Source organism: Sphaerodactylus townsendi, linkage group LG01 (assembly GCF_021028975.2).
Source record: "Sphaerodactylus townsendi isolate TG3544 linkage group LG01, MPM_Stown_v2.3, whole genome shotgun sequence".
Classification (NCBI taxonomy): Eukaryota; Metazoa; Chordata; class Lepidosauria; order Squamata; family Sphaerodactylidae; genus Sphaerodactylus; species Sphaerodactylus townsendi.
Genome location: NC_059425.1, coordinates 43,047,300 through 43,106,901, shown reverse-complemented (window position 1 = coordinate 43,106,901; position 59,602 = coordinate 43,047,300). Strand labels below are relative to the sequence as shown.

At 43.2% G+C, this 59,602-nt stretch overlaps 1 protein-coding gene across 2 annotated transcripts; it reads left to right on the top strand.

Moving 5' to 3' along the window:
* The first annotated feature begins 1,529 nt into the window (after nucleotides 1-1,529).
* PPP1R21 (protein phosphatase 1 regulatory subunit 21) lies at nucleotides 1,530-48,650 on the top strand. 2 transcript variants are annotated; one of them, XM_048519263.1, is made up of 22 exons: nucleotides 1,530-1,779; nucleotides 5,924-5,992; nucleotides 7,015-7,155; nucleotides 9,137-9,238; nucleotides 11,129-11,293; nucleotides 12,642-12,700; nucleotides 14,049-14,143; nucleotides 15,839-15,891; nucleotides 16,909-17,058; nucleotides 21,343-21,444; nucleotides 21,545-21,633; nucleotides 24,724-24,860; nucleotides 27,952-28,044; nucleotides 31,052-31,179; nucleotides 32,190-32,342; nucleotides 33,841-33,933; nucleotides 34,943-35,191; nucleotides 38,888-38,923; nucleotides 40,293-40,409; nucleotides 40,900-40,998; nucleotides 44,622-44,750; nucleotides 47,237-48,650. In XM_048519263.1, the coding sequence occupies exons 1-22, from the start codon at nucleotides 1,720-1,722 to the stop codon at nucleotides 47,264-47,266; spliced, it is 2,349 nt and encodes a 782-aa protein (XP_048375220.1). In that variant the 5' UTR covers nucleotides 1,530-1,719; the 3' UTR covers nucleotides 47,267-48,650. The 2 variants fall into 2 exon arrangements, with proteins under 2 accessions (XP_048375220.1, XP_048375212.1); XM_048519255.1 differs by having other exon boundaries at nucleotides 1,549-1,779; nucleotides 7,009-7,155.
* The last annotated feature ends 10,952 nt before the right edge of the window (nucleotides 48,651-59,602 follow it).

Sequence of the window (59,602 nt, the reverse complement as noted above, 5' to 3'; positions counted from 1 at the left end):
TTGATATTAAAGGACAAGGACGTTGGCTCTGGAATGCAGTTTAGACCAACGCCCAGCTGACCCTTTGACAAAGACCCTCTTTGGACTTGCAAATCGGATCTGTTGCCAGCACCCAAAGGTCCCCAGCCGTTGGAAGACGTGCAGGGACCACCATTGGACAGTTCAAACTTTTCTTTGTTACAGTGATGTGGGGCGGGAGCCCCAGGGTATTACTAAGGAGTACAGCCATCTGATAAGGGACTTAGCTAGGTGCAGCAACGAGCCCACCTAGATTTTATGAATGGACGTTATCTGCTTTCCATTCAGCACCTGTGCGAGATCTTGCGGGTAAGATGCTTGACAGCGAGATTTGTAATCTCAGAAGTTGTAAATGTATCTTGTTTTTGTGTTGTTTATTTTGATTGGTGTTTGGGTGAGGGAATTGCTCCCTCACCTCCCATGACCCTGCCCCTTTGCCCGCTTTGAAGTTTGGGAATAAAAGTTCTTGCACTGCGTTGCAAGGGGGCGATTCCCTCCTGACCGAGCTGTGACCACCACTTGCAATAAAATCCTTTTGCTTTGAAGAACGTCTGCTTCCTGCACCTCATTATGTTGCTGAGCTGAAATCACTTATTGTTACCTGGCAAACAGTGGTAACAATTCCTCAATCACAACGGCAAGGTGACTCATACAGATTTTGGAAATTCGACCCTATCCTGACTGACGGGGACAAAATGGGATGTAGAGTCATCAAAATATGAAACCCCAGAAGCTGAAAAATTACTGTGAATCTTTAACAAAACAACTTCATCAAAGTCTGTGAGAAAATGCAAGTAAATCTCCATTTGAAAATCATTACTGACATGGAATTTTTAATTTTATAAGCTAAATCTGTTATAGCAAGAACAAATCTTGTAGCACATATTGTATGAACACATTTAACAGGGCAAAATATTTTGTAAGAGCTCACAATGTAATTTGTTTCCACATTAATCACTGGTAATGTTACTATCACATGTGCCGAAAGGGTGGAAAATCTGAGCAGGCGGGCGGGGGGGGTGGAGGTGTGTGTCCGCATGCCTGTTGTGGCGGAGGAAGGAAGAGAGTCCACGGGATAGAACAGAATAATTCAGTAGGCGAATTTATCAGCTAGTCAGCCAGTGAAGGCGCCTCCAAGCCGCCTGGGTCTCTTCGTATTCGCGCGGGAAAGAGGCGCCCTGAGAGGCTTCGCCCAGTCACGGTCGAGTTAGCGCTTTGCATTGCGGGAAGCACCCTCCTTTCAGGGCTGAGGAAACCCCTCGCCAGTCACCGGGAAGCCCCGTAGCCCCGTCCTCCTTTGGAAGGCAATTGGCGAGGCTTTCAGCTGTCGCAGAGAGGCGAAAAACCGTTGCCTGAGGCAGTGGCGGTTACCACGGCAACCCTCCCCCACACATTCATAGAGTCCCGTGTCTATCACCCATTTTCACAGCCCGCGAGGTGGGCGGGGATTTAAGGAGCCCCGCCTCTCATCACTTCCTTTTCCGTGTAACGCTAGCTTATCTGGACTATGATGCTGAGCGCTTTCTTTCTTACCGCTTCTGAGTTGATAGGCATCCAAGATGGTGGCCCGGCATCTAAAATCAAAGTGAGGCTGCGCAGCAACGCTAGCTCCGCCCAAACCCGGAAGTGCGTTTCTGCCGTAGGTTGAGCCGCTGTACGACCGCTTTTCGGATAGCGGGTTTTCATCCGCCGTGGGCTACCATGGCGGCAGCCGCCGAGCTGCAGGGGAAGTACCAGAAGCTGGCGCAGGAATATTCTAAGGTATTGGCTCACACCAACTTCCTTCTGCACCGACGCGCAGCTCATAATGCTGTTTTCCTTCATTCAAGTCATCTTCCGCCTCCACGCCTCGTGGACGGAAGCCCCGCGGGGTCAGGTATCAGCAACCTGCTCAGTAGCGGTGGTGCTTTTGTAGCTGGTCCTCGTTTTGTGCCAGCGCGAGAGGTCTCGCGTGTGAAGGATTTCCTAGTCAGTGCTGCCAGCCAGTGGACCATCATAGATGCCCCTTATTGATTGGGAATAAAAATAATCGTTATGGATTCCTTTTCTCCACCCCTTATGGTTGGTTTTGAGCTGTCAAACCGACCTCAGGCATGTTTTTCTGCTGTATTAATATTTTAAATATATGTATTATATGTCTGCGACACACTCTCTACTTAGTTCCTAGCAAACGCTCTGAAACGGTGCCATGAAAATCAAATGCTGGTAAGCAGCAGCTTAGAAACCAAGATGAAAACAGCTATAAAACTAAACGCAAACAAAAAGAACCCTTACATTGTATTTTGCGCACAAACGCATGTGTTCTTTCAGTTATATTTATGTGGCAACAGGAATCTTCTCTGTCCGCTGGAGTCTCCTGGACCAAAACTGGCTGGGGGAGGGGGTATGGCTCAGTGAAAGAACCTTTGCTTTGCTTTCATAAGGTCTTATGATCAGCCCCCCAATCTCTTTATATGCAGAAGGTCCCAGGTTCAGTCCCTTGCATCTCCAGTTAAAAGAATCAGATAATCTTTGATGTGAAAGATCTTTGCCTGAGACCCTGGATAGCTCTTGTCAATCTGAGTAGAAAACACTGACCTCAATAGAACCAGTAGTTTGGTTCAGAAGCTAAGGTTCAGTAGCACATTCCTTTTATGTGAAGGATGATACTTGCCCCCCATCCCCTTTCAGTTGATAGCCCATTGAAAAATAGGGATTGAGGTAGTTGCTGATTGGGGGATTGAAGCATTACTGTTTCCTCATATTTGGTCTAGTAAGTATCCTGGGATGAGGGTGAAGGAACATCCCAGATCTCCTATATCCTGTTTGAATATTAGATCAGAAGTACAGGATTCCGCTGTTTAGTAGTATCTGATGATTTGTTTTACTTGTAGGGACATTGATGCCTCCTAAGAAGCAAAAATTCTCTATAATTTGCCAGGTTATGATGTTCCCAACATCTTTGATATAGACTTGGATTAAACTAGCAGCTTCCTCAGTTTTTAATCGTTAAAATCCATCGTTACCACAGTTGCCGTTCCAGTACTTATTATGTGATACATGCAAACACTGTGATAGATATTGCTCCACTTTGAATTCTAACACCATTCCCATGTCTTCATCATGTAAACAGCTGTACCATATTAATGCATTAGACATTCTCACGTTCTTATTGTAGATTCCTGTTAAGTGGTTGGAAAGAGAGTGACTGCACCCATACACACACTCTCTCACACACACATTTTGCTATTAATACTTGTGTGAGATACTATCTGCTGTGAGATGTGTCAGTACTGGTACCAGCTCATCCTCTGCTTTAGGGAAGTGATATCTTCCTGGAAAGCTTTCTATCTGTTTTACCAAATCCCCCTCCCTATCCCTAATACTAGCATCTCATATTAATATTTATTCTGCCATATCAGTTCCTACTGTGCTGTTGCTGATTCAGATGTTTGATTGTCATGATCGGCCCATGTCTGGTTTGGTCCTGCCATGTCTTTCTCACCTGGGGTGTGGAATTCTTTCTCTCCTCATGCCCCACTCCCTTTTTATTACTGTGGTTGGGTGTACTTTCTCACTGTTTATCGCTTGACTTCCCGAACACTGCTTTATCAGCTGAGGCATCTGCTGTTGTAGTTCTGTCAATGGTGTGGAATGTAGGTTGCTTTGACTCTGAGGAAGGCTTCCTTGTCTCTGAATCTTGTCTCTGGACTAGGAGACTGGTGAGGGGCCATTCCGCCCTTGAGAAGGGGTAGACAGGCATAATGGGGATTGTTTGTCTGTTTCTGCTTTAGTTCTAGCAATAGAAGACTGAACCAGATGTGTCTCCGCACTCCTACATTCCCGCTGGGCGACCTTGGGCTAGTGTCAGTTCTTTGGAACTCTCAGCCCCACCTACCTCACAAGGTGTCTGTTGTGGGGAGAGGAAGGAAAAGGCATTTATAGGCCATCTTGAGTCTCCTTACAGGAGAGAAAGGTGGGATATAAATCCAAACTCTTCTTCTTCTAAATGATTATTCCTGATGCTGTCATAATACAGGTATTATCTGAACACAGTCTCATTATTCAACAGTCCAGGAGCCCAACAGTTTACCTGAACTATTCAATGCCTGTCCTGCAGGAATACATGGTCTGGGTGACAGTCATGGCCATTGATCCTAGTGCAGACAGGGGCACAACTCAACTATTGACCAAAGAGGGGAGTAAGGAGCCCCAGGATGAAGAGGGAGAAAAGACTTCCAATCCTTCCAAACCAGATGCAGGAACGGAACCAATGGTGATCCCTGTCCCTACAAGACCTGGTGTTGTGGATTTGAGCTGTCTCCCATGGCTTGGCCCTTTTGCAACACCATCCAACCCAGCACAGGTCTCATGGCTGCACACTCCGTTTAGGTGCGATCGGGAGGGTGTGTCTTGGAATGGAGCTGGACTTGCGGTGTTCAGAGAGTCCCACCAATCAGCTGTTATGGATTGGGGAATCTGCTGTTTGGAGGCTGAGAATGAGGCACTGGGCCGGCTGTATCTATATCTAGCCTGAAGTTACCTTAGTGAATCTTTTTTAGGATGGGTTGGGTGCATAAGTACTGCAATGGTTGCTGGTGCAAGTGAACCCCAGAACAATCGTGGGGTGGATCTGTCTGGCAGGTGATGTGGAAGGGTGCCTGTAGGCTGTGAAGTGATCGAAACTCCATCAAGGGACATATAGCTGCCCTAGTTGTGCAGAGATCCCAGTGAAAGGGGAGGTGAGAAGTATGAAGGCCAGAGAGGAGATGGAATGCGACTGGCACTGCCTGGGATTGTATCTCCTTTGCGGGGGAAAGCCATATGATTATTTTCTGTCCCCAATCTGGGCCCCGCCTCTCCAGGCTGATCTCTTGAGGGGGAGAAAAAAAAGAAAACCCTGCCTAAGTTGACCAAGAAATCCCCATTCCTGCATCCCAGTCGAGTTTGGGAACCGCTGCACCCGACTCCCTTTCCTTGCTTCCCCCATACCATTAACATGTGTAAACCAGTACCAGAGTATAGGGGTGAAAATACAATTACAATTTTATGTCTGCAAGGTTGCAGTTCTATTTATCTGGTGCAGGGGTAGGGAACCTGCTGCTCTCCAGATGTTCAGGAACTACAATTCCCATCAGCCCCTACCAGCATGGCCAATTGTAACTGTTGCAGTTTGATTCCAAATGTCTAACCATAAATCAGAATTCCTGCTTCACTTGTCATGTGTCGAAAGGGTGAAAAATCCACCTTTTATCCCTTGCTAACTCCCAACTTGTAAATACAGCCACATTAAAGCATATTTAAGGATGACTAATTTGCATTGTGCTGTCTTAAAAATGTACATCTGACTTTGTATTGATATATAAGGTGAGGGAGATGTTTTGTTCTTTTCCTTGTGTTTGTATCTTCTCTCCCCCGCCCCCAACCCGTACATTTGGTATTACACAACTTTAATTGGGGCAAAGTGCCCCCTTTTGAAAGTGCTAGAAAGACCTCCTAACTTGATGTTTTCTCTTTGCCCTTAATAGTGATACAGCCCCTCTTTGGAGACTTTCTGCCTCCAGTATCCTTCTAGGGATGAGAAGACTGGCTTTGACTGTGCTTTTGATAGACCCTCTTTGGTACAGAGGATAAGCAGCTGCTTGTAGCAACATGTCTCAATACTTTTGTGCTGTTAAAATGTGCAAAGCTCCGCAGCCATATTCTTTCCATTTTAGATAATTCAGTTGAATAGCTCAACACTTGAATTTCTTTTATATTCTTTGTTATATACTTATAACAGATTGTTTATTTATCCTTGTTATGCTGACCTCAACTTGTTTAACATTTTCTTAAAGAGGCAGGATTTTGCAGATGTCTAATCAGTTTGTAATCTTCCATTTTCTTCCGTTTGATTAATGATTTATCTATCTGTTTTTTTCTCCAGCTTCGGGCTCAGAATCAGGTACTAAAAAAAGGCGTTGTGGATGAACAAGCAAACTCAGCATCCCTGAAGGTGTGTCTTAAATGTGTGAAAGCAAAACAGAGTTTTATTTTGACATTGGCTCCTTGATTAGATGATGCATTTTGGTACTGGCCTGTCAGCTTGACTACACTTCCTTACTAAATGTGCATTCAGTGGTAAACTCATGATTTCCCCATTGCTGGTTTACAAGAGTTTGATACTGTTGTTAGTTTATACGTCATACATAGTGTCTTTTTAGTTAAATGTTAAACATCATCAGCTACAACTTTTGGGGCTGTATACTGTATTTCTGTCTGCTGCAATAAATTATTTGGGGGTCCTATTGGAGTGACTGGTGGGGTTTAAATGAAGTGAATAAAAGTAATGCAAAGTAAAATAAATAGCTGGAGGGACTAGGGAAAGACTGTAGCTGTCTGGTGCCTTTGTAGTACTGCCCGTACAGCTGAGCATGTATGGATGGTATAAGCAAGAACAGCACTGAATAAGAATGCTTTTATTTTTAATTACTAGTGAATGAGTTTGGGAGGATGGCAGGGGCCACATTGCTTTACAAGCAGATAGAAGTGAGATTTTACCCCCCCCCCCCCCAAGTCCTGCACAACATTTCTCATGTAAGTACTTGAGATCCTTTTCCATTGCTGGTGAATTAAAATAGCACCTACTATGCCTACTTCCAGCAATGCACTGCAGAATCTCTTCCCTGCAAACCATTTTATCTTTTGGTGAAAGAACTGAAATAATTACTGTTAAAAGAATTAATTAATTCTCTTGACTTTAAATATTGCAAGTACAACAGGAGTAAATAAAGTGTAGGAAGGGATCTGCTGGCATGTCAGGATTTGTGTGTGCGTAATTTTTTTAAAAAAACCTTTCCTACCCAAGTACCTTCTGCCTCGGCTGTTCAAGTATGATACAAAAAGTGGCAGCAATATGACGGATTTGGACCAATGGATGTTGGATTTGGACCAATACTTCAGACTGCCTACTTTGTAAAAGTTGGTCCATGCCAGAATCCAGTGTGATGAACTTTCTTATGTTGAACTCAGGAACAGTTGAAAATGAAGGACCAGTCACTCAGAAAACTGCAACAGGAAATGGACAGCTTGGCCTTTCGAAATCAGCAGTTGGCCAAGAGGGTAGAGCTGCTTCAGGATGAACTTGTATTAAGTGAATCAAAAGGCAAGAAGAATAAGGTATGTATCAAGGCGAAACAATACCTGTAAGCCTTTTTCTAAAGTAACAGTTCAGTAACTTCTGCTGAGATGCACTTTCTTTTTTTCTGAATTATTATTAAATACTATTCATAGTTTACTTTTAGATCTGGAAAAAAGTCTACTCTCTTGAGTTTCTATATGAAACATTGTTCTAGGCATGCATCTTGAATAGGACAAAAAAAAAAGAACAAATCAGTGACTCATGCAGAGATATGATGGGCAGCCTTCCCTGAAGGCAGGTTATTCCTCTGCACAGGGAATGATGGATTGATGTAATCACGCCTAATGTGGAGTTTTGGCAAGGTTTCCTGCCTGTCGTAGAAGTGAAGAAGATGAAACCAGAGCACTAAATCATAAAGAGATGCAGCAGGCAACTTCTGTGAGAAGGTAGTTTGGGCTCATGGGACTGTTTGGTTAATTTCCCCTCTGTGATGCATTAGTATTTGGCATACAGATCTGAACTATAAATTGCGCAAATGACTTAGTGACTTAGCTGCTTCCTGTTCTTTCAGTTAGTGATTGAGAAATATTTATTTTCCAGTGTACACTCTGAAATTTCTTTGTTGTTGGGGAGGAGGGGGTGGCCGGTGGGGGATCTGAGTGTTTTATCGTTCAGTCAGCCCTAAAATCTAATGTTTGTTAAACTTGTGTCCTGCTCTGTCTCTCTCATAGCTTCTTGTCTATTTTTTGTCTCTGCTTTTCCCATCTGGGAAGCGGCCAGAGCCAAACTCCTCTTCTCCCTGCCCTCCCTGTTTAAGTGGCATTATGTGTGTTCTCTCCATTCATTGGACTATTTAAAAAGAGATGCATTGCTGTAACAAAGCTGGTTTGCAGCATGTTTGCTGGTGATCAGACTATTGTTCTTGCTTTCATATTGCATAGATCTGGTGAATTGCAGTTCCGAAAAGAGTGGTGCCAAACTTCCTTCTGCTGTATAACTGGAGGCAATGCAAAAATCCTGAATTTAGGTGGAATCCGGAACGGTAGAAATCTCGTTTGAAGCAGCAGTTCAGGTAGTAGGAAGAGTCTCTTCCTAGCAGCAGTGCCAGCTGTGATGGGCAAGTTGAATTGGAGATCTGGATTCAGATCTGTATTGAGTGAAGATCATTTGGAGTGATGTGGGGCAAGTCACTCTTTCACTCTAACCTGCTGCAGAGTTGTGAAGATAAAAGGGATATCCCCACCCCAGGTTATTTGTTGAAGTGGCAGGATATGAATATGATGAATAAAGGATAAGTAGGATTTCTCAGGGTTCAGTAGAATCATTGTCATTCTGCAATAGCATAGTCCTGTGCTACATCAATATAGGGTTACCAACTGCCTGGGGGAAAAATGTCCTGTTCCTTTAACAGAGGCTTACTGGCAAGTTATTTATTTATTTACTTCTTTTGGTGATATAATTTATCTCCATGCCATGAGAAGTGTCAGCTGCCTGAATCCATGTATTAAGTGTCTAGGGCAGATATGTTGTGCAGTAGGCTAGGGAGATGGTCGCTGGTCCATGACATGTCCCACAAACTTTGTGAACAACAGGTGGCTGGGAAACAACTGTTATTCAGCATCTGGTCCTAAATACAGTATTGCTAGGTTGTGGCTCTCAGGGAATTACTTCTCTCTGTCCTCCATACCCACCATCCCATGCCTCCTATTCTTTGGCCATTCCAGACTTCTCTGCACCAGTGCCCAACATCTGGATCTATCCCCTCAGCCAGTGCCCACCTCTTCCCTGCACAGTCATAAGCCGATGGCATCTGGTCACACCTGGCCTCCTCTGCGGTATGAGTTCTGTAGACTTGGCATGCCAGTAGATATCAGCCCCTTTCTGATTGGAGTGTCCAAGCCTTCCCATCTTTCTGGGCTGTCAGTAGTCAGGCGGGTGCAGGCAGCATCCCTCTTTGGGCACCGGTGCAGATAAATTTTCAAAATAAACAATGCCAATAACGTTTTTGCTTTCTTCTAGAAAAGTGCAGAAACTTCCTTTCAGCTGAGCCAAGAACAGAAGAATGTCTTTGATGAAGACCTTCAAAAGAAGATAGAAGAAAATGAGCGACTGCATATTCAGGTATGGGCTTAGCAGCGCTTGAAAATGGACAAGGTATAATATGTCTGGCAAGTGGAAATATTCCTTGATTCAAACAGGGAAGACTTTGAAATAACTTTCTGTGGTGATTTTGTCTAGAATGGCCCAGCTAGTATCGTTAACCAGCATTTCCTCCTTAGGCATGAACAGGTTGTTTCTAGCACCATGAATTTGGGTAGTCTGCAGGCAGCAGTGCTGTCTAGCAATGTGTAACTTCTAAGAAGCATTAAAAAGTTGAATGACCTATCTGCTTTTGCCAGACTGCCTTTGAAAATTTGTTGTTCTGTCTGTTTTTCAGATAACTTGCTTTTTTGTCCTACAAATGCCAGACTGGGACTAAGTTAATGGAAAACATTTGGCAGCTTAGAAATAGGGGTTGTGAAACTTTTTTTTCTGAGCTCTTGAAATATTTTGGGAGAGAGTAAAGATGAGATTTTTCTTTAGTATATAATAACTACACTATGCTGGCAGAAAAGGAAAAAGGGAGTGGTTTTGCCCCCTACTTCACTGTAGCCTCCAGATTTTTATCATCAGTCTATATTGGTTCTGGGGAGAAACTTGTCATGGAGTTGGAGAAGACTGCTACAGGGAGGGATATGTGGAAAAATTCATGATCCTTGTGTCTGTGGATTATGGGATCCATTCCTCTGTCTTCCTGAGCAGTCTTGTTACAGCTATCCTGTTCTTCCTTGTTTCTCCCATTCTTGAACAACACATACCTGAAGAGGATATTTAGGAACCTCTGTGCATGTTGCATTTTGTCTTTTAAGAATTCCCAGGGAGAATAATCATACTAAAAAAAATTAAAGAAAAGCAAGTTTACACCACACACAGCTAAGGCTGTAAGCAAACATAAATGTCTTCTTGGGGGGGCCTGGTAAGCAGAGGCATATTGGGGGGAAATGGTGCCCGGGGAAACACCTTCTCCAGGTGCTCCCACCCTGGCGCCCCCGTGCCCCCCTTGCTTGAGAGCATGGCTTGGGGGCATGGCTTGGGAGGGTTGCTAAGCCCAGCCTCCCTGCAGGCCGGCTCCTGCCGTCCCTAGGCCCTGGGGAGGGCATAAGTCGGCCTGCATGGGGGCTGGGGCCACCCACCGCCAAGCCCCACTCCCCAGCTCCCTGCGGCCTGGGTCCTGCCGTTCCCAGGCCCTGGGGATGTCAAGAGATGGCAGGCGGGGGGCGGGGTTCGGCAACGTGCACCTGGGGTGCAAGCCATTTCATCATGTGACCGAAAGGCATGCGTCTGGGGACTTGTGTGACCCCGTGACCCTATAGGCCGCACGACTCTGCTGGTAAGGCTCTCTCTTCCTTAAACATGCTCTCTTTTTTTTTGCTTCAGTGCCTGTTGCTGGCATTGAGAGGGTAGTGCTCCTGCCATTTACTGGAGCCAGGAAATCTCATCCCAGCCAGCCGTTCTGCTACTGTCCTTAAAGGGAATCAGTTGTGGAGTCATGAATGCTAATATACCTTTTGTAAAAGTGGGAAGAAAAAAGAAGCGTGTTGATGGCTTCCTCTACAGCAGCAGCCTGCTGTTTAAGGTTGGATCTGCAGTTCTGTTGGATCCAACCATTACTTATTAAACAAAGCGATGAGGTCGCAAGATACCAAACTTAACAGTTTCACTTCTCATGGCCATTCTCTGTTTCCAGGCTGGGTTGACTGGCTCTGTTTTTCACATCCAAGAGTAAAAAGTGCAACATGTTAGCAAAGCTGTGATGTGAAGAAAAATCTACCCATCATGCACCACCAAAAGGCACAAATGTGCTGCCACTCGCAGTCTTCTGTTTATGAAGATTCAGCATGACCATCAGGGGCTGATATGCCCCTCTCCATTGGCTTGGGAGCTTTTCAGTTGTGGTTTTTCTCATTTTAGTTCTTTGAGGCAGATGAGAAACACAAACGTTTGGAATCAGAACTGCGGAGCAGACTGGAGGTCTTGGAGATGGAGGCTGCGCAGCACCAGGCGGTGGTGGATGGCCTAACACGGAAGTACATGGATACGATAGAGAAACTGCAGAATGACAAGGCCAAATTAGAAGTAAGTTTTACTGCTGGCCTTTCCCTGTGGTGGTTGTGACACTGTAGGAAGCTTTGCTCTCTAAGGTTCCTCTTGTTCTCAAATTTGTTGGTCTTTCCCAGTGACTCCTACCAAAAATACTCTGGGCTGGAGCTAGCAATGCATGAATGAGAAGTAAAATGTACTTTGCACAGTTCTGCTTGTGTGAGTGATGGCACAAAGGTTCCAGCAATACATGGCACTTCAGTATAATTTTTAACAAAACAATTATGTGCTCCACCCTTGAGTTATGTTCCCTGAAGCACAGTTTTTCATCAAGCGTTCCCTGAACGTTGACTGAGTAATTTAATTATGGGTTGGTTAGATTTTGGATTCTGGATACTTCTTCCTGGCTATGTTACTACTTCGTGTTTTATTATCTTAATTATCAGTAAAGGCCATTTCAAACTGCAATGTAATGGGCTGTAATGCAATGTAATGGGCTCTAGATATGGGGGGAGAGTGCGCACAGGGGGCTAGGCAAGCTGGTGGCAGGTTGCCTGCCTTCTTTGTCCTGCCCCCCAGTGCTTATCCTACCACTTCTCCCATCCCACCCCACCCCAACTCACTCCAGGGTTGCTCTGGTGCTGCTCTGTCATCACTCCATGCTGGCATGGCCCTTTGAGCCTCGCAGGTGGGTTGCCATGGCCAGGATGACAGTCTGGAGGCCAGGGCACTGGGCAGGAGGGTGGGGTTGGTTGGGGGGGGGTGGAGGGTGGCTGGGGGAATCAGAGAGTATGTGGGAAGCCTGGAAGGAAGGTGGTTTGGCGCTGCTTCTCTGCCAGGGCAGAGTTGGTGCTTGGGTCAGGAGGATGGCTGGGGAATGGGAAGGTGGGTGGGTGGCCCAGTAGGAGGGTGGCTTGGTGTCGCTTCTCCACTGGGCTGGGGTTGGTGTGTTGCAGGAGGAGGGTGGCTGCAGAAATAGGGAGGAGATGAGGGAGGGGATGAGAGGCTCAGCAGGAGGGCGCCTTGGCACCGCTTCTCCGCTGGACCCGGGTTGGTTGTTGGGGTGGGGAGAGGGTGGCTAGGGGAATGGGGAAGCGGGTGGGAGGCCTGGCAGGAGGGCAGCTTGGTGGCGCTTCTCCCCTGGCCCTTTTAAGTGTGACAACAAATCCTCAGATAGTGGGTGCACAGGAGAGTCTCCTGCATATCCATTGGCTGAGGGTTAATTGTCACAACATTATTGGTATTTTAGCCTTGTGTACCGATTTAAGTGATATTTTTTTTGTAGGACTGCAGACTATTGGTTGTTAAAAATATGGTCTCTGTGTTATGCAAACAGCTACTGAGTTGCTATTGTTCCTCTCTCCCCCCCCTTTCTTTTTTTAAGATTAAATCTCAATCTCTAGAGAGGGAAGCCAAGGATTGCAGAGTTCGAACAGAAGAATGGTACTTTTGTCCATTTTAAAAAACAATATTTTATTTTACTGATGACAATATGGAATGATGATTCTTAAAAACACTTTTATCTCAGTTTTGAATTGCTTCTATATGATCCTGTTAGCTATTGGAGGCAAGTATGAACAGCCGCATTAGCCCATTGAAATGAGGGGGAGGGGGTTAGACTGCAGTAATTCTCCTTTGGATTGTACTGTTTATGTAATGCAGAACACCAATGTGTTCATGCTATAGTTTTTTAAAAAATTTCACCACACATCTGCTGCCTGTTGGTGCTACAGGGACTGTGACTGGTATGCGCCCCCCCCGATAGGTATGCAGGTATGGATGGGAAAGTTGGTGCAGTTACACACACTATTGTAAGGACTTTTTTTTTTTTGCTTTTAGCACAATTGGAATGTAGATTTTCAGGAAAAATCAGAATGAGAAAGTATTTTCAGAAAGTTTTGGAACATTATCATGGGTCTTCAAAGGAGCATGCATTTATGCTTACATTTAGTAAAAAAAAATTAAAAGGACATCATGTTACTTTTATGTCCCAATAACATCAAATAGTTAAACTGAAATATTTGATTAGAGGAAAAACCAAATCAAGTGTGAATTTAAATATAATAGAACAGATTTAAAACTTTATGTGGAGATTATTTTATTGGAATAATAACTGTGAAAAATTTAAGTCAATAAAACATGTAGTTCTGTTATATTGGGTAAATTTATCAAGAATGCTGAATACACTGAAAATTGTTGATTTGCTATTTTAGTGTATCTATGGGCATGGTATTCCATGAATGAAGTTGTCCACTTGTATATTCCAACATAATTAAACTCAAATTTCAGCTTTGCTTTTGACTTTATTTGCAGCAACAATCAGATGAAGTCATAACTTGATTTTTATGTGGATTATTATTAGTGACAAAATATTAAATATACACACAATCAACTGCAAAACATGAATTACCACTTTGAAACTATATCAAGGTCTGACTGGCTCTTCATGTTAGCAAATTGGAATGGGGGGGAATTCATCATTTAGCTGTGAAATAAGTTTCCCTGATTTGGAATGTTCAAGAACATTCCAGCTGCCTAGCGTGAAGATCAGTCAGACCTTGGATTGCCAGTCTAGCAACTGTGCAGTCATCAGAACAGCAGCTCTACAATACAGTGCTTATAAATCTTTTTTTTTTTTACTAGAAACAGTTTAATTTTTCTTCTTGACTCATCTGGTATTATGAGACTACATAGGTTTGCTTGTTTAAAGTAAAATGCATATCTCTGGTGTTCTGTTTGCATTTCTCCCTATGTCAATACTTACTGTCCCCCATAACCTTTTCTTATGCAGCCAGCAGCAGCTAAAGAATCTGCATTCTGACTTGGCTAGCAGGTTGGATGAATCTCTACGCGTTATCCGTGAAAAAGTACCTTTCAATGACACAAGTAGGTTTTTGCCTCTATGCTTTTGTGGTTATTTAAGAGAGGAAAAGGGCAAACCAAATGTCAGCATTTTTCTTGTTAGCCACGCATTAGATAATTTTACTGTATCAGGAACCTGAGGTTGAACTACGTGTTATAAGGAACTCCCCCCATCCCCCCGCCACACCCAGCAATATGCTGTTTCATGTCTTTCGGGGGGAACTGTGTCTCCAGCCCTGGAAATTATCAGTGAAGAGCTGAGGTGAGAGAGTGTACCACAGCTACACTGTAATGATACTAAGGTACAAAGCTCTTCAAGTTGGGACACCATTTCAGTTTGTTCTAGAATAGGTTCTTAAGAAAAAAATAAATAGTGATGGAGATTAAGCCAGTAGCAGACTTGGACTGTTGTCTCTTCATTGGCTTTAGTCTTACTGGCTGATTTGGGTATTGCATAGGATTGAAAGGTTGCATTTTGCTAAGAGTGGAATGTTCTGGTGTTTGCAGGGTGCCTTCTGCTAGCTCAAAGAGGCTTGCTTGGGTAAAACAGACATGTTCTTCTTCCAGAAGGCTGCTTGTGTCAGAGGAAGACTCACCTTTTGTGCAACGAACACTTGGGATCCAACTGCATGTTCTTTCATCTCCTATTATCCATCAGGGCCTCTAGGCTTATGGTGGCTTAAAACATTTTAAAATGTTATTCATAGTTTCAAGTCACAAGGCAACCTCTGCGAGTCTCTCAGCATCTTAAAACTGTGTTTGTCATATGGATTAATGCATACTGGCATAAGGATCTACCATTTCCTTATTTATGTATTTGGATTTGTAGCCTTTGCTATCCTGAGGGTTCCAAATGATAACAGCAGTTTTACTTTAGTTCTAGTGAGAGCCAATATTGTGTAGTGCTTAGAGTTTCAGTCTATGATCTGGGACACCAGGTTCAAATCCATTCTCTGTCAAGGAAGCCCTCTGAGCCAGTCACACACATTCAGCTTAAGAGAAGGAGAGTTTGGATTTATATTCCGTTTTTCACAACTGTTTCAAAGCGGCTTACAAATTCCTTCTGTTCCTCTTCCCATAACAGACACCTTATGAGGTAGGTGAGGCTGAAAGACTAGGTCATCCAGCAGGTTTCATCTGTAGGAACAGAGGAACAAATCCAGTTCAGATAAGAGTCCACTGCTCACATAGAGGAGTGGGTAATCAAACCCAGTTCTCCATATTAGTGTCCACCACTGTTAACCACTACACCTTGCTAACTTTCCTCATAAATCTGCCTCATAAATTTCAGAGAGGAAGAAGAAGAAGAGTTTGGATTTATATCCCCCCTTTCTCTCCTGCAGGAGACTCAAAGGGGCTTACAATCTCCTTGCCCTTCCCCCCTCATAACAAACACCCTGTGAGGTAGGTGGGGCTGAGAGAGCTCCGAGAAGCTGTGACTAGCCCAAAGTCACCCTGCTGGCGTGTGTGGGAGTGCACAGGCTAATCTGAATTCCCCAGATAAGCCTCCACAGCTCAGGTGGCAGAGCTGGGAATTAAACCCTGTTCCTCCAGATTAGATACACGAGCTCTTAACCTCCTACGCCACTGCTGCCACTGGTTTAAATTTTAAACCATGTTTATCTGTTCTTGAGTGTCTCATAACAGTAATTTAAAGAGGAGGGTTCGGGGGGGGGGGATATTTATTGCAATGCTAAGGGTGATTTTTTTCTTTTATAGGATCTAGCCAGTTCAATGCTCTGAATGTCCCATTACACAACAGACGACGCCAGGTGAGGCTGTTTAAGGGTGTGGACTAATACTGATTTACTTCAGACGCCCTGCCTTTAAAACCCTTAATCATTATGTCAGTCCCTTTGTTAAGGCTGAAGTGTGGAATTTGCTTCCAAGAGAGAAGGTTCATAGAGCAGGATCAAGTGATCCCACTGCTGGTCCCTGAATTTTATATCAGGCTTAAGAGGTCCCCAGCACTTCACCATTCCAAGTGATAATACTGTAGCATTCCAAATAGGTGGTGAGCGAACAAAAAGCTAGAATCACTGATGTTGACCTTATTTGGCAGACAGGCTTAAGGACCTGCAGGATGAAGGTTGCTCCACATAATACATCAGATTTCTTCCTGCCTCTTGTGATGGCCAGAAGCCTTTTTAAAGGGCTAGATTAATGTGTAAAAGATAACTCTCTGACTGGCACCTATCCATATAATCCAAAAGAGCACTCTCCAGTTTCAGAATTGAGGTAACAGGGTCTGCATGAATTCTGCTCCTTGATTATTACCAGTCAGCTGTGGGTTACAAGGAAGGTCTGTGCCATAGACATAGGATAGGTAGAAAAGCATTGATAGGGAAATGAATTGCATGGACAAAGTCATCTTTGAATTATCTTGACATGTTCTTCAGGATATCTTTTCAAATGTTGAGTATTTTTGCAATTCTGGAAACATGTGACTGATTCTGATTCTGTGTGTGCTCTTTTTAAGTAACTGAGGTAATAGCATAATGCTTGGTAGTATATCTGATTTGAAGTGTAGGCGACATAAAAGATTTCTCTTCCCTCCACAAAGTGCATTGTGGTTCTGCCAGTGGAATGATATATAGGGCACAGACAGCTTGCAGGAAGTGAATGCTGCTCTCCCAGTTATAATAGCACCCTTACAACAGAGAGGGTGTCTGTTGTGTTCTTGTTTTCTGTTTGCTTAGTTAGGAGCAGTGCTATCAAAGGTCTTCAGTAACCATTTGCATTTCATCCATCATAAGATTGAGCCCCTTCTTACTCTTTGTTCCTTGCAGTTGAAGCTACGTGACCTTGTTGGCCAGGCACTGTCTTTTGTTCACGATCTGGTAACGGCTCTTCTGAATTTCCACACCTACACAGAGCAACGAGTCCAGATTTTTCCAGTTGATTCTGCCACAGACACTATATCACCATTAAACCAGAAGGTAAGCTGACTTGGGCTGAACTTCTAAGCAACCAGTTCACATGGTAATGAACAAACAATTAAATAAGCCATGTGCCAACATGTCACAGCTTTTTACACAGGAGGAAATACTGTTTTTATAACAATGTTTTTGTATTTATACAAAGCAACATGGAACAGAATGGCCTGAAATGTGTCCCAAAATGTGTTTTTGATCTGATGTCAGGGTGGCAGCGTTGCATATTATACCTTGTTTAGGATAAAAATGACAGGAAGAAGAAGAGGAGTTTGGATTTATATCCCCCCCTTCTCTCCTGTAAGGAGACTCAAAGAAGCTTACAATCTCCTTTCCCTTCCCCCGCACCCACAACAAATACCCTGTGAGGTGGGTAGGGCTGAGAGAGCTCTGAAGAACTGTAATTAGCCCAAGGTCACCCAGCTAGCAGGTGTTGGAATGCACTAGCTAATCTGGTTCACCAGATAAGCTCCACAGCTGAAGTGGCAGAGCGGGGAATCAAACCCGGTTCTCCAGATTAGAGTACACCTGCTCTTAACCACTACACCACGCTGGCATGCACCATTTCCTGGACTGTTTTTGTTCTAGAATGCTTCACTGGGGTTCTAGTCCCTTGGAGACAGAACTAGGTAGGTAGTAGGACCCAAGCAGAGCATTCTAGAACAAAGATGGTCCAGGAATTGGTGGATGAATTCACAAATTTCCTGTCATCTTTATCCTGAATGGGGTACAGATGCAATAATAGGAGGGCTGAGAAGCCTTTCCTGTCTGCTTCCTACAAGAAGGAAAGGACTTAGCATTTATAGACATTTTCGAGCACATCGTTTATGTTAGTGGAATCCTTGTACCATCTCTGTTCAGTATTATCAGTATCATCTTCATATTGCTGACTGGTTAGGCTAGGGGAATGCCTGGTTCTGGTCCATCTAGTCCAGTATTCTACTTCACATACTAGTAACTCTGGAGGGCCAACAGCCGGGGTGGATTTGATTTAAATCAATCAAATTGATTTAAATCATTATTTGAATCACTAGTCAGTAGCAGTAGATTTAAATCATGATTTTCTACATAAAGTCTCATACTTGCTGGTAAAATCTTAATATTTACAGCCAGATGAAGGTTTCATTTTTAGAATAACATTTTGGATTAGTTTTACAGTTATATGAGAAATTATTTATTTCGTTGTACTATTAGAAACACATAAATAACCTTGCAATGATTTCATAATTATCTCCAGTTTCATTCTGGCCACTAGGTTTTGTATTTTGTTGTTGCAGTGTTTGCATTTTGCATAAATGCTTGCTTTACCCATAGACAGAGGAATTTCATTAAATTATTCCCAAACTGGATTTCTTTTATGGCCTGGTGCCATTATTGATTCTCTCCTCCAGGAGAGAACAATGTAATAAATTTCAAGCTGTGTAGACAAACATCCCAAGACTTATGGAGTATTCTGCTTATAAGGTTTTATTTTTATTGCTTGCCCCTCTCCACACTTAGATCCTTGTGCAGATCTATTCCTCCACATACAATCTTCCATTCATTAAACTTCTTGAAACGTGGCACTTAAGAGGTAAAGGGCAGATTCTAGATTTGGAAAGGGACAATGGATTAAAGGTCTTTTTCTCAGCTTTGAATATTTATTTTACATTTTTGCTGCAAAAAAGAGGCATGTCATCTCCACAGGTACAAATTCACTGTTTTGAGAACAGCAAAACTAGTCACCTATGATAATATCTTCTAGATAGAAAAAATTACCCAAAATAATCTTACAGAAACTTCTTACAGAAACTTCTGGAAGAGCATGACATTGTGAAGGGATTAATGGAAGACATTTAGCAAAAAAAACCCCCATTACATGAATATACAGGCTTAGGCTTCATAATTAAAAAAATAATTTTTATTTCATGATGAATAACCTTTGTACTATAATGTATTTTAAATAGAAAATTATTTAAACAGATAGTCTTTTCCTCAAAAAGAATTTTATTTTAAAATCCCATTTAAATTTTACAAAACCAATTAAAAATTTTAAAATCTATCTTTAAAAAAAATTAAATTAATTTTTATTCACTCTGCCAACAGCAGACTAGAAAGGCTGAAGTCTTTCCCCGATGTTGCCTCCTGGCACTGGTATTCTGAGGTTTTGCTGCTTCTGAATATGGGGGTTTCCTTTAGTCATCATGGCTAGTAGCCACTGGCAGACACTAGCGTCCATGAATCTGTCTAATTTCCACTTAAAGTTGTCTAGGGTGTTTAAAGTAGAAGAAAGAGATGAAGCAAGGACTTTCTGATTCAGTTTACCACTAGGGAGCAGCAGTGGCGTAGTGGTTAAGAGCAGGTGTACTCTAATCTGGAGGAACCGGGTTTGATTCTCCGCTGTGCCGCTTGAGCTGTGGAGGCTTATCTGGGAAATTCAGATTAGCCTGTGCACTTCAACACATGCCAGCTGGGTGACCTTGGGCTAGTCACAGTTCTTCTGAGCTCTCTCAGCTCCACCTACCTCACAGGGTGTTTGTTGTGGGGGGTGGGGGAAGGGAAAGGAGATTGTCAGTCCCTTTGAGTCTCCTTACAGGAGAGAAAGGGGGGATATAAATCCAACTCTTCTTCTTCTTCTCCTTCCTTATTCATGTAATGTGTTGGCTCCAGCCAGCTACTTGATTTAATCCCACCCCGTCATTCTCCTCCATACAGCCCCATCCTACATGGATTTTGAACACACAAGTCCCATGGTTTCCAGCATAGTCATCTTAGATGCAGACAACAGTCTTCCTTTTTCCACCAGCAGAAAAGTTCTTTGGGATCCAATTCCATATAAACTTTATGGTTTTCATAGCTGTTAGTGGTGCAGATTTTTATGCCTTGAACCCGAAGGAAAAGGAGGATGTAAATGTTTTAATACCCTGTTTCTCTGAAAATAAGACATCCCCTGAGAATAAGACGTAGTAGAGGTTTTGCTGAAGTGCTAAATATAAAACATTCCCCGAAAGTAAGACATAGCAAAGTTTTTGTTTGGAAGCATGCTCGTCGAACAGAACACCAGAGCATACAGCTGTGGAGCGGAAAAATAAGACATCCCCTGAAAATAAGACATAGCGCATCTTTGGGAGCAAAAATTAATATAAGACACTGTCTTATTTTTGGAGAAACACGGTACATTATAAAAATAAAATAAATAAAAGCCCTTTGCAGTACATTTTCTTATGCATGCTGAGGATGAGTTGAGTATGGTTTAATTTTTCTCTCACCCAGCATGCTTTCCCCTCCCCTTATGCCATTGCTAGTGGTGTGATGTCCAAAGCGGTCAAATCAGATGCTTGCAGGCTCACATGGTAGATCTCCCAGATTAAATCTAGGATTTCATTCTGTGTGTGGAGACTGTACGTGTTTGATTTGATCAAACTTGGATGGGGCAAGTAGGGGGAGTAGTCTACAGATGTTGGAAACAATTGAGATCACTTTCTTGGTGTAGTTACAAGAGGCTTTTGAGCTTGGACATCTGAGGCCTGTATAGCTTGACTGACCCCTTATCCTAGTTGAGCACGTGGGCTGAAAAAAAACCCTTTCGATGACCTTCCAACCTCTTCCCTTAAAAGAATATTGAAACATTTGTTTACAAAATTTATGTATTTTTCAGTCACATGGCTGTCAATATGCCTTATACAATTAAAATTAAAAATATTTTTTCTGAGCGCTGTAAATGTTTTTTTACGTGTACTGTGGATCTTCCTAAGACACCTCCTTTCTGCTTTGTGAAGCTGTTTTAAAAATGAACTCAACTTTCCTCAGTCATTGTCATCTACCCAAAGTTTTATTTCAATCCTTCTTCCCCTGAGTAGCAGTGGCGCAGTGGTTAAGAGCAGGTGCATTCTAATCTGGAGGAACTGGGTTTGATTCCCCGCTCTGCCGCCTGAGCTGTGGAGGCTTATCTGGGGAATTCAGATTAGCCTGTGCACTCCCACACATGCCAGCTGGGTTACCTTGGGCTAGTCACAGTTGTTCTGAGCTCTCTCAGCCCCACCTACCTCACAGAATGTTTGTTGTGAGAGGGGAAGGGCAAGGATATTGTAAGCCCCTTTGAGTCTCCTGCAGGAGAGAAAGGGGGGATATAAATCCAGACTCTTCCTCTTCTTCTCTTGTGAGTCTTCCACCACTAGGTGATACACTAGTTTATTTCATGCCAATAATGGACTGGGGAACTCTTCAGAATTCACAAGCTTTGGCCGTGATGTGGCCGCAGTGTTTTACCAGCAGTACCAGTTAATTATTAACTTCTCTTTCTGCCTTCAGTTCTCACAGTATCTCCATGAAAATGCATCCTATGTTCGCCCTCTGGAGGAAGGAATGCTGCTCTTGTTTGAGAGTATCACAGAGGACACTGTCACAGTGCTGGTAAAATGGTTATCTTCTTGTCAAACTCCCCCTCCAAGACAGGCGGGTACTAAACCTTTTAAATACAACTGATGTTATTTTCTTTTTTTTTCCCAAAAAGGAAACAGCTGTGAAATTGAAATCTTTTTCTGACTACCTAACGTCTTACGTCCACTTTCTCAGGAAGATTCTTCCATACCAGTTGAAAAGGTATTTTCTTTTTTACCTGCTAAATGGGAACATTGATTCAGTGTGGAGCTTATAACTTACATTGGATTCTTTGAGTGGTTGGGCAACATGCCTCCAACTCTGGAGTGTTTTTCATAAGGACTGTTGGCAATGTAAGTGTCTAGAGCTAGTTCTATCATAGCAGGTGTGTCAACTCTGGTGTTTCCCCAACTCTGATCCAGGAATTCTCCTATGCTTCAAATGTGTATGGTGTGTCAGATCTTATGGGTTGTATCTGACTACTCCATGCAATGAAGGGTGGTATGTTCCATCAGTGCATGGCACTTCCTGCCAACACATGTGGCTCCTCTGCTGGTGGAAAGCACCCCACCCCCCACCAAGCAACTTCATGAGTCCCTTCCACTTACACCAGAGCCTTTCCCCAGCAATGCAAGACTGTGCCACTAGCAAAGCAGGTCTGTGGGATCCAGCTCAATATTCTTGGTGGCTGTAGCCTTTTTCTTGGAGACTTTGCCATATCCTTAGTTGGCTGTTCAGAAGTGTTAGAAGAAGATACAAATGCAATTTCAATAATCTTTAATCTTCTATTTCTGTTATTCATTTATATAATTTTAATCATTTTCCTGCTACTATGCCTAAGGTTACATATATTTTCCAAAAATGTAACAAATGTGTGAGAACCTCTTTTAAATTCCCTGTTAAAGTAACAGCTAGAACCAAAATAACTCAAGCCCCTTTTATTAATTTTTTCTTGCATCAAATGAAGTTAGCCACTTCTGATTAACCAGCTAAAACTTTATGTAACTGGTCCATCTATTGAACTGACTAAATAGCGCATCCTTAATTGAAAACTTTCACATTAGCATTTCTGTGAAAAGGTAAATGGAATTACTTCCTTTTGTTCCCCACCCCCAGTTAGTGTTCTTCCCTAGGCTGGAAAAAGCAATACATTTCAAGCCTACAGCTTTTGTATTGATTTCCTGCTTGACAGTCCAGAGTCTTTGCTTTTCAATTATTTTCAATCCGGTGAGCTTGCAGTCTAATACTACACGAGGTGGAAGTAATTAAAGCATTTGACCCATTTGTAGGTTAGGGGTGTAAGACAAGATGCTAAAGACCATATTCCTTTCTGTAAATTCATTTTGTAAAATGCGGAGCATACGGCCTATAGGGACATGGGGTCACCTATGTCCCCAAGCACACGCCTTTTGGTCATGTGTGAGGGGGTGCTGGGCGCCCCCCATATAACTAAAAACCGTGCGCCCCAGCCATATGCCACCGAGCCTCGCTTCCCTGCTGCAGGGGGACAGGGCTTGGCGGGTGCAGCATCCGCCTGGGACACCCGCTGCCGCCAAGCCTGGCCTCCCCGGCCTCCGTGCAGACCGGCTTTTGCGCTTCCCAGGCTCTGCTGTCCTGCACGGAGGGTGGGGTGGGGGGTTGGCCCTGCCCCCTGCCTCTGTGCAGGCTAGTGTGGGCGGGGCTTGGTGCCCCTAAGCCACTCCCCTGAGAGTAGGGGGCGGGGGTGGCGATCTGAGAAGGGGTTGTCTCCAGGCGCCATTCCCCCCAATAAGCTCTGGTAAAATGGGAAGAACCATCACTGGAAAGAACTTCTGGATTATTCCGTATTTCACAATTACAACATGTCTCCAGTCAGCCGAAGGACAATTACATCTTTAATAGCAAATAGAAGAATTTCTCAAGGGCTCCATTCAGATGTCATGACAAAGTATAGTTTGCTTAATCTCTGCTTCATTGAAGTGTTTAAATGCAGCATCCTCAACAAACCGTGGCTTATTGCTGTGTGCCTTGTTAGGATTCTGAACCACAGTCTGTGAGTGGGCTTGTTACCTGTGTTCAGTACTAACTCTCATTTCTCATTCTATCCAGATTTAGAAATCCCAGTTTGTTCAGTAACTCCACCCCCTCAGCCTCCTGGATACAGAGTTGGCTGTGCCAAGAAACAAAACATAGCTGCTCCAGTAGCATTCAGCAATGTTCTGTTCCCTTTATATTTATCACTCATCAAGCAATAGCTTCTCCCAATGGGACCAAAGATTCCTGTTAACCACATTTGTCTTTCGGTTTGTCTTTGTATACATTAGAAACCACTCTATATAAAACAGCCTTACAGTCTTGAGCTATTAACGCACTACAGTTATACATTGCTCCCCTTTCTTTATATTTACATTACACATTGGCTGTGTTTATGTATTTCTTCCCAAGCTTTTTATGTTTGAGATAAAACAAGGTTAGGGAATATGGTGAAACAACAAAGAAGGTGGGAAGGGAGGTAAGGGCTGTATATGATCATTTTATAGCATCATTAAAAAGCGTAAAAATTGCACTGAAGAATCAGGCAGGACGTGACAGTCTCCTTTGCAGAGAGGAGCCTGAAGATCTGAGGAGGCTTGACTTCCTGACCCTTCCTTGCCCTTGTATTGCAGCCAACCAGTAGTCATTGAGCTGCATGTGTAGTGAGACTTCCCTGGTACACAAGCAATGCAAATAGGTTGGGATACCTAAGCAACGCAAGGAGTCTGTGAATTCTACTTGGAGGCTGGAAAGGAGACAAACAGCAGAATAATTAGAGGTTATTTTGAGCCAACGTGGTACACTGGTTAGAATGTTGGACTAGTTCCTAGTCCAAGTCCTTACTTCCCTTGAAATTTCCTGGATTACCTTGTGCCATGCAATCTCTATCAACTTAATGTACCTCACAAGGTCGTTGTGTGGTTTAAATAGCAGAGGAAGAATCTTATAATGTGCCCCAAGCTCCTTGGCAAAAGAATCTGCAGGATAATTAAATTCAGTTATGTACTGTGTGCTAACCAGAAATTGTGCAATTAATTGAGGTTTCTGCAACCATAGTTTATCATGACATCTGAAAACAGCCAGGAAGATAATAGCATCTGCTCCATGTTTATGTGTATACGTTGTTTTTAAATCAGCCCTGAAGAATTCCCCCTCAAGCTTCACTTGCTTAGTTTTTTCAGATATTTCAGGAAAGTGCCCTAAAATGTGTTTCTCATCTTTTCTGAAAAACATGTCATTTAAACAAATAAACAAATCCACTATACTCACTCTTAAAAACATAAATTCATATGTTCCTAGTTTGGAAGAAGAGTGTGAATCTTCTCTTTGCACAGCTGCGCTAAGAGCCAGGAACACAGAGCTCCAAAACGACATGAAGAAACTGACAGCCATCTTTGAGAAGCTGCACACGTATATTAGTCTTCTTGCCTTACCGAGTAAGTGTCTGTTGCAACTGTGATGGCAACATTTAAGGATGCTAAAACTTACACATTTCAATGTTACCTTATCCAAGTACAAATTGAAGCTTTTTGTAGGGCAGAAGGCAGATGTTAAACAGTGTGTATGTCATTGCCTCTATTTATTGAACGAGAGGATCTAGATCAGGGGTAGGGAACCTGCGGCTCGAGAGCCGCATGCTCTTTCTGCTCCTGTAATGTGGGTATTCCACGAAATAAACCACAACGCCCCCATTCTTAAAGTTTCGTCCTGCAGGTAGCAGGCAGGCGATCCATGCCTTCAGAATGAGCTGAGTAAAGGTAAAACCCCAATATATATAGTTATCCTTTATTTCAGATGTCAAAATTATTTTGGCGTCTAAGTGTTTCTTTTCCCATGGGAAAACGGGTCCGTCGGCTCTTGAGGCTCCTCACCCCGATCTAAGATTCTAGATGCCAAGAGATATGAAGGTCATGGAGAGAAAGAGAGAGGAATGCATCTGTTTTTCAGAAATAAAATTGGAATTTGGAGGGAATTAAAAAGGAAGTGTGGTTAAACTACTTTGTGTTTGAGTAAGAAATGTTTAAAGCAAAGTTTAAAATGAGGCTGGTCTGAAACGACTACTATAAATTCTGAGGTTCTTGTAGTGGATGTTTTCTTTTTAAAAAGAGAAAGAGTAAACTTTCCACTTCTGTGAAGTACAGTGATTTGCCTTTTAGAGCTGATTCATTTCTGCTTTAAATCTAGAAGCCCTAACTTCTCCATTTAAAAATGAAGACAGGACAAAATATTATAAGAATTTTGTTTGTGGTGATCAACTATGAACCTCTATGGTGGAGCACTGGAATCTTTTATAATGTAAAACACTTCGCTTTTTCAACAAAAGCTGCCAGTTAGTACAGGCCAAATGACATTGGAAGGGGCAGACCAGTTGCAGGTGTGTTTGCTCCTTATCAAATAAAATGTTACCCTAGTTGCCAGAGAGTCCTAAATACAGTGTGTAGTACATAAATGAGTTTAAATATTTTTTATGAAACTCCAGAAAAGAGTAAATCTAGTGACTGAAACAAGCATAAAACATATAGACAATTATGCCGGCAGGTGTTAAAGCACATTATGGTTGTGAAGAGGTATTCTGTTGAATGGATGTAGATCCCCACCTTGCCTTTCTTAAAGTTCTTGGTATCATTTTGGGTTTTAGCATACTGTGGCCTGCCTGGTCCATGACTTGCTTCTTATTTTTAAAATATTGATTCCTCACAGGCTGGTTTGATGGGGGTGGGGATTAGCTGAGTACATGTACCCTGGCATATCTGACAATTGATTTAAAAACCAAGCACAAATCTCTCCATGCTTGAAAAGCTGATGTGCTGAGGGGCACGTGTCCAAATACCTGTGCTGTATTGCTAACCAGTGACAGCGTGAAGACAGTTTGAGACTGCTGAAGAGTCCTTATTTAACAGGTAACCAAAGGTCTTGGTTAACGGTTCATTCACCGTTTGCTGTTTGAGAGAGTGCTGTTTCTTATGCAGATACCTAAATGGTTTGAAAGTCTTCTGCCTGTGACATTCTGGAAGGTATATTGCAGCAAAGACCTTGGAAAACAATTTGGGACTGTTTCCTGGCTTTTTAAAATCAGTATTTAGATTTTGTAAGGCTTTTGTAGCCCATTTCCCCCCCCCCCCCCCATATAAGATATTTAATTTAGGGGGAGCTTCATTTCCTTCCTGAGGTGATTCTGAATTTTATGTAGCATTTGTGCATTTCGATGATATTATTTATTGTTCACACTTTTATACTGCCCCATCCCCTAGGGGCTCTGGGCGGTGTACAACAACTTAAAACATAATAAATAAATTATTAAAATCTTTAAAACAGCGGTAACACAATACTCAATAATAGTACACAGAAGGCGCCCGACCAGCCCCGCTTTTCGCTAAAATTCCTCCGGGAAAAGCAGGGGAGGCGGCGAGCCACATCAGATGGTAGCCTAGGATGACAGGTCGGGTTGGGGCACCATTTCAGCGCCGGTCCCTCTCCAAAGGCCCGGCGGAACAACCTCGCTTTACAGGCCCCCCCGCGGACTCATTAAGGTCCCGCGAGGCCCTAACAGTTGAGGGAGGGTGGTTCCATTGCGTCGGGCCAGGTCGCAGCTGCCCTGGTCTGCCATGGAAGGCCGACATTTATTAGGCGGCCAGGACCACTTCACAAATTAGCCTCCGCTGGAGCCGGAGAGGCCGGCAGGGACATAATGGGTGATGCGTCACGAAGGTAATGAGGCCCCAGGTCACGTAAGGCCTTTGAAGGTCAACCAGCACCTTGAAGATGATCCGAACTCCACCGAAGCCAGTGCAGCTGGCGAATACAGGCTGAAGGATCACAGATGGCGCTACCTGTAAGTAGTTACCACAGATGCTGACCAGCTTTAGTCTCCGATCAAATGAAGGAAGACCCAGAGCGAAAGTTACACAGTCTAATCTGGAGATGATTGCAGATAATGAAGAAAGATTGGACAACCATAAGTGCAGACCATTATGTACAATAAACAAAATGATAAAGGTAGATTACGGAATTAAAGAACAACAAAAAACGCAGCATTATATTAACAATGAAGACCAACTTGAGTTCCACAAACCTTAACTACATGAAGTTCTACTGTGTGCTGGCACGATAATTTTCTTTGTGGATCACCTTCAAATGACAATTGTTATTCTGTTGCTATTTAATTCCCAAGCAGAAACGACAATCATCAAGGCTGAGAAATATTGAGAACTAAATTAAAAGATCTTTCATTAGAATACTTCACAATTCAATTATAATATTTACATGATCCCCCTTCAGAATTGCCTATTTGACCTGGAATCTGAACCTGGTCCAGGCTTCGGCATTAGTGAACATGCCTGGGTTTTTTGTCTAGATTAGAATCTGAGAAATTGAAAACCCGCTGTATTGCTGTTTTGTGGCCTGTTTGGTTGTTACCTTTAACCAAGTGACACCCAGGGGCCAGTCTGAAGATGATTTTTTAAAAAAATTGGTTTTGAAAAATAAATAATAATTGAATTTGGGTTTTGCCCTTTGTGTAATTTCTAGGCACAAAGCCAGACCAACTGCTTCGGAGAAACTTCAGCTCAGTGTTTACACATATTGCTTCAGCTCTTCATGGATTTCATGATATCATGAAAGGTGAGACTGACTTAATTCAGTTGGTTAGAATAGAATACTTTGTTTACGGTCAATGACCAAATATAATTAAGTGGTTAAGAGCAGGTGGATTCTAATCTAATTTTAACTGAGGTTATTCGATTTGTTTTATTATGGTTCTCGTTTTGTTGTACACCGCCCTGAGCCCTTCGGGGGTAGGGCGGTTTATCAAATCGAATAAATAATAATAATAATCATCATCATCATCATCTGGAGAACCCACTCGTCCATCTGAGTGGCGGAGGCTTATCTGGTGAACCAGATTAGCTTGTGCACTCCAACACGCCAGCTGGATGACCTTGGGCTAGTCACAGCTCTTCGGAACTCCCTCAGGCTCACCTACCTCACAAGGTGTCTGTTGGGAGGAGAGGAAGGGAAAGGAGCTCGCAAACCACCTTGAGTCTCCTTACAGGAGAAAAAGGTGGGGGTATGAATCCAAGCTTTGGGACTCTTTAGTTTGGAGAGGAGACGTCTGAGAGGGGATATGATTGAAGTCTATAAAATTATGCATGGGGTAGAAAATGTTGACAGAGAGAAATTTTTCTCTCTTTCTCACAATACTAGAACCAGGGGGCATTCATTGAAAATGCTGGGGGGAAGAATTAAGAGACGTAAAGGAAACACTTCTTCCATAGCGTGTGATTGAATTGTTTGGAATATGCTGCCACAGGAGGTGGTGATGGCCACTCACCTGGATAGCTTTAAAAGGGGCTTGGACAGATTTATGGAGGAGAAGTCGATTTATGGCTACCAATCTTGATCCTCTTTGATCTGAGATTGCAAATGCCTTAACAGTCCAGGTGCTCGGGAGCAACAGCCGCAGAAGGCCATTGCTTTCACATCCTACATGTGAACTCTCAAAGGCACCTGGTGGGCCACTGCGAGTAGCAGAGAGCTGGACTAGATGGACTCTGGTCTGATCCAGCTGGCTTGTTCTTATGTTCTTATGTTCTTAAGCTCTTCTCCCTCTTCTTCCTCTTCCTCTTCTTCAGCCAGAGTAGCTTTCCCAATAGAATGCTTAAACAGCTCTGCAGTCAATTAGCAGCTTACCAAGAGGGGTGGCCGCTTGTGTATAGCTACCCAGGTGGTTGCTGAGCAGGGGTGGACTTGTGAGGCTTAACTAGCCCAAGAACAAGGCATGCAACAGCCCTGCAAATCAGCACTGCAAGGCAGCACTCAGTTCAGACCCCATCAATGGAACTGGTGATGGATTTCAACCTTCAGGGTTGGTGGGGCTGTTTTGGCTCAGAACCACCGTGACGTAGCGGTTAAGAGCAGTGGACTCTAATCTGGAGAACCGGGTTCATTTCCCACTCATCATGAGCAGTGGACTCTGGTGAACTGGATTTGGTTCCCTTCTCCTATGCATGGAGCCTCTTATGGATGCAGGGTGACCTTAGGTTGGTCAGTTCTTCAAAACTCTCCCAGCCCCACTTACCTCATAAGGGGACTGTTGAGGGATGGGGAAGGAGTGGTGATTGAAAGCTTCTTTGAGACTCCTTCCTGTGTAGAAAAGCAGGGCATAGATCCAACTCTTGTCTCTAGCTGTTAGTGACCCTTGAGGGTAGTGGCCCATCAGGAAAGTCCCCAGTAGGTTAAAGCTTTCCTTAACTTCTTGGTTCACTTAACCCACAGTTGGCTCCCTACATCCCGAATGAAAATGACTGAGGTTTGTGTAGGTGCCAGTGAACAGTAGCTGCATTCAGAAATGACAACTATCTGTGATTTATAGTTGCAAGGACAAGCTTTGGAGTTCCTGGTCTGTTTCCAAGCCCCACAAAGGAACAGGCCATACGTTATCATTAGGTTGGTGCTTGCTTTGAATTGTGTGGCCTTGAAAAAACAAATGTTTAATTAAATCTTCAAAAAGACACAAAAACTTATTTTTTAAGGAGCTTCTTTGTATGCAGTCAGTCTAATTATCATTCTGATTAGAAGAGGCTCCCTTTGTCTTGAACAGAGAGATTTGCCAGCTGTGTCCAGTGACTCATAAACAAAAGATGCCCAGGTTTGAGCCTGTAGCCTTAAGCATATGCAGCTGTTGCGACAATAGATAATGGCTGTTTATATTATGGCTGGTTCTGACCCTGTTTGTTGTAAGCAAATTGGGAAATATATCTTGACCTTTCAAAATATGTATATAAATATCACAGCAACATCTGCTTTAGTTCAGGTTGTTGGCATTGGCCAGCCTAAACTGAGGATCCTGGCATTGATAGAGACTCTGGTGGCTCAGCAGAGCAGCATGTTTTTTATTACAGAAGTTCTTAGGAGGCAGGAAAGAGAGAATTTGGGCTGTGTATATCTTTTTACATCCCTAATACACATAATAACAATTCAAAAGCTGCTGTGTATGTGCCAGGGGTGGAAAGGGCAAGCACATTTTTATATCTGCATTCCTCCCCTCTACCAATATCTTTAGAGTACTACATATTATCTTCTGTCTTTCCCTCCCTTTTTTAAAAAAATCCTCACAACAATCCTGTCAGGTTGGCTTGTGTGAGGGATGCGATTTGATCCAAAGTCATCTGCAAGCTTTGCAGCTGAGCAGAGATTTGGACCTTTAACACTGTCTACCTCATGCTGGCTCTACACTGTGTAGACAGAAACAACTCCTTGATGAGATCAAGAGACGTCTAATTGTCTTGGATTATCTTACTGAAAAGAAGAAGTGAAATTTAGTAGTCGGAGGGAGGAGGTAGTTTCAGAGGGAAGCCATGTTGGTCTGCAGTAGAACAGCTAGATTTGAGTCCAGCAGCAACTTAGAGACCAACAAGATTTTGAGGGATGAGCTTCCGAAAGTCAAAGCTTGTGATAAAGGGAGCTGTGGCTCTTGGAAGTTCATACCCAAAAAATCTTGTTTGTCTCTAAAGTGTTGCTGGACTTGAATCGAGGAAGGAATCTTCAAACTAGCCTTGAAGAAAAGGTCGGAGGGCATGGCAAGGTTGTGTGCATGGCTGATGCAACTTTTAATCCCTTCTGGTTATAGATATTTCCAAGCATTATAGTCAAAAAGCTGCCTTGGAGCATGAGCTCCCAACAGCCACGCAGAAGCTAATAACCACCAACGACTGCATCTTGTCCTCTGTGGTGGCGTTAACGAATGGAGCAGGCAAGGTAATTTTCTCTTCTCACCTGAAGCCATAGCGGCAGCTTCAGAAAAGGCTGCAAAATTAAGACTCGCTTGCAGGTTCTCTAGAGATGTTGCCGATGGGGGAAAAAGACCTGTGTTACCAGCAGAACCGGGGCACTTCCAGAAAATGCTGCTGATCTTGCAATGCATGCCTTTGGGATAAAATGAGGCAGGATAAAATTCTTCAGCCAGAAAGTGTGTTCTTATAAGGGGATCTAACAAAACAGGATCACTTTTTATACATTTAGCTGACCTGATCTGTTGAATGAAAAAAGTGTGTATGGGGGGTGGGGGGGGGGGGGAACTGAAGATATCGATTGTTTTCCCTTCTTGTGGCCGGGGACTAAAAAGGTATAAAGAAGGAAAGAAGGGAGATAGATCAGATTCTGTGGAGAGAATAGGAGCCTGATCTGTCATAAGTCTTAATGAAGCAGAGGCAAGGTTAGTGGGCAGGCAAATCCCACTATTCCTGCTTGCGTGCCCCTCATGCTTTTGGGGGGACTGGGGAACAGACTTTTAGCAGGGACCTCAACTTGTTAATATGTAAAAAAGGAGAAAGGGGAGGTAAGAAAGTAGTTCAGAATAAAGGACTGTTACTTCCTATTTAACACTGACTAAATCTCTCTGGTTTTTTGTTTTTTTGTTTTAAGTACTGGCAGACCCGCAGTCCCCAAGTTTTGTTGTTCCTTTCCCCCTGTGTCCACAAGACTTAAGAAATTGAGTTTTAACATTAATAACAAGTTTGATTTAAACTGCCAGTTGTTCTAGAAATTAGATACCAAAAATGAGATAGCTCTCATTTTTGCAGCGTAATATATTTTCACAAGAGAGGCCTATATAGGTATGGATGAAATCTTTCCGATTATATTATGCATTTGTATTGTTGATGGAAATTTTTCTGTGAGTGTGTTTGTGTGTGTATTTGGCAAGTCTGTTGTGTTGTTTTTTTAAAAAACAGAGGCTCTGTTTTAAATGTTTGCCTCCCCGTGTCTAGGTTGCCTCATTCTTCAGCAACAATTTGGACTGCTTCACTTCCTCACTGAGCTATGGGCCCGAGGGTGGAACAGAGTTTATCAACCCCCTCTCAGCTGAATGCATGCTTCAGTACAAGAAGAAAGCTGCTGCCTACATGAAATTGCTGAAGAAGGTTTGCTCCCCTTCGAGTACAATAGCCGTAGCACCAAGTAACTCTGATCCTTTGGACACGCTCTAGAAATTCTTTTGATGTGGGATTGGATTTTTTCCCTCCCTGAAAGGGAGTCTTTGTTGCGGGTGGCACTTCTTTGCTGTGCTGTGTACTTCCTTGGGGTGGAGCTGAAGAACGGAAAAGATTTCAGAGCAGGAGGACTGCCCGATGTGGATGAGAGCTTTCACAGCCTTTGCAAGGCAGTGGGAGGCGGGAAAGATTCCCCAGGCAGCCACCTGCTAAATGGCTGTTCATTTAAGAAATGCCCCGGCCTGGCTGGTTTCTTATAGTAAGAATGGCTGTACGGGAACCTGAAATCACAGTTCTGTGAACCGGTTGTTCTTTAACGTGCTATAGCATTTGGGGGTGGTGGTTTCAGACAGGTAAAAGCAGACAGGTAGGAGAACTTGGGAGCTGCTTGTAATTTGCTGAACAGGATTCTTGGGTGTTATCTAAGAGTTTCTATAATCACTGGTGTGCTCCCTCATCTGAGTCCCTTTGTCATCCTGCTCAGCCCCTTTTGCCATTTGTCTGTCTGTCCTGGATTATTTCTCTTCTGCCATCCCAGAGGTGTACCACCTATAGGGACATGGTGTCACCCATGTCCCCAGACGCACTCCTTTTTGTCATGTGGAGGGGCACTGGGTGCCCCCCCCCAACATGACCAAATGGTGTGTGTCCCAGCCGCATGTCACCAAGCCCCGTCCCCCTGACTCCCTGCAGGCTGGCTTTTGAAAGCACAAAGACAGGGCTTGGGGTGTGGCCCCGAGCCCTGCCCCCCCCTCCGTGTTTTCAAAAGCCGGCTTTCAAAAACTCCGGCTTTCAAAAGCCGGCCTTCATGGAGGCTGGGGTAGGGGCCTGCCCCTGAGCCTCACCCCTTGGCCTGCACAGAGATTGGGTGTGTCCCCACCATGCTTTCAAAATCCATCTTTCAAAAGCTCCAGCTTTTAAACACCGGCCTGCACAGAGTCTGGGAGGGCACACCCCTGAGCCCCACCCCCCGAGCGCATGTGGGGGACAGAGAAGGAGTTGACTCTGGGCACCATTTCCCCCTGATACACCTCTGCCCCAGCATCACCTTAATCTTTTAGTGCCCCAACGCTGTTTGATGCAATTTAAGATTATTTTCCAGCCAAAGAAAAAAAGAATCAACCATTGGCCCATCGGGCTAGATGTTGATGTGTTTGTGATGTTTTTGTGATGCAGCCTGCTCACCGAATACTCACGCCTTCTTTCCCTGCCCGTGTTTGCCCATGGCCATCACAGGCTCGCTAGAACAGTAGCCCAGTATTGTGTCTCCCCACCTTCAATTGTAATATACTCCATGCAGACCTGTATCTGTAGGAGAATGGAAAGTATCTAAGAAGACTTTCACTAGGAAGGGTGGGAGCAATGAGGAAACTAGCACAATCCCATCTGTAATCCAACTCACTGATGTCCGTGTGTCTTTTGGCTCCAGCCGTGCTGTGATTCCGTGCCTTATGAAGAAGCCTTGGCCAACCGCAGAATTCTTCTGAGTTCCACTGAGAGCAGAGAAGGCCTTGCGCAGCAGGTATCCTCTAACTCTAACCAATTGGCCATGCTGGCAGGGGCTGATGGGAATTGTAGTCCATAACATCTGGAGTGCCAAAGGTTTGCCACCACTGCTCTAACTTGATATGCAGCTGATCTGAAATATAATGTGCTCATTGAATTGGTATTTTCTTTTTTGGTAGTCACACTGTATTAACTTCAATTAGTTCATTTCTTCTGAAATCCACAATTAGAGGAAGATTATGCTTACATCCAGAATTTTGCATGTAAGCCAGGCTTGATCTGAATGCAGAACATAGGACGAAAGCAGAACGTTTCCATGATAGTTAACCCCCCCCCCCCCCCAGATTTTGGGCCTGGGCTGTGAAAACCAAGCAGAGCTGTTTGATATGTAGTCCTGCCTCTGCAGAGGTGGCCCTAGGGATTGTGTATGATGTTTTGCTTAGTTTCACCTTTGTAAGTTCTGCATGAAGAGATGTAAGATCAAGTGTATTTGTTTGATCATCCCCCCCCCCCCCCGTGGCATAGCAGGGGGGTGCATGATGCACCAGGTGCAGTTTCCCCTCATTCTGCCCCTGCCTCCTCCAGCCCTAGCAAGTAGAAAGGTACCGGTAAATAGAAATTTTGCTTTGGCATTGTCATTGGACTGCTTATTTTCTCAGGATTGGGATGTGAGCGAATGAGGCAGGATGACTTATGTGCACTTTTGCCCTAGTGGCTTAATCTTTTGCATTGTTTAGTTCTACTCTCGAAGGAACCTGGCAGCCATTTGGCAATGTTTATGATCCTGACTGCTAGGAACCTTTTCGTACTAGCTTGGAATTTACCACAAGCCCTACAGGCCACCTGAAAGCATGCTAGAACCACGTGGGGGTGCCCTGTGCTGCCTTTCTCAGCCCTAGGTCCAAACCTGCCATATTAATGACTCAACTTGAGCATGCTGCTTTGGGTAGTCCCTCCTGCCTCTTCCATTTTCATTGGATCCCATCTCTTCCACCTGAAAGAATGTGCTCTTTCTTGTTCTCAAGGTACAGCAGAGTTTGGAGAAGATTGCCAAACTGGAGCAGGAAAAAGAGCACTGGATGCTGGAGGCCCAGCTAGCCAAAATCAGGCTGGAGAAAGAGAATAGAAAGGTGGCCGATAAGCTCAAGAACTCTGGTGGTACCCAATCGATCGAGGCCAGCCCTGAAAGTCCCCTTTTGCTGAACGCAGCTGAGCAGGAAAAAGAGGTCGGCACAGAGAAGGTTCTGAGGGAGCCTGTTAAAAGCACAAGTTTGGTAGGTCTTGCCTGTTTCTTCCTGCAGCTGGGTGAGCTAGAGAAGTTCCTGAAAGATTATACTGGGGAGTGGGGTAAAAGGAGGGGAGAGGGAACTGCCTTGTAATAGGATTGCCTTTGTGGTATTTTCCTGAATCTTAAATGTTTGTTTAATCGATTCTATCCTGCCCTTCCTTGGTTGGGGTTGAGGAAGTATTTTTGTATGCATTCAGAATAAATGTTCGATGTGTTTCCCTGTACTGGAGAGAGTTTGATGCAAACCTGTCCAAGCTAATATGTTTGTGGTTCTGGCCTTTTGGGGTGTTTACAAATTTTATTTTTCAGATTTTTTTTTGCTGAAGTGTGGCAAAATTCCAATGAAAAATTTAAAATATAGACAGTAGATTAGAGATTAATTTTTTTCTAAGAGAGGGCTTTGCTTAGAATTCCGACCGTTTTTAATATGTCAATTTTCATAGTGCTCCCTGAAATTGTAGCATTATAGCAAAAAGTATTATTCTGAAGTACTGCTGTAGTTGATTAAATCCCTTGTGTTAGATGCAAGACTCATTTAGTGGGCTGTCTGATTGTTTGAAGTGGATATGCAGCATCAGAAATTTAAGTCTTGAAGGTTGACCATGCACAAATGTTTTCTCACTGCCAGTTTATGGCAGTAGAATTTGCCCTATGTATGTTTAGAGTGTTATCTGCCATTGTTAAGAGCATAAAATTATGTGCAAAGCTGTGAACTGGAGCCAGTGAACCCATACACTCTTAGCATCTCTGGGAGTTCTACCTCCTATTTCTTCTGTCTTGGGAGAAAGCTTTCAGTAGGGCATTCCTTGACATGTAGGCCAGAGCATGTTAATTCCTTCATGGAAAGTGCACCATATGCACACTGACGTTTCCTTTTGCACACAAATATGTTCAAGAATAAACCTGTTTAAGCTTAAGTGCATTGTCTTAACTTGCCTATATATAATTTAGTAGCGCTAAGCTTTAAAAAACTCTTCACATAATATTAACTTAGCAATCCTTGCAGTAAATATTGCCAGTGTGGGATTTAAAGCAGAGAGACGCATTGTTTGCCTAAGGTTACCTCCTGAAATTGTGGCCAAGGTGAAATTATAACTGGGGGTTCCTGGTTCTTGGGACTCACTCTTAACTGAACTAAGCTTGATCTCTGATCTCGAACAGGTTTTATTTAGTAATGACCTGTTTTCTTACTTTCTTGGCTTTGAATGCAGAAAGTGACACAAGCAACAAGACTGATTCATATGACTGTGTGTGTTCTGTGAAAGCTGCTACTCTCCCATCTGAAATCCTATGGAGAAACTACATGCTTTAAAAGCATTTCCATAGTTGTATACACTGCTGTTCATATGACCATGACCAAACCTTTCTCCTGTGAGGCCTAGATATGCTATTCCAACCCTGCAGTTCTTCCTATATCATCATTAATATATTGGACCAAAGGATAGTAGAAACCTAGTTTCAGTTTCTCTCTGTGGTCTAATAAGACTCACAGGTCCATTTCGCATTTACTGTTGACATCTAGCTTGACAGCAGAACATGTGAAAGGGATCTGGGAGTCTTAATAGATCACAAACTGAACATGAGTCAACAGTTTAATGTGGCCGTCAAGAAAGCCAGTGTGTTTTCTGGGCTGCATCAATAGGAGCATAGTATCAAGATCAAGGGACATAATAGTACCACTCTATTCTGCATTGGTCAGACTCTATTCTGCATTGGTCAGACTTTACCTGAAATAATGTGTCCAGTTCTGGGCACCACAGTTCAAGAAGGATATTGACAAGCTGGAACGGTCCACACAAAGGTAACCAAAATGTTAAAACGGTCCACAAAAGGTAACCAAAATGGTAAAAGGTCTGGAATTCATCCCCTATGAGGAGCTGCTTAGGGAGCTAGGTATGTTTAGTCTGGAGAAGAGAAGGTTAAGGGGCCACAGGTTAGCCGTGTTTAAATATATTTGAAGGAATGTCATGTTGAAGATAGAACAAGCTTGTTTTCTGGTGCTCCAGAGACTAGGGCAAGGAGAAATGGATTCAAGGTACAGAAAAAGAGATTCCACTTAACATTAAGAAGAATCTATTGATGGTAAGAGCTGTTCAATGGAAGTGGGGAATACATTTAAATTTAGGAGAACTCCAGTGTTGCTCTAGGATAAATAGAATCCAGGTGCTCAGGAACTACATCTATCAAGTTTCCTACTCAGGCATGGCCTGACTTGGCCATGCTGACAGAGGCTGATGGGAATTGTAGTTCCTGAACATCTGGAGAGCCGCAGGTTCCCTACCCCTGCCTTAGAGTGTGGTGGAGTCTCCTTCTTTGGAGGTTTTTAAACAGAAACTGGGTGGCCATCTGTCAGGAGTGCTTTGATTGTGTATTCTTGCATGGCTGGGGATTGGACTTGATGGCCCTTGTGGTCTCTTCCAACTCTGTGATTCTACATATGGATTCTGTGAAGAAATTGTTCCCAAATGGCCTTTTGTTCCCAAATAGCCCAAATATGCATGTACTTTGACCAAAGGAGGGTATTTTTGGTCCTGCTAGCTCATTAATTAGGTAACAGCAGTTGGGCTACATCACAGATGAGATACTCAGTGTTTACTTTCCTCTAGCCTTTGAGTTGAGAGAGTTATGCAGTTGAGGTCAATAACCAATGGTTCTTTTACCCTTTCCTTTTGCAGTAGTTTGTTGTAAATTCTAAGGGCTGCAGTGTTTTTTTCCCCCTGCAACTTTATACTGTTGTTCTTTGTATGTGGTTCAGACTGAAATGCCAGATGTCTGCAATTTGTATAAGTGGAAAAGGTTCCTAGCCAGAAAGATTGTAATGAGTTTGTGGAATTCCAAATTGCATAGACCAAGGAATCTATTCCTAATACCAGTTGTGGTTGAGACGTACCAACAGAGATGGCACCAGAAAATCTTCCCAAAAAATTCAATATGTCTATTCATTTTACTTATCACATTTGTATCCTACGCTTCCACCTATGAAACACAGCACAGCATCTATTGAGTTATGTATTTTTGTCATAGACTATGAATGACTTGCCCAAGATTATTCAGTGAATTTCACGACTGAGTAGGGACTGGAAATTCAGATTTTTTCTGGTCCAAGGCCCCCAGTATCAATTATACCCCACTGACCCTGCTACCTTAAACAGCATTACAGCATTGCCATAAGCATTTTGCTATCTCTTTGACATTTTCAGCTTGACTGGAGCAGAATGCATTTTTTCTTCCACAAGGCCTTTTTTTTGTTTTAGCAAAGCATATGTAACCATGGTTTAAGTCCCTTCTCCCATGTTACAAGGTGTAAATGCCATTTTAATTATCTTGTAGATATCAAATATTTGGTAAACATCAATAAAATTGTTTGTGTGTGACTTGGGAGTTTTGCAGGCTACCATTTCAAATGTGTGTTATGGTTAAATGTTCTATTGGCAATGACTCACTTGCAAGAAGGTCTCACTGAGCATGATCTTTGTTCAGGGAGAAAAAGGCCAAGGGCATAATCTAAGTGTGTGGAAGCCTCCACAGTTTCATTAGGAGACACTTGGCCATGTTTTCCACTTTCTCACCATTTTGATTTTTTTTTTTTGTTCAGCTAACAAGGCTAACTTCTGAATATATTTGAGTTGGTAAATAAGCTACTTCTGTGATCTGATCACCCTCTTAAATCTTTTTGTTTTAGGTTGGTATGCTAACAATGACTGCTTGCAATGAAGAGGTATGTTCTTAATATGGTAAACTCATACTGGCATCATGTTTATGTGCCTGGGTTCTATCTAAAGAACTGAGTAAAACTCCACTGGCAGAAAAGATCCTTTCACTTAGCCTCTGTAGCAAAAATGAGCCTGAGGGCCAAACAGTCTTATAGGAAGTGTGCTGCAACATGTGGGACTGAAGCTGTAGTGGAAATCTCACCAAGAATTCACAGGTCTTTCCTTCCAAGGGTGAAAGTCCCTTCGGTTCTCAGAAGGGCGCCTTTGGATCTAACCCATTCCATATACATTAAAGCAGCCTTTTGACATACAAGATAGTTTCAGGTGGGTAGCTGTGTTGGTTTGCAGCAGAGGAGTCCAGTAGAACCTGAAAGACCAACAAGATTTCCAGGGTATAAACTTTTGAAAGTCCAAGCTTCCTTCATCAGATTTCTTCTCTTTTACAACCAAGCATTCTTTGCTAGATAACTATAATTTAAAATGTAATGGCTGTTTTATTTTTGCTTAATAAGATCGTATCCGTATTGGTCCAGTGATACTGATATTTTGCCCCATAAGCTTTGTGTTGTGTTCTTCAAGTAGCTTGTCCAGCAATTACTATGGTAACTTGGCAATACTCCTGTAAAAAGAGCACAGTGTGACAGCATTATTACTACTTCTACTGTGGTACTAAAACTGGCACGTTCTCTATTTAATAATAATTTTATTTATTGAAAATATTTGGCCCCTTCTGCATGGGCCACTAAATGCGGGCTAACCATGGAATAAAACCCTTTGCGGGGGAGGGAACTTCACATGGATCCCGCTCCTAACTCAAATCCGCTCAGTGTTTCCCCGCCCCCCACACCTGCGTTTTTCAAGAATCGCATTGTGATTCTTTTGTTTTAACGTGGACTGCAGCCAGGGAGGAACGAATGTTACTTGGATGCACTTCCCTTTTTTTTCAGTCCCCACCTCTCTGCTGTGTAGCTACAGAGGAGCACAGGGATGGCAGCATGGCTGTGGAGGTCCACACCTGCCAGACTTTGTAGCTATGCAATGGAGGGAGTTGAGTGGGAAAAAAGCACCTCTGTGCAAAGGCACACACCCTGGCCAATGCATTTGCTGACCATGGGACACTTAGCCATGTGAACAGTCTGGGGATAAAATGGGTTCATTTTCCCACCTACAACCTGCTTTATATATGCTGTGCAGAAATGGCCTTTGTATGCCTTCCTTTCTTTTGATCATCTCAGAGCCATATTATCAAGTCCAAACTTTCTTGGTGGACTCTAGCAATATTATTTTATTGCACCTTCATTCTTCCGCCTAGGCTTGTGGTGGCTTTCACATTTTGATGTTCATGCCTGCATTCCTGTAATTTTTTTTCCGCAGGGTCCAGAAGCTGATACCCGGGAAGATTTGATAAAGAACCACTATATGGCAAGGATAGTGGAACTTACGTCTCAATTGCAACTGGCTGATAGCAAGTCAGTGCATTTCCATGCAGAGGTAAGTGTGTCCTTCAGTGACCTATTCTGAAGATGGAACACTGGAGTTACTATGAAGGTTAACTTTGCTCAGTATATCTGATGATGGGTGATTTACTGGGAGGGCAAGATTTATAGAGGCTTCAAACTTCTACCCAGAAGAATTCACTTGTCAGTTTTGGAAATATAGTTGAGGAAGATCTGCTAACTGAAGCCAGTGATGAAACTTCCAGTGTAGCTGTTGAAAACATTGAGAGAACAGAGAAAAAATGGGGAGATTCATATCCCTGCAGGGCATTAAATTTGCTTTGTGTTTTTGATATTTCATCCTTGAGCTTGCATATCTAAAACAGAAACAGCAAACTTCTCTCAAAGGGCTGTTGTGAAGATAAATGAGAGGAGTGGTAAATTCCACTGTGCACTTCGAACAGCTTAATAAAAGATCAGCTGAAAGAAACTAACTTTTACTTTTATTTTGCAATAAGATTGTTCTCTTGTTTTTGATTTGACAGTGTCGAGCACTTGCAAAGCGACTTTCTTTAGCTGAGAAATCTAAAGAATCATCAACAGAAGACATCAGGCTAGCTAGACAGAGCATCACCAGATTACAGGCAAGATGGTCCAGCTTTTGGGGTGAATAAGATCCTCCTTGGGGGGGATCATTATGACCAACTTATACACATAAATGCAAACAGAGCAGTTATATTGGTTGCAATAACTGTTTTGGAACTATTGTGGTCATCATGCCATTGAAACACCACTAATTCAACTCCTTGGTTGCAAAAAGGTGGTGTTCTTGGATTGCTGGATTGTGATTTGCATTTCTCAAAAGGTACTCATTTTGGGAGGGGGGATGTTTCACCATGGCTTTCATTTGCAAAGTTTCTATGTCTACTTTCTGGCTTCTAAGCTTGTTTGACAGGGAAAAGCTCCATGCAATAATTGAATGGTACCTTAAATATGACAGCTTTGGACCAAAAAAAATATTGCACAGTATGTCCTTGATGTCATTCCAACATAACATTTCTATTCCTTCCTGCCAATGTAAGCATTTTCCCACCCTTGCAGCAGTTGGTCAAAAGGCAGGAAATGTAAAAGTTTGAAACGTCTGGCAGGGGCTGATGGGAATTGTAGTTCATGAACATCTGGAGTGCTATAGGTTCGCCACCACTGTCATAGGCTGATTCTGCACGGGCCAATTAAAATGGGTTGAGGCCCTTTTTAAAAGCATTTGATTGGAGGGGGAGTCCCTGCAGAACTCACCGCCAAAACGCTGCTAACCCATTTTAGTGGCCAGAACCCGGGTTTAATGAAAATCACTAATTCTGTGACTTTTCCCCTTAAACCCGCGTTCCAAACCCTTCCTGCTTGCCTGTGTGAACTACAGCAAGCAAGTGTGTTCACTCCCCACCCCTCCTTCCCTCCACTGTTATGGTGGATTCCTCAGGCGGCCGTCATTAGAGTACTCTAATGCATGCTCTGATAGGCGGCTGCCTTGCCGTTCAGATGAAGGGGGGAGGGGTGAATTCACAGGGGGTGGATTCTTGGATGGGGAAAACTCTCAGCTGCCGGGTTCACCCAGAAAAATGTAATTTCCATGCAAACCAAAAGGCCTATCTCTCAATACAGCCTATTTCATAGGGAGGCAACCCAATCCAAAGGGTGAGACAGTAGAGTGGTGGCTGGGGATAGTGCAATTGGCATGTGATTGCCAGGGGGGAGAAAGAGAAAATCCTCTTCTGTCCCAGGGAGGCCTATTGTCTGGAATGACTTAATGCCACACTTTTTGGTAACATAAGTCTGTTCTACAAAAATGGGGCATTGCTGAGTCAAAACTACACTGGGAGTTGGGAACACCCCTGGAAAGCCCCCCTCCATGCCAGCACAGGCCCAACAGCACAGAAAGTATGGCATGGGGACAGATGCATGGGGATTCAGGCGTGGAGCCATGCAGGGCCCCGCCACTGAGGCGCAGTGCTGGTGGCAATGGCACTAGTGCAGGTGTCACACCGCCTCCAATATGGCTCCCCCGCTTTGCCCAGTGCTGTTGGCTTTGGCTTGCACAGTTATAATGGGGTCAAGCACTGGTGTGAGGGCAGAGTGGACCTGGAATACAGACGCAACTACTAATACAGTGTGGACCTGGAATACAGATACAACTGCCTGCATATCTGAGGGACTACGTCCATCAGGTCCCTCGGTTCTTCGGAGGAGAACCTATTAGAGGTCCCTGGCCTGAAAGACATCCAGTTGACCTCCACAAAGGCCAGGGCTTTTACAGCCCTGGTCCCTACCTGGTAGAATAGGCTCCCTAGAGAGATAAGAACCCCGTGGGATTTGCAAAGTTTCCGCAGGGCCTGCAGAATGGAACAATTCTGCCAGGGGTTTCCATCTGGCTAGTCGGGTTGACTGTACTGAACCCCATACTACCACCTTAGCCTATGGTGGGGGATGGGTCTGTCACCATCTGCTATTGTTTCATTGTTTATTGCATTTTAAGAACATAAGAACAAGCCAGCTGGATCAGACCAGAGTCCATCTAGTCCAGCACTCTGCTACTTGCAGTGGCCCACCAGGTGCCTTTGGGAGCTCACATGCAGGATGTGAAAGCAATGGCCTTCTGCGGCTGTTGCTCCTGAGCACCTGGTCTGTTAAGGCATTTGCAATCTCAGATCAAGGAGGATCAAGATTGGTAGCCGTAGATCGACTTCTCCTCCATAAATCTGTCCAAGCCCTTTTTAAAGCTATCCAGTTTAGTGGCCATCACCACCTCCTGTGGCAGCATATTCCAAACACCAATCACACATTGCGTGAAAAAATGTTTCCTTTTATTAGTCCTAATTCTTCCCCCCCAGCATTTTCAACGTATGCCTCCTGGTTCTAGTATTGTAAGAAAGAGAGAAAAATATTTCTTTGTCAACATTTATACCCCATGCATAATTTTATAGACTTCAATCATATCCCCCCTCAGACGTCTCCTCTCCAAACTAAAGAGTCCTAAACGCTGCAGCCTCTCCTCATAAGGAAGGTGCTCCAATCCCTCAATCATCCTCGTTGCCCTTCTCTGCACTTTTTTCTATCTCTTCAATATCCTTTTTGAGATGTGGTGACCAGAAGTGAACACAGTACTGCAAGTGCGGTCGCACCACAGCTTTATATAAGGGCATGACAATCTTTGCAGTTTTATTATCAATTCCTTTCCTAATTATCCCCAGCATAGAGTTTGCCTTTTCCACAGCTGCCATGCACTGAGTTGACATTCCCATGGAACTATCAACTAAGATGCCCAGATCCCTTTCCTGGTCTGTGACTGATAGCACTGACCCCTGTAGTTTTATGGTTGATGTTACTGTTTTTATCTTTCTTGTTCACTGCCCTGTGGGGGAAGGAGGGTAATAAACAGACAAATGCGAGTACTTTTTTTAAAAAAATTTGCATTTGGCACTTTTGTTAACCTTCCACTTTTCTGAAACTTAGAGGAGTTCAGGTCAGGAGCTCAGGTGTCTCTCATCTAGGCATGATAGGAGCAGTGGTGCAGCATATCACATCTTTTCCAGACTTAAGAGTGGATAAGAGGAGGTGGTTGCCTTTTGCTAGACCAATCATTGCTTGAAATGTTTAAACATCAGACCTACTGCAAGTGGTGCTCCATGTGCAGGATTTATTTATTGCATACTACTGCATTTAGCCCATTTTTCATTCAAGGAGAGTGAGATAGTGCTTGCAGTTCTCCTCTCCTCCATTTTATCCTCACAAACAGGCTAGGCTATGAGAATGACCATACAGCGTTTCATTAGCAAGTTCCCAGGGGGAGTGTTGGGATTTAAATCTCAGTCTCCCTCATTCCTTGTTCAACCTTGTTCACCACACTTGATTTCAGAATAGACCTTTTCTTCCTGTTCCTGTCTTTTGCATCCCCCTGTGCATCCAGAGACCTGCTCTTTGAGGTTGGGGGGGAGGGGACTGCTGTGAGAGAACATGGTATGGATGAGGAGGCTGCAGCTCAATGTAGAAATCTGCTTATTTCAAGTGTGGGGAGGGCAGTTTCCAGGATCTGTTGGTGTGCCTTCTGCTCCCACAAGGCCTGCTTTGAATCCAGTACATTTTGAAGGGGGGATTGTTCTATTTTCTACACTTCTGTCTGTCTTGCATTTTGTAGTATCACCTTGACATTAATCTCAAGATTTTGTGGTGCTTTGCCAAATTTAACGGTGCTGTCTCTCTGATCTCTCAGGATGAGTTGATGACAACCAAGAGAAGTTATGAAGATCAGTTAAGTATGATGAGTGACCACCTGTGCATTATGAACGAAACGCTATCCAAACAACGGGAAGAAATAGATACACTAAAGCTGGCAAGTAAGGTATGTAGCCTAATAGGCGTGGATGTGGGCTAGGTAGCTCCCTGTGACCGACCCCCACACCTTCTTTACTTCTTCAGGCAGGGAAACCACTTTCTGACCTAGCTTGTCAGATTTTCCTGCCTTTTTCTCTTAAGGGACTGAAATGCTTCAGAAAATGGTGGTGTATGATATAAAAAAGCACTTTCTCTCTGCCCTGAAACTGACCCAGGAGGTGAAGGATGCCTGTTGACTTAAAACCTTTTTAGGCAAAACCCCTCAGTAAGGCAAACAAAATAAGTACTGAGGCAGTTTTTAAATTTAAACAGAATAAAAGGTTTATTAACAGAGGGGAGATTAAAAAGGGAGTTGAATAACTTGGATAGATGGAATGAATGAGGCAAATAAGGCAGGAGAAATATATATATACACTGGAGCTTGCCACAGATATTCAGTATTTAGCTTTCAAGCACAGACTTAACACTCAGCTTCAGTTCTCAGTTACAGTTTAGCTTAGATGTTATCTAGTTTCTTACATGATACAGTTCCTTAATCTTAAGATGTTCTGACTAATGGCTTGTTCACATACACAGGGTTCTAACAGGCTTGGTACACACTCAGTACCCCCATTCAGCCCTCACAGTTAGAAAAACCCTTAACTAAAACATAAAGCACTCCACTGAGGAAACACAAAACAAAACCCAATACCCCAGACTAACTGATACACTGGAATTATTCCCTCACTTGAAGATATCCATCATGTGTGTGTGTGTGTGTGTGTGTGTGTGTGTGTGTGTGTGTGTGTGTGTGTGTGTGTGTGTGTGTGTGTGTGTGTGTGTTTATGGCCCTTCATCTTGGCCCCTGAAGAGGCCTCCACCAGTTCTCCCATATATGGCCCTTCAGTTTGGCCTCTTTATAAACCCATCCACCAGTTCTCCCAGTCTGTGTATGTTATTGCTTTCACACACAGCTTAAGGGCTGTCACAACTAGAGCAAATCAGATTTCAGCAGGCTGACTGCTACTACTCTCCTCAGAAATTCTGTTTTTTAAACATAGTTAAGGCACAGTAGCTCTTAACACCAGGAACTCTAAAGTCCAAAAGCCTCTCAAATTGTTCTGTCACAGAGTAAACTCCTCCCCTTCTGCATCATTTAGCCATTAAATGAATCAGAGTGCAGGATGCCACAGCTAATCGGGTGGCATCTCCTGTTCCTAGGCCTTTATGTCTCACTCTGAATGTAAACAATGCTTTGCTTCAGACAGACTTCCACTTTTAAAATTAACTTTTCTTCTGCAGTCCATCACATTTCCCTTTTGGGACATGGAGTACAGATTACAATGAATGAAAAACAATTCAGTCCAAAACATTAAGTCTGGTTCTGTGGGGGTTTTGTTCTTTTTTTTTCTTTCTCTGGGTGTTAAATGGCTGTGTGACATGGCACATCAGATTAAAAAATAATCTATCAAAGAGAAAAACAAGGTTTGAATCATTGAGTTTCTGAAAGAATGGAACTTTAAAATATAAATGCAGTATATTATTCTCATCACCATCTCATAGGTTTTCTCAAGGACCATTTGTGTAGTTTTAAGTTTGAAATTCACAGAGTTGCCCGTTTTGTGCTCCTTCATTAGCAAAATGACTATTTAGAGATTTCCAGGGAAGATGGCGCTTTGAATATATTGAGCTTCTCGGAGCTCTCTGCCACACGTTACTGAAGGGGGCAATTGCTGGCATAAGAGCAGACAAGGTTTGACTCTGGTCTCCCCAGAGACCGTGGGGAGAAGGGAACTAGGCAAGTGGAAAAGCTGGTAGAATCTGATGCTAAAGGTGTATGTTGGAAATAAATTGAGTAAAGTGATATATCAGCTGCCTTCCTGGCAGTTGCTGATGCATCCAAAATCAGCCACCCCCTGACCATTATTGCATTCTGTCTTCTGGCTTTTAACTAGGACAGTATAACTTGTGGTTCCTTAAGGCTGTGGAAACTGCAAGGATTTCTGCCATAGTATCTGTTTTGTGATGGAGTAGAAAGTTTTTGTGGAACTGGCAGGCAGAACCTTTGATCATAAACACAGAGACATTTGAATGCTTAGGATTTATCTACACTAAAACCTCACATAGCTCAGATTTGCACTGTGATGTTTTACAGGGCTTAAAAAAATTAGCCTCCTTCAACCATCCTTCCATAAGGATCAAGCCCTTTGTTGTTCATGTTTTCATATGCTGTTTATATCCAGCCTTATCTCTTTACACTCAAGATTGCTAACAGTGCAACAATTTACCATCCACCAGATACCTTCTGGTATAAAATCATGTTCCATGCCTTCCTAAATGCTGTGAGAGAAGGTGCCAGGCTTAGCACAGAAAAAACTTGTTGCCTGACAACAGCCTGAAACAGGCTGACTAAAAAACATGGTTAAAAACCAAGAAAAATGCCTAGCAAAGCAGTACCAGGCTGCATTTGGGACACTGTACAATGATCATCAGTTTTTTTCCCCTTTATTTCAGGGAAATTCCAAGAAGAATAAAAGTCGATAGTATCAATCAGTCAGCTGTCTTTCGGATCTTGATGCTGCACAGTGACAGAGATGCTGGAAGTGTTCAGTTGGCCGATGTCTCCTGACTGGACATGGCTGCACTGGTGGGCTTAGACACCTGTAAATTGGTGTTGTGTATGGATTTGAGACCACGCCAGCTTGGATAGGCATAAAGCAAACCGAACTTCGTGTGGTTTTCAAAGTAGGCGGGAAATGTGCACTCCGTGGGCAACTTGTATAGGAATTAACCATAACTTTTTACCACACACTTTGTAATTGCTGTTAACTTCTGTGTACAAACTTCCAAGGTTTTGTATATTTGAGTGGATGTTTGGACCTAGCATCACTATGGTAACTGTCTTTTTCTGCCTATGAGGTCATCGTTCCTGCCAATCCATTCCTTTCTGTAAGTGCAAAAAAAAAAAAGTCAAAGCTATTAATGTTATCGGCTATGTGAGCTGTGTAGTAATTGTAAAATGTACTACTGATGATCTTCTCTTCCTCTTCTAGGTTACCTTAGATTATTGCCTAAGAAAGGCAGTTAATTCAAAATTTCACATTAACAATGAAAAAGTGTACAGTTGTAGTCCCTTGTAATCAAGTGCAAAAAGCTGGCCAAAGAAGATATTTGTATAAAATTGTGGTGCAGAGGCATAATTTATCAGGGTTCTTTGTGATTGTAAATCATCCATATCTGCTAACAGAGAAGTAGATGGCAGGATGTGAACAGGAAACAAAAATGTTGAAAATGATTATTTAAGAAGATAGTAGTTGGGATGATACTGATGATGGATCCTCTAATTCAGATGAAGGTTCCTATACTGAAGCTGGTTAACAAACACTATATTAATCAAAGCTTGTGCATTTAAAGGCCAGTTCAGTCATTGATGGACTTCAGAAAGTAATGTCCGTCCCCCCCACCGTGGCATTGTATGAGCAATATTCCTGATCTCCACAATCCTATTTCTTTGGTGGTACACAGAGACATATGCATACTTTGAACATCCAGCCATGTTTTATTGCCACACAGATTATGTATATACTAACTCCCCAAACTCTAAAACATGTCCTGCTGCCTGTGTGTTGTGATGGGCTGTTGGAAGTTTGGACTGACCCTATGGCCTTCTGAAGTTATCTCATTGACATTCTAGGGTTCTAAAACTATTCCCATTCACACTTGCTGTGGGAATCTTGCCTGTACTAGCATACGGCCTTCTCAAAACATTTCTGGGAAGGTTCTCCACCACTCATTCATAAGATGTTTCTTCTCTGACTACTTCATATTAAATTACTTCTGTTGCCCTCATAACAGATAGTTATCAACCACTGTATCAACCGTGTCAACGTGTATTATGATTATAGAATAAATATACTGCCAAGTTAAATCGTTCTGCCTCCAGAGAATCTTTGTCTGGGTTTTCATCTTAACAGCAGATGTGATATTAAGCAAAATTATTGCCTTGGGGCATGTCTGTTCTTCAGAGATGTTAGTCTCCAAAATTTTAAATCTGTGTTTGGGATAATATGACTAAATATTTTGGCTTTTGGAGGGGCAGTATTTATGTTAAAGGGCAGTGCGTTTTGAAAGATTACCTCAACTCCCAAGATTCATTTTAACTCCTTCTTTTAATGGCAGAACCAATCTTAAATGTTCCCAAAGCACAAAGGTATCACATGTGGAATACACATTTGTGTGGTTTATTTGGTCTCAGAGCACATAAAAACCAAGGGTGCCCAAGGTAGTGTTTAAAAAAACCTGACAGATTTGTGCAAGGCTGCATTCATGTTGTGCTGTTAATTCCCAAAATCCTTTGTCATCTCCTCTTTGAGCTCAAGACAGTGATACAGCTGGTGGTGGGGGTGGGTGGATGGGTGTTAAAAGCAAAACGTCTGGTGAAGCAGAATTTGCGAGCAGTGCATTATGTATAGAGACAAATTGAGTCAGTTTTGGACATCATGCACTGGTTTAACATTACAAAAGGAAATTGCAGATTCTCTATAGAATGTAAAATGTTTGTCCAGGGCCATCTGAGGGCACATCTGCATTGTGGGTTTTGAATAGGGGAGATGTGCATCAGGACCACATGTGCTTACAGTATTTTCCCAGGCTACTCTGAGTGGTGCTTGTAGAACTAGTATAGGTCATTCACCTTCTGTATGAAGTCATGATCAACATCTGCAACAGGGCAACTCAAAGGAAACTTGCTTTGTCGCACACAGCCTGCAAGCATTGAACAAGGGAAATTGCTGTCTTGAGACATGACTCTTTAAACAGGAACGGAAGCCCAGCCTAGACCATAATCAGTTTCACCAGCATGGCCAATTGGCCATGCTGACAGAGGCTGATGGGAATTGTAGTTCCCGAACACTGGAGAGCCGCAGGTTCCCTACCCCTGCCAAACCAGGGTAGGGAACCTCGCGACCTCAGATGTTCAGGAACTACAATTCCCCATCAGCCCCTACCAGCATGGCCCGGTGGCCCATGCTGACAAGCGTTATGGTCCTGGTATCTAGTACTAAACCAGGGGTAGGGAACCTGCGGCTCTCCAGATGTTCAGGAACTACAATTCCCATCGGCTACCAGCATGGCCAATTGGCCATGCTGACGAAACTGATGGGGTGCTTCTAGGCTATCTGGAAAACAGGATTCTAACTCGCATTTAATAGCTGGCTCATTTGAGTGGCTTGCATAGGCCATAGTATACACAAGCCTGGTCTCCCTTGTGCAAATAACCCTAATAGTCGCGTCAGCAGCAACAGAGTTGTGTGGTCTGAGAGTTACACTCACAGCATTTGCTGCAATACTGCGGGATATTCTGGGGCACACTTACATTATGTGGAGTAGCTGCTTGGACTGGCAAAATGTCTGCACGACAGAGGAGCATGGAGACAATGCTGTGCTTGTCAATTTATTGGGGATTACTTACCGGTACTTCTGTTTTAGAAATGCAAATGGGAGGTGGGGGGGTGAATGGAGCCTTGGAAGTGGCTTGGGGTTGTGCTGACATGGGTGCCCTCTCCACAGGCATAAGGAACAAATGCGGCAGAGTAGAAGTTGTTATGCTAGTGGCGGGGCACTGTTCAGTGCCCGAATATGGAAAGCACTGTGTATGCCAGTGCCCCTCTACCATAGGAACCCACGCTGGCATGGATAGGCTTTTCCAAGGGTGAAGCCAACTTTAGTTGACTTCCCATGCAGTTTCAGCCTGGGAACGACCCTTTTTCCAGGTGCAGACTTATATCACCAAAAAGGATGGTGTAAGTCATTCCCAGTGATCAGTTTCACCAGGAGAGAAGAGGTGTTTCTCATTCTCCCGCAATGCCTACACTGCTGATTGCCCCCTTGGAGGCAATGCCAAGGTGCAATCCCTGGCCGCTGCTCTAGCCGCCCCCCTTTCAGAATGGACTACATACCTGTAATGCATTTCCCAAACTTTTAATTAATATAGGACTTAAGAGAGATTATGTTAGGGTCAGGGTCTGTTGTTTTGGTTCTCTTCACTCCCTTGCCTTGCTCTAGTTTCTTTCCAAATGATTTCCTTTGCTCACAAGATTACAGCTTGAAATGTTTTTTGTTCTATTTTGTTTCATTTTATTCTTTAAGATCTTTTCTACTGCCCTAAATACATCTAACACATCTAACGCTATTTTACCTTCTTTTTAGATGTTCTAATATTGTGGAGATTTAGTTCATTTTTTAAAAAATGTTGTACGTCACCTTGAGTACACGTTTGCAGAATAGCAAGATGTAAATTCCCTATAACAACTAAGATTTAAACTATTGTTCCCCTTCAAGACTATTAAAAAAATATGACTGCAATAAATGGAGACTGGGACACGGAAGCCACACTTTTCAGTTCAGGTCAGATCAAAATAGGCAGTTTGTTTACCCAATGAAGGGAAAATCACAGGGGGTGCTGCTGGGTAGGAAAATTGTATCAAGCAGCCTTCAATCTCTAACATAGAAGAGAAGGAAAATGGAGGCAGTAGAATTTCTCTCAAATTGTTGCAAATGTAAATTATTCGCAGGAGGACGAGCCCTTCCTTCACAAATTCAAAGGTAGGCAATTTCTTTCTCTCTCTTCCCACCCAACAAAGGAGCTGGAATTCGAATTGGGAAATATGTTGGGAAGGGGGAGACTAGCCAAAATGACCCCTCATGGGTCCTCTGGGCCGTTATATTTGTGGTTAATCCCATGTACACAGAGAGCAAGCAGGGACCCCTCACAGGGTCCCCTGTGTAGTGTGTATATAGGGTTTTTCATGTTCCCCTGCATATGTGGAGGTCCCCTGATGGTTGTGAGCCTAGGAAGGCACTGAATGAAGCAGCTATGCCCCTAGGCAATGTTATTTTTTATGTTTGCCAAGAACATTTGCATCCGCTTGTCTAAACTTTAGAAAGCAAGAGCAGGTTTAAAAGTTACTTTGTTATCCCACACATTCTCCAAGAAACTTAGGATAGCATACATGGTGTTGTTGCCCCCACCCCCACCCCAAACATTGAAGGCAGAAACTGGCCCAACATCACAGAGTGATCTGAACTCTGTGGATCTGTTGCAGATCACATGCTTTCTATGCATCTGGAAAATCCCAGCTTCGGAATTCTGAGGTAGCAGTTTCTATGCCTGAGACTTTTTGACTTTTCTGTAGCGCACAAAGAAGAAATTACATGCACCTGTACATCTGAAGAATGATTTCTAGATACTTCTAAACTATTAAGACATTCTTAAATAACTTTTTTCATAGGTACTGCCGTTTTAGAATGAACTAAAGTATTATTTTAACACTTGATACATCAACTGAAGATGATTTTAAGCACCAGTTTCTAATTTTCATAGGGAGTGTGAATAACAGTGTTCTCATTCACACTGTTCATGAGGGGATGCCTTTTATATTTCAGTGGTAAAAGCCCTTTTCAGAGAGACATAGCTATTTCTCAGGTTGCTCCATAATAAGGTAAATTAAGAAGCACAAGGGTTATGGTCTTGCTTAGTGAAGAATTCACTACCTGTTAAATTAGCCACTGAGAAGACTGACAGATGAAATGTCTGTCTGCAGGGGAGGATGTTTTAGAATATTTTTTTCTGGTTCATTTGTTAATGCTGGCTTTCTTGGTGAGTAGAACAAACAAGTGGGAACCCTCAAGAAACTTCAGGAGAGAGTCTAGCCCTTCTCCCTGCTTTGCTTCCTTCCTTCTTTCCCCTTCTGTAACAATCTTCCCTTCTTTCTCCCCTTCCCCGTTTCTATCTCTTTTGCTCCCACCCCTTTCCTGTCAATCAGCCCCTCCCCCTTGATTATCAATCTACCCCCTATTTCCCCCTTTCTCCCCTGCCTTCACTACCAATCTACCCTTCTCTATCTTTTGTCCCCTTCCTCTGTCAATGTACCCCCTATTTCTCTCCCTCCCCTTATCTGACACTCTACTTCCATCTCTTTTGTCCCCCCAAATAACCTTTTCTCCCTCAATTCACACCACCCTAGCTTCTCCTAATCTACCACCCCTGGCAGTGTCCTGATCCCTGCCTTCGGAACTCCTCCCACTGTTACTGTTCAGCCTTCCAGCAGGTGGGTGGAAGGCTTGCGGGCGGGGGGGGGGGGAACTTACCCGTAGCAAACTGGGTTTAACCCACATGTTGTCAGTGACATGCTGACATCACTTCCAGTGTAAGAGAAAAAAGATTTCAGGAAAGAGGAGAACACACAGCAAGAAGACTTGTTTGTAAAAACAAGATGGGGTGGGGGAGAGGACTCAAAGAAGTCCAGTCTGTAACTACAAGTAACCGTATTCAGGGATAAGGCAGGCCCTTTTCTTCAGTTTTAATTCATAAAAACAAGCATACAGGCAATATTCTATGCTGTTGCTTATTAATTGGTCTGTAATAGCAACTTGGACTAGTCCAAGATGCCCATAAACAGGCTGGAGATCAGGGCAATATACTTGGCACTAATCTCCTTCGTGTCCCAGATTCAAGGCTGTCACATGTTGATAGGACAAAAGGCAAGGCCCGAAACTGGAAATAACTGTCGACTCAGAAACGAAGGAATTTCCTATGGGAAAGGAGAATAGTGGCACGAAGGTAGGCCTCAGTCAAGTCTAGTGATGTTATAATGTCATTGGGTTGTAAGGCGTTGGTAATCAAGCGCAGGGACTCCCTGCAAAACTTGAATTTGTTGAGGAATTTTAAATCTGGTATGGCCTTCCAGTCCCTTCTCTTTGGGGACCATTAAAAATTGAGTAAATTCCCTGCTATGTTTCTTTCAAAGGTATCTCTTCTGTTGGCCAAATGTCCCGAAGGTGTTGTAAGGCCAACTGAGTTCTGAGTTGCTTGACCTTGCTCTTGCATCTGGGTGAGGTATGAATCTCTGTGGGGGAATCCTGGAAAACTATAAGGAGTACCCCTTGGAGACAATTTTCAACACCCAGGTGTCCATCTGATGGTGAGACCAAACCTGATAAAATTGAATTAGCCTCTCTCCCACAGGTATCTGTGCATAGTCATGCTTCAGGAGTTTTTGGATCCTAACTGGACTTGTCAGCCTTGTAGGAATTGTTGAATGACTTGAATAGACCTTGGCAATGAAAAGAATGACCAGAGTAGTTGTTCCCCCATTCAGTTTTTTTGGAGTCCCTAGGGAACCTAGGTAGAGTTCAGTGAGATTTGAAGCCAAGTTGACTCAAGGTTGTTCTTGCTGATGTATCTGGGCACCCCCTTCTTCTTGTCCTTGGTATCTACCAGGATGCTCCCTACTTGTCAGGATGGCTCTGTTGGGAGGGGGGATTGACTGGGAGTGTGTCATGCCCCCATAGAATCCTTTATTATTTTCATTGTTAAGTATCAGTTTCCCATTGATAGCATGGGTTTAGTCCTCTGTATAGTCTCCAAAGGGAGGGAATTTTAGTTAGCCCCTGCCCCTTCACGAAGTTTCCCAAGAGGCAGTCTTTCTGTTATCTCCCAGCAATGCCCCTGTTTAACTCAGTTCAGTTCAGTACAGGTGCCCAAGGAGTTAGGAGGCAGAAGTATATTGCCACGTCAAAGATGTACTGAGAGTACAAAGTTGAGGTTTATAGAGAATAGTAGCCAGATAAAAACTCAAAGAACTTAAAGAAGTAGACTTTCCTGAAAGCAGTCAAAAAAAGAACAAAAGTCAAGGGCTCCTTCCGCACATGCAGAATAATGCACTTTCAAACTGCTTTCAATGCTCTTTGAAGCTGTGCGGAATGGCAAAATCCACTTGCAAACAGTTGTGAAAGTGGTTTGAAAATGCATTATTTTGCGTGTGCGGAAGGGGCCTACAGCTTCTACTGTCCAATCAAGCAAGTACTTTATTTTACACAGACCCTGGGAGGAGTTAGGGTCTCCATTCTTCTAAATATTAAACCTTTTATTTGAATTGTTAAACCTTCCTTGTGACTCTCCCACTCTGTTCTGGCCAGGCAGAGGGCACCAGAAACAGTTTTGCTTGGGGAACAGAACAAAGTGCTTTCACTTTTGTAGGTGCACCACTATCTACTTGCTCTGGCCTTGAAGTCCTGCGGCTGGGATGGGCCTCCAGGCTGGACTCGTCTGAGTCTTCTAGTTCACATGTAGGGGTGGGGATCATGCTATCCATATTATCAACTGCTTGGTGTCTTCTTCAGTTCCTTACAAGTCTGCAATAAACTCCTTGAAAGTGGTTTGTTGTCTGATCTGGGAACTGACACTAGTGCATCTCTAAACAGGTGACTGCCCTGGAACAGATAAGCACTGACGATGGCTTTGGAATGTAGGTCAGCTGACCAGGGCCTCAACTGGATGTTGTGACAAGCTGTGACAGTGCATGGCAGTGCTCTAGAGGAAAAGATAAGGGTATTCAGAGTGGCATTTGCTGTGAAGGAACTGGCCTTTAGAATTCTGTTGGCTCCTGTTGGGATTTTGCAAGTGTCTGCCACAACTCAGTTATAAAAAAGTTAGCTGTTTGTTTGTAAACAAGTTGCTGAAGTCACTGTTTAAGACCTGATCTATTGATTAGCTATTGGTCAGTCAGATAGCCATGTTAGTGAGCACGTACATCTGAATTTATAAAGTTAACTCTGTTTCTTTGTTTGAGCAGACACAACACCAGAGAAGAGACACAAGGTAGACAACATCATGTGAGACAGCAGATAGGTAGCAAGATGTAATCAAACATACAGTAATGTAGATATGTAACAGGAAAGAAAGGATTTCTTCAGAGGTGTATCACAGAAAGAAGTGTGCTACAGTATCTCTGTGATACACCTCTGAAGATGCCAGCCACAGATGCAGGCAAAACATTAGGAACAAGATCATCCTCTGAAGATGCCAGACCACAGCCACACAGCCCGGAAAACCCACCACAACCAGTTGAATCTGGCCGTGAAAGTCTTTGACAATACACTGGTCATTTTCCTCCACACCACTGTTCTCATGGTCGTCCCTCAAAATTGGTAACATCACCCTTCCATAACCCTACTGATCTCCTCCCTTTTCTCTTAGCCAGTTCTTGTATGTTTTGCACATGTGTGTTCATTGCTTTAAGTATATTTCTGGTTTTTATTATTTTTGTTCAGTAAAATCTGTTTCAATTATAACTACTGCTTGCTCATTTGAGAGTTCTCACCCAGGACGACCCTTATATCAATAGATTATCAATTCCAGTTGCCTCCTCTAGCTCTCTGTCTCCAGCTAATTCCTCCAGTTTTAGTGAAGACTATGGTAACTTTATGTTGACCCTTGTTTTGATAACAGTGTGTTTAGACACATTTGGATGTAACAAGGATTAGGGACAAATAATAAGATCCCCCTTCCTAAGCTTCTATTGGTCTATTAAGGTCAGAATTGCCTACTCTTACTAGCAGCAGTTCTCCAGGCTCAGACCAAAACATCACCAACTATAGCTTCCTAACTGGAGATGGCAGGGACTGAACCCTTGTGCCTTCAGCATGCCAAGCAGATGTTCTGACCCACAGCCCTTCCTAAATTAACGGAATTAAATTGAAGAAGTGTTACATGTTGGGGAAGAATAGCAATAGAGGTGCCCTAAGGACTGCTGCTGGAGAAAGATAAAGGTGAAGTTTGAAAACTTTTTTCTTTTAAGATACAACTTCTTAAGCTGCCAGTACATGGACAATATTTCCCTACTGCTGACATTTTTTCTTTGAAGAAGAAATCTACATAGGAACCAATCTGTCCCTGCATAAAATGCCTCAGTATTCAAGAATGTGACCCTCCTACACTTTAGATATGGAATGTTGCTTGTCTTTGCTTAAAATACACACATTATGGTTGTCAAAGAACTTGAATTTATACTTCCAAATGGGTCCTGAGATGGAATGAGGTATTCTGGGAGAGAACTGATCCCAGGGTTCCAACAAAAGGGAGAGACTTGATTGGTTATTAGATCCCAAGAAAATACCTGAGTAATTCCCTTGAATACGGATCGATTAAAGGGATGGGTGCTGATAAGGTGAGTAATGGTTTGCTTGGAGTGCTGATTAAATCACCTTCAGATCAGGGTCTTAATGATGGTTCATTAAGACTGCTCCTTACAGGGTTTTGAAAGTACTGTTCTCTGGCAGATTTGTTTTGGCAGATGATAGTCCCTGTAGTCCTGTAGTCAGTGTCCTGGAAGATTGGAACCAAGCTGCCAATCTGAAGAGAAATTCCCATGGCCAGCCTCCTCCTCAGGAAGTAATTTCACACAACAGAGATTAAGATGGCCATCACTGACACAGGGGCTTCTAACATGCACCCCACTCTTCTTCCAATTCAGTAATGGCCAGCCCTCATGCGCCGCAACCTGCCAGGGTTGCAGTGAATTAACTATAAAGATAAAGATGTTAATATGGTTAGTTGAGGTTGAGCAGTGAAGAAAATGGTATGCTTCCACATTAGAACATAGTCCTGAATGAATATGAGAATTATCATTCATTTTATGTGCTGCCTTACAATCTCCTTTCCCTTCCCCGCCCCCCACAAACAATCTGTGAGGTGGATGGGGCTGAGAGAGCTCCAAAGAGCTGTGACTAGCCCAAGGTCACCCAGCAGGCGTGTGTTAGAGTGCACTGGCTAATCTAGTTCCCCAGATAAGCCTCCACAGCTCAAGATGCAGAGCTGGGAATCAAACCGGGGGGGGGGGGGGAATGGGGCAAGATTCAGCCAATCCGAACACAGGAAACAGAGGCTGCCAGTGCATGCATGAAAGAGACTAAGGAAGAGCTCACAGTGCTTACGCGGTGCTTATGGGAAAGCCCGGGCTTGTAGGGAGCCATTTGGGGCTTCCCGCACGGACCCTGACTCAAGTGAAGGGAAGAACTGGACAGCAGTGGGGAACAACAAGCAGGGTGAGAAGCCCCGCAGCAGGTATGCTCCCCAGCTAAGCCACGGAGCATTTAGAAAGTACAAAATCAGCCAGGGTGAAAAACTAAGGTGTTCAAAGGGAGCATTCTGATCAGCATGGAAAATGGGCTATAATCTTTGAGCAGGGTCAGAATTAATGGCTGTACATCCTCCTTTTTGCCCAATAATATGCACAAAGCAACTTAAAATAAAAATACAGAATATAAATAACAAAAGCATTAATACAAAAAAATCTAAACCCAATTTTTATATGGCTGTTTTTAAAACTGGATTGTTACTAATCAAGGGCCAAAATGTGCCCTTAGTAAGAAAGAGTATCAACTTCTGTGTATTATGTAAAACACCCTCCCAGGACTAACGTTCCTCAGCACAAAGATGATCAGATAACACCTGATGTGAAATTTAATGTGTGGTGTACTCAAGTAACTTTCCAAAGTGAAGGATGCATTCATCTGTAAGGGGAGGAGGGTAATACTACTGTGGGGGAAATGAGCTATGTGCTGGGGCTTAACTACAATAGAACTGGCCTTTTGCCCCCCCAAGCTTTTCGTAAATTCATAAAGCTCTAAGTGATTTGATGCTTCAGGGCTTTGAGCACTTTAATGTAAACTGGGGAAAGGACAGGAAATGAAAGGAGATTAGGCTGTAACAGCAGATTAATGGCCCTGCTGCCTTTAAATTCATAAACTGCATTCTCTGCTTCTTTAAATATGGGAACAAGGAGTAATTGTTTGAAAGAATCTTTGGGCTGTGGGCTGTGCAAGAACACCATTATTATCTTGCGTCTACCGAAGATTTGACCTTTTGGGAGCAGTGGTGAAGTGAAGTGGAGGGGGATTTGTTTTCTAAACCCTTTCTGCTACCAAGATTGAAGGCAGAAACTACCCACTTATTCAGTTATGTTCATCCTTTCAGTAATACACAGTTGGCTTGAAGGAAAAATGTTATGATGTGGAAGAAAAAAAGCTGTATACTCTTCTTTTTCTTAATGGAAGGCAGACTAAATTACAAGGGCTAATTATATGGGCTCATTTGGGGTTTTTTTTGGGGGGGGGTAAGGTTTAAATCTTGGTATGTTTAGTGTTAAGGTACAACTGAACCCTTGACCAAACAGGGAAGGGGTTCAAAACACCAGGCCTGCAGTCAATGCCATTTACTGAAAGCTTCCTCCTATGCATTTCTGCTCCGTCCTGCTGAGTTCAATTAAATTTACTGGTAAGGATTTACTAAATTTGTATTCCAGTTTTCTTCCATTGCAGAATTTAAGTAGCATGCATGGGGTTCCAATGGTCTCCCTTAGCCATTTCTCCAGATCTCTCATTATGCTTCCCTTCCACTCATAACCTCATGGTAGAAACTTCAGTGGTCAAAGCATTTTGCCACAGCTGAATATAGCACAGCCAGGATTCTTGCTAGACTTCCAATTCTCTTCAAGGGAAGTAATATAATCTCTTCTAGAGTTAAGTTGCAAGTCAATTACAATTTGTAAAGTTGCTGTTCTCAGCTCTGTCACAGCTTACATCATGGGGGTTCTTGTTCTTTCTGCTACTTTCAGGATGGGTAATGAAACCTTTCCCTGCAACAATTCTAATTTTCAATGCTTTTGTGTGTAAAAACAACTTTCTGCAATTACCCAGTTAGTGAATCAGGAAAGGAAATTTTAGACCTGCTCTTTGCTTTTTCTGCTGTTTTCAGGGTTCCAGCTCCCAGCTGAGAAATTCCTGAATAGTTTTGAGGTAAAGCTTTAAGAGGGTGGTATTTGGGGAGGGAAATTATTTCTGGTATAATGCTACCCTTCAAAACAGCCACTTTCTCCAGGGAAACTGATCTGTCATCTGGAGATGAGCTGTAATTCCTGGAGATCTCCAGACCCCACCTGGAGTTGGCAACCCTAACTCAGAGAAACATTAAAACACTTGCTAATGTTTCATGCCATTGCAGGTACACAGCAGGCCGATACTATGCTTAACGAAATAGTA

Bases quoted from the DNA above. Each gene is read 5' to 3' on its own strand.
- PPP1R21 (XM_048519255.1), top strand. From the start codon at position 1,720: ATGGCGGCAGCCGCCGAGCTGCAGGGGAAGTACCAGAAGCTGGCGCAG. The intron at 38,924-40,292 runs GTATGTTCTTAA...TTTTTTCCGCAG, and splicing joins TGACTGCTTGCAATGAAGAG to GGTCCAGAAGCTGATACCCG. The intron at 40,999-44,621 runs GCAAGATGGTCC...CTGATCTCTCAG, and splicing joins AGAGCATCACCAGATTACAG to GATGAGTTGATGACAACCAA.